This window comes from Neomonachus schauinslandi, chromosome 9 (assembly GCF_002201575.2).
Source record: "Neomonachus schauinslandi chromosome 9, ASM220157v2, whole genome shotgun sequence".
Classification (NCBI taxonomy): Eukaryota; Metazoa; Chordata; class Mammalia; order Carnivora; family Phocidae; genus Neomonachus; species Neomonachus schauinslandi.
Window position 1 is genome coordinate 59,672,347 of NC_058411.1, and position 72,089 is coordinate 59,744,435.

General features: G+C 36.7%; 1 protein-coding gene across 4 annotated transcripts; it reads left to right on the forward strand.

Annotated features, from left to right (window-relative positions):
- Positions 1–35,312: 35,312 nt before the first annotated feature.
- LOC110590610 (MAP3K12 binding inhibitory protein 1) lies at positions 35,313–57,620 on the forward strand. Of its 4 annotated transcripts, none has more exons than XM_021701415.1 (9): positions 35,313–35,498; positions 39,215–39,334; positions 41,089–41,313; positions 41,400–41,496; positions 44,448–44,513; positions 44,757–44,909; positions 49,316–49,413; positions 55,242–55,280; positions 57,018–57,620. In XM_021701415.1, the coding sequence occupies exons 1-9, from the start codon at positions 35,370–35,372 to the stop codon at positions 57,123–57,125; spliced, it is 1,035 nt and encodes a 344-aa protein (XP_021557090.1). In that variant the 5' UTR covers positions 35,313–35,369; the 3' UTR covers positions 57,126–57,620. The 4 variants fall into 4 exon arrangements, with proteins under 4 accessions (XP_021557090.1, XP_044773887.1, XP_021557091.1 ...); XM_044917952.1 differs by having other exon boundaries at positions 57,021–57,620; XM_044917953.1 differs by lacking the exon at positions 35,313–35,498 and adding an exon at positions 39,958–40,021 and having other exon boundaries at positions 39,287–39,334.
- The last annotated feature ends 14,469 nt before the right edge of the window (positions 57,621–72,089 follow it).

Consider the following 72,089-nt stretch of genomic DNA (forward strand, 5'->3'; position numbering starts at 1 on the left):
TCCTGTGTAGAGTTTTGCTTATTTTATGCACTCAATAATTTGTTTATTTATACAAATATTTAGAAATAATATGATTTAACATTTATTAACTACTATGTTGCAAGTGCTGTTTAAATTCTTTGTATGTATTACATCATTCTGTCTTCTCAAGAACTCTCTGAAGTAGGTATTGTTATTACCCCTATTAAGGGATGAAGAAACTGAGGTACAAAGAGTAATTTGCCCAAGGTTACACAACTAATAAGCTGGACTCAACTGATACTCTTAATGAATATATTATGCTGGCTCTAATGTTAAGGTGTTTTACAATTTATAAAGCACTTTTACTTACATGATTTTCATTTCAGATACGGAAACTGAGGCTTAGTGGCAGGCCCAAAGTTATCCAGTGAGTTACAGAGTGAGGATCTAAGCACTAGAGGCCATTCCTTCTTCCTGCTGCAGGGAGTCAGAGCAATATATTCCCACAATAAAAACAAAGGTAAGCAGATACCAAAAAACTGGAAATGTAGACGAGGAGCTTTTCAAGATCAGTGTGTGAAACTGGTGCATTCCTGGTGCCAAATGGCCATCTGGCAACATGACCCAAGTAACAAAATAGAGGAGTCACACCCACTGAACTTGCCTTTCAATACCCCTGCCATATTCAAACTCATATTGGTTTGGGGAAGAGTATTTGCTCTTCAGTTTCTGGGAAATGCCTCTTAGTTTGGGTTACCCCCCAAAAGACAAGAATTTGGGTGAAGGTAGTTTAACTTGGAGATGATTCTAGGAAGCAGGAGTAAATGAATTGTGAGAGTGGGGCAGGGAAGAAGGAGATAGCAATAAAACATGCATTATCAAGATGGTTGCTGGGTAACGGTAGCTCCATTATACCTGGATCATTAAGAAATATACAGAATTGCCCAACCCAAAAAGAGAAGGCTAGAGCATTTAGCCACTGCCCTTGCCCCAACTGGTTGAGAGTGCCCTGGAGGCATTAACTTCTCCCACGTCTGGACAGCCTTTGAAAGTAGGTCCAGCAAGTATCTTTGGAGAAGATGCTGAGGCAGAAAGATGGACCACACAGTGCATGCTTGAAGTGAGTCAATATCAGCCTGAGTCTGCACTTGCATCTATTGTCCACCAAAACTGTGATTGTAATCAGAAGTAGGCTGAGAGGATGCAACACAGGGCACCAGAGACCTCTCTTATACCAACTGAATTTTTACCACTGAAGAATTTTTAAATCCCTACAAGTGACCTTCGGGTTTATTTCTTTGGATCGTAACTCTTTGGCATATACTAAAAAATCCTAGGGGACGCCTGGGTGGCTCAGTTGGTTAAGCGTCTGACCTCAGTTCAGGTCATGATCTCGGGGTCCTGGAATTGAGTCCCACATGGGGCTCTGTGCGCAGCAGGGAGTCTGTTTCTTCCCCTCCACTGCCCCTCCCCCCACTTGTGTGCTCTCTCTCTCAAACAAATAAAACCTTTAAAAAAATCCTAAACAATCAAAATATATATCCTAATCATAAAATCTTACCTTCAATTACATAGATCTTAATCTTTTAAAGACTTCTGACTTAAAGACTGTGACCAATATGGCCTATACCACGATAGCTCAGAACTAAAGTTACCAGTTTAGATATATCAAGTTTATTAGATTTTATGATAAATGCCTGAGGATACTATTAAAAGATGATGGTTTAAAAATAAAAATTTATAATGTAGGAAGCAAAAATAAATTTATCAAGACACTTTGAAAAGATTTCAATTAACACTAGGGTTTTTTTTTGTTTTTTTGTTTTTTAAGATTTTATTTATTTATTCATGAGAGACAGAGAGAGAGAGAGGCAGAGGGAGAAGCAGGCTCCCAAGGAGCAGGGAGCCTGATGTGGGACTCGATCCCAGGACCCTGGGATCATGACCTGAGCCAAAGGCAGACGCTTAACCATCTGAGCCACCCAGGTGCCCCAACACTAGGTTTTTTTTCCTTGTGAATATAGTTGAGTTATAGTAGTCTGATAAAAAATAAAGAGTACAAATTTTAGAATCAGACAAACCAATTAAATAAGTGGATGAATTTGAGCCAGTGTATCAGTCAGCTATTGCTGTAATAATGTTATGTAACAAATAACCCCAAAATTTCAGGGGCTTATGACAATAACCAAGTCTTTGGGCAGATTGTGGTGATTCTGTTCAGTCAAGATTGGCTTGGATTGGCTCCAGGCTTTTAGGTTCAGAATTAGGTTCAGATCTATTTTAAGTTTCTCCTTATTCTCTTCAGAATAGGAGCTGTACAGGTAGGTTCTTTTCATGGTGAACAGCAGAAGCACAAGAAAGAAACCAATTCACATAAGCACATTTAATCTTTGATTCACATCACTTCTGCCCACATATACTTGGTCAAAGTAAGCTGCAAGACTAACATCAACATCAATAAGATGAGGAAATATACTCTGCCCATTCTTGTGGGAGGTAATGCAAAGTCATACGGCAGAAGGAAGTAGTGCAGAATTGGGAATGACAATCCAATCTACCTGATCTATAAAGTAGGGATAATGACATTTACTTTAGCATGTGTTAGAAGGATTAAATGTAAATAAATCATGTGAAGTGGATATTACAGTTCTGGCACATAGTAATTGATTACCAAATATTAATTCCCTCTATTTTATCCCCTTCCCTACCCATTAGGGGAAAGGCAGAAGGAAGCAATGCTTCCTTTCTTTAATTAAGTAGAAAAATAATCAATCTTGTCAGGCAAAGTGAAGAAAAAATACCTTTATGAATTTTTATTTCATCCTTGAATTTTTCATGTTTATTTCCTACTAGATTTCCTCCTACTTAACTGCAAAGTAATCATCAAAATCAGTAAAATAACACTGACACATTGCTACTGCCTAATTCTCAGACATTGTTCTAGTTTTCCAAAAAATTGTCTAAAGGATCCAGTTTAGAATCATGCAATGCGGGGGTGCCTGGCTGGCTCAGTCAGTGAAACATATGACTCTTGATCTCAGGTTGTGAGTTCAAGCCCACATTGGGTGTAGAGATTACTTAGAAAAATAAAATGAAATGAAATAAAAAGAATCATGTATTTGGTTGTCTAACACATTAATATGCTTTAATCTGAAAGTTTCTTAGTCTTTGACTCTCATAACTATACTAGTTTTATACACTGTATAATAATTGCTACAAACTTAGCAGTTTAAAACAATACACATTTATAATTTAAAAGTTCCTGTGGATCAGGAATCCAGGCCTGGTTTAGCTGGGTTCTATGCCTCAGGGTCTCAACAGGCTGAACTGTATTTGTCAGCCAATGCTGCGGTCTCATCAGAGGCTATACTGGGCAAATATCTGCTTCCAAGCTCCCTCAGGTTGTTAGCAGAATTCATTTTCTGCTGCTTCAGGACTGAGGCTTTAATTTCTTACTGGAAGCCACCTTTACCTCCCAGAGGCAGTCCACAGTTCCGGCCATGTGAGCTTCTCCAACATGGCCACTTACTTCATGGCAGCTTACCTCAAGGACAGTAAGTGGGAGTGTCTCTGGCACCTCTGCTAATAAGATGGAGTCTTATATACATCATATATAATTATGGAGCGACATCTCACCACCTCTGCCATATTGTATTGGTTAAAAGCAAGTTGCAATCCTGCTCAAACTGAGGGGAGGACATTACAGAGAAGTGTGAAGACCAAAGGACAGGGATCTTTGTATGTGTGGAGTGGTCACCTCAGGTTCTGTCCACCAAAGTGACCTTGACACTTTTGAAAATTACTTTGTAGAATATTTCTCATCTTTCATATAAGATGTTGTTCAATTCGGATTTGTTTCATGTTTCCTTATGATTCCATCATGATTAGGTAAATAATCTTTTTCTAAAATATTACAGAGATGTTGAACTCTTCACATTGCTTGGTGTCTCGTGATTTCAATTTGCCCTATTACTGATATTCACATTGATAATTTGAATTAAGTGATATCTGCCATGGCATCCTCACTATAAAGTTACTCTTTTCCCTGATGTAATTAGTGTTTTGTGGAAAGATACTTTAAAACTATGTAACTATCCCCTTCCACATCTTACTTTGAATCAATTTAGGTATTTAATAACTAAATTAAAAAACTCAGTTACTTATTTAATCAGAATGGACTTATGGTTTACTGTTTGATTAAATGTGCTATAAATAATTACTAAAATTATTTATCTTGGTGTCCATTTGTCCCAGATTTAGCCAGTAGAGTTTCCTTCAAGTTGGCTTATGTGTTCTTTTAACATGACACCATCATTCTTAGAGTACTTCCTTACTTTCTGACATAATAAGATATCCAGGCTCATGCACTTTTCTTGCCCTAGTGGTGACATCAGCCATTACTCTAAGGAGCCCTTTACCAGTGCTCTTCGTGCAGATTCAAATTACTGCCTGGGTTACTTACTCTCAGCCTGAAGAACTTCCTTTAGTATTTCTTGTGAGGTAGGTCTGCTGGCAACAAATTCTCTCAGTTTTTGTTTATTTGGGAGTCTTTATTTTGCCTTCATTTTTTTTTTAAGATTTTATTTATTTATTTGAGAGAGAGAGAATGAGAGACAGAGAGCATGAGAAGGAGGAAGATCAGAGGGAGAAGCAGACTCCCTGCTGAGCAGGGAGCCCGATGCGGGACTCGATCCCGGGACTCCAGGATCATGACCTGAGCCGAAGGCAGTCGCTTAACCAACTGAGCCACCCAGGCGCCCTATTTTGCCTTCATTTTTGAAAGATAGCATTGCTGCATATAGAATTCTTGGTTGAACTTTTTTTTTTTAATCTTTGAGTATTTTAAATATATTAACCCACTGCCTCTGGCCTTCATTGTTTCTGCTGAAAAGCCAGCTTATAATGTTATTGAGGTTCCCTATAACTGACTAATCTCTTTTATCTTGCTGCTTTCAAGATGTCTCCTTGTATTTGACTTTCATCATTTTTACTATGCTGTGTCTGTGGTTTTCTTTGAGTTTATCTTATCTGGATTTTGTTGAGCTTTCTGAATATGTAGGTTATCGTTTTTCAATATATTTGAATTTTTGGCCATTAGTTCTTCAAATATTTTTTCTTCTTATTCTCCTTTCCTTCTGACACTTCCATTACTTGTATGTTAGTGTATCTAATGGTGTCCGATATCTCTGAGGCTCTGTTCATTTTTCTTCATTCTTTTCTTTCTCTGTTCTTCAGCTTTCTTTTGCTAATTCAAATCTGTTAAGACCCTCTAGTGAGTACTTTATTTCACTTACTGTACTTTTCAACTTCAGAATTTCCATTTAGTTCATTTTTATAATTCCTCTTTATTGATATTTCCTATCTGATGTGACATTGTCATCATACCTTCCTTTGCGTCTTTAATCATTCTTTCCTTTAGTTCTGTGAATACATATATAAAGGCTACTTTGAAGTATTCTTCTATTAATATTTATTTAAATATTTTAAAAATATTTATGTTTTTTATTAATTTGACATCTGGTTGTTCTCACAGGTAGTTTATGGTGACTGATCTTTTTCCCTGATGTATGAATCACATTCTCTTATTTTTTGTATGCCTCATAATTTTTTATTGGAAACTGGGAACATTTTGGAAAATATATTGTAGCAGCTCTGGGTACTGCTACTCCCTCCCCCACAGTGAGCTTGTTATTTCATTATTTGTTTACTGACAGGCTGGGTTATTTTAGTGAAGTCTATTTTTCTCTCACATTGTTACACTGCTGATGTTGTTCCTCAAGGAGGCACAACTTTGGGAATGCTCATATTTGCTCTCTCTCAGACCACACCCAGCTGTTAAACTCCACTAATTGCAGGCTGATTGCTTTATTGTTTTCAATAATGCCATAAGGGATTAATTCCTGTACAAACAAATCTAATCAAACTGTGGCTCTTTGAAGGAATAGTTTTTGATGTCAGCATTTAATATTTGTTCTAACCCGAGGAGGGTTCCTCCCAGCTGTCTTATTCTCCTTTCTCTCCTGCAAACTAACCATCCTCAGTCTTGGCTATATCTTCATTAGATTCATAAATCAAGTTTCTTCCCAGCTGCCTTTTACTGCACATCTACTATTTTAAAGAGTATCCTTAGGCTTAAATATTTCCACTCTCTGTTGCAAATGAAGACAGTTACTTTGGGAAGAGATTAGGAGATATATGGTTCATGGCTTGCCTCTTTCTTAAGACAAACTCTCTGAGTCAGGGCTCAGGAGCTGAGAGCAGGGACAACAAGGTCCTCTTAATTTGCATCTTTTGGTGGGGAACTACCATGTCAGGAGCTGGGAGAAGGGTTATCAGGACCTCAGTACTTCTAGTATGCTACTCCCAAGGTAGAGACTCTGGGCTACAAGCAGGGATTGGGCAGAAGGGATCCCCTATATCTTTCTGCACTCACTCAGGAATCAGCCTGGGCAACAGGCAGTTGGGGGCAAGGTGAGAAATGCTAGGGTCCTGCTAGTCCTAGGAAGAAAGCCCTCTAGCTGGGAGCTAGGAGGGCAAGGGTGTGGAATCTGCCTGCCTGATTTGGGATAGGAAAGAGAGGGAGTGGTTCAAATACCATAGACTTGCTTTTCCTAGGTTGTTTTTCTTTTTTTAACCTAGGTTTTCTTGAGTGGATTTTTTTTTTTCATTTGCCATTTGCCTTAGGATCATTTCCAGAAGTTTTGAATGATCTATTTTTGTTTGTTTGTTCTTTTGTTATTTTGACAAGTTTTTAAAAATAATTTTGACCAGTTTTGACCAGTTTCATGGGAGCAAGTCAGAAGAACTCCTCATGTTGTCATGCCAGGAATTAATCACACAGCATTTAAAAAAATTTTTAACTAAATTTTTAATTTAACTGTATCATTTTAGTGTAGGCATGACCCACAGCCCATATACATTTCAGAGTTTCTACATGTCAGAATTCTTTTACATTATCCATAACTGCAACTTTTCCCAGACCTCTGCATTGTCTGTTCTCTGCCTAGAACTCCCTTTCTCCAGATATTTGCAAGACTTACTCCCTCTCCTCCTTCAGATGATTGCTCAAGAATCATCTTTTTAGCAAGGCTTTCTTTCACCATCCTATTTAACATTGAATTCTCCCCCATAAAACTGGCATACTTATCCCCTTTTGCATTTTTTTTCTTTTTTGGTCAGAGACTTTATTTTTATTTATTATTATTATTATTTTACTTATTTATTTATTTTTTTAGAGAGGGAGAGAGCGAATCTCAAGCAGGTTCCATGCCCAGCACAGAGCCTGCCTCAGGGCTCGATCTCACAACCCTAAGATCATGACTTAAGCCAAAATCAAGAGTCAGATGCTTAACCAACTGAGCCACCCAGGCACCCCCAGAGACTTTATTTTTAAATTTTTTTGTTCACTGCCGAATCCTTAGCACCTTAAAGTGTCTTGCACATAGTAGGCGCTAAAAAAAAAGAAAGTTGTTAAAACAATATTCTTAACATCTTACGTGTATTAACTCATCTAAAGCAGACCAGTGATTGTAAACTGTGATAATAATTGATAGATAATAATAATGCTTCCTACTCTCCAGACATGGAAACAGAGGTACAGAGAATGAATACAATGAGGCCATGGTAAAGGCAGGATTTGAACCCATGACACATGACTATTAGATTAAACTTCCATTCAGTCTCATTCTCCTCACTCCCAGATACTGGTTTCCTTTCCAGAGCACTAACTCAACTAATTCCAGTTAACATGTTAAAAAGACATTGGTTGATACTAGTTAGGATTAAGATTCCATACTATTCACATTTTAATGATGAAATCTTAAAAATCAAATGCCTTCAGGGTTTTTCAAGGTAATAATTTCAACAGGAGGTAGAGAGAATTATTTCTTCAAAAAAAGAAATTTCGGGCACCTGGGTGGCTCAGTTGGTTAAGCGACTGCCTTCGGCTCAGGTCATGATCCTGGAGTCCCTGGATCGAGTCCCGCATCGGGCTCCCTGCTCGGCAGAGAGTCTGCTTTGCCCTTTGACCCTACCCCCTCTCATGTGTTCTCTCTCATTCTCTCTCTCAAATAAATAAAATAAAATAAAATAAAAATCTTAAAAAACAAAACAAAAAAAACAAAAAAAGAAATTTCATTGGTGCTTCTCAAACAAGGAGTGGCATATCTGTCCTGTTTACGAGTATCCAGCAACATGCACTAAATTAAATGAGGTATAACAGCTGTGAAATGTATAGTTAGTACACACTCTTAATTTCTAGGAATCATGTTAATGCAGCTGGGTGTTATATCAACCAATCTCAATATAAATGATCAAAAACCCAATATGAAAAGCATCCCCCATAAAGCTAAAGTGGAGTAGAAACTTAAAAAGATGTATTAAAATCAACATTCTCATACTTAGCAAAATGGAGAAATAGGACTTACTGATACTACTGTTCTACTTAACAGAAATAAAAATTGTAAGATTATACCATAAACTAAATAATAAATATTATCAATGGGTATATATTGATAGTGCAATTATGGATGATTTAATTGTTTCTGTATTTTCTACATATGCAAAATAAATGTATCCTTTTTGAAATCAGCAAAAAAAGTTGGTTAAATGTTAGAAAACACTAAAGAACCTTGTGTTCATAAGAACACGCTTTAATTGCTAAAGCTGTAACTAAATCTATTTATCTCCACGTTGTGTGTGTTTTTTTTTTAAGATTTTATTTATTTATTTGACAGAGACAGACACAGCGAGAGAGGAAACACAAGCAGGGGGAGTGGGAGAGGGAGAAGCAGGCTTCCCACCGAGCAGGGAGCCCGATGCGGGGCTCGATCCCAGGACCCTGGGATCATGACCTGAGCCAAAGGCAGACGCTTAACGACTGAGCCACCCAGGCGCCCCTCCATGTTGTGTTTTTCTATGTGCAAGGGATAATAGGATGTTTCTACATATGTAAATACTTTAACAATTTATAGATTCATTCTATACAGGTACAGTTAAGATCTACTACTTCTGAAACATACTACATAAATAACACAAATGGATGACTGTACTTTACCTTTTTAAAAATTTTTATTTTATTTAAATTCAACTAATTAACATATAGGGTATTAGTTTCAGAGGGATAGTTCAGTGATTCATCACTTGCATATAACACCCAGTACTCCCCATATCACGTGCCCTCCTTAATGCCCATTACCCAGTTATCCCTTCCCCCCACCCACCTCCACTCCAGCAACCCTCAGTTTGTTTCCCATAGTTAAGAATTTCTTATGGTTTGTCTCCCTCTCTGATTTCATCTTATTTTTTTATATAAAGACTTCTTGGTTTAAAGTGTTAGTCTTTACCACCAGAAGTGGCAATAGAATAGAGGTTAAGAGCTCAAGCTCTGGATCACACAGCTCAGGTGCAAAACTCAGCTCCATCACTTAGTAGCTGTGGGACAGTGAACAAGCTACTTATAGCCTCTGTAATTCAGTCTCTTCATCCATAAAATGGAGGCAATACTAACTTCTGTTTTATAGGGTTGTGGTAAGGATTAAATATGTCAAGCACTTAGAACAATGCCCACATATGTATTTGCTATTATGATCATTACCAAGTTGGCAGGCTCTTCAAGGCAGAGGAGTTATTTTACTTACTCCTCTGTCGTACTTACTATTATCCCTTGCGTATAGAAAAAAATCAATAAATGATTCTAGAATGAATGACAGATTTAATTAATCTGAGAACTGAAATTAAAATGCTTGCTACATAGTCACTAAAACAAAAATTAGAAGGTTTCATGGACTGTCACATGTGAACTCTCTAGTGTGAACTCTCAGTATTTCTCTTTGGTTCCCTAGTAAAGGCTCTGAGAAGAGGAACCTACTTCTAATTTTTAACTGTAACTCTAGAGATTTTACTGGATACACAAACAGGAAATTTAGAATGGTAGCCAGGACTCTATATGAAAAATAACAGAACCCTTGGGCGCCTGGGTGGCTCAGTTGGTTAAGCGACTGCCTTCGGCTCAGGTCATGATCCCAGGGTCCTGGGATCGAGTCCCACATTGGGCTCCCGGCTCGGCGGGGAGCCTGCTTCTCCCTCTGACCCTCTCCTCTCTCATGCTGTTTCTCTCTCGCTCGCTCTCTAATATATAAATAAATAAAATTAAAAAAAAAAGAAAGAAAAATAACAGAACCCCAATTCTAAGTAGTTCATGTAAAAGAAGAAAAGGAGAAGCAGGTGGCTTATTTAGCCTTAACACAGGGAGAGGTGCTGAAATTGGCCTTTGGGATACCTAGAATCAGATGGGTCAGTCTGTCTGCCCAGCTGTTTCTGGGTGTATTCTCTCTCTTAGTCTCTCTCCTCACTTTGCTTCTTGTTCTATTTCTCTCTTCCATGTTGCCTTTGTTCTCTCCCACTACAGGCAGTTTCTGTGTAGGATAGGTGACGTGGCTACCAGCAGTCCTAAACACACATCCTCAGATCTTCTCATAAAGGAGAGAAATCTTACCCAACATCTCCCATTATAAAACATGCCATGGAAGGCTTTCTTGGGCTGTTTAGGTATTGTGCCCATCCCTAGAGAGAAGGATTATATAAAACAGGCACTGGTCTCCCAACTCCAAGGTTTGTTATTGTTATTTCCTTGTTTATTCAGACTGTTAGGATTACTTTAGTGAATTCTTTATTCCCCCAGTGTTAAGCCTCTGATTTTATATCTCAGGGTATGCGTATAGTTACTTTTTCCATGACCACAGCCAGCTGTTAAAATCCACTAATGTCTAGAGGTGGAAAAGAAATGGTTCCCCCCAAACCATGTAGACAGATAGCCCAGACAAACTTCAGGAATGCCAAATATCAGGCAACTATCTCAGTTTGTGTCTACTATATGAAATAATTCAAGGGACTGTATTAAATTATGGAATGCATTACTAAGGTAGGACATAGACACTTAACTGAAAATATTCCAAAGCAGGAATATCTTAGCTCTCTATGAGGGTTACATGCAGTATTAATGTGATCAGCTAACCTCTCCCACTTCTTTAAGTTCAATGATTACAGTTATGGTACTCTACCCGGAAAAAGGTGAAGTCCAACAATATTTCCAAGATTTTCTATTAAAGGAAAATGTACATTATTCTAGTATCAATGCAAAACATAGAAATTAGTGCCTTAAATCTCTCTCTGGTTCTTGTGAGTCTTCCTGAATTAGCCTGAGGGAGGATGAGGAAAGCCTGGAATAATTATTATTTGAAGCATGGTAAGAACTGAGGTACCAAAAGATTTCTAAGACACAGTGAACTCAAGCCAAAGGCATCCCTAGACTGGCTCACTAACACCACAGTAACCAAACACTGCCCACAACAGACAAAAAGAGCCACTGTAGACAACTGGACTGAAGGAAAAAGCAGCTCAGCTACAACAGCAGGGCACACACATCACACGTGGGAGACATCCCTGAAGTGCCAGGTTCTGATGAACAGGAAACACTGCACGGCAGGGCACTATAGGACCTCTTCTTCATAAGGCCATTACTTTCAAGTACAGGAGATGTAGTTGTCTTTCCTAATACACAGAAACAGACCTAAAGAGACAGAGGAATATGTCCCAAATGAAAGAACAAGACAAAACCATAGAAAGAGACATACGCAAAATGGAGATAAGTAACACACCTGATAGAGAATTTAAAGTAATGATCATAAAGATCTCACTGGACTTGAGAAAAGAGTGGAGTACATCAGTGAGACCTTAACAATGAGATAAAAAAGAACCAGAGATGAAGAACATAAAAATGAAATTTAAAATACACTAGATGACATAAATGGTAGACCAGAAGCAGCAGAAGAACAAATCAGTGATCTGGAGGACAGAGTAATGGAAAGTCATCAAGCTGAGCAGCTGAGAGAAAAAAATAATTATGGAAAATGAGAACAGACTTAGGGAACTCAGCAACACCATCAAGTATAATAACATTCACAGTATAGGGATCCCAAAAGGAGAAGAGAAAGAAAAGGGGGCAGAAAATTTATTTGAAGAAATAATAGCTGAAAATTTCCCTAATCTGGGCAAGGAAATAGAAATCTAGATCTAGGAGGTATAGCGATCCCCCCCGCCCAAATCAACCCAAGAAGGTCCACACCAAGACACATTATAATTTAGATGGCAAGAAGTAGTGATAAAGAGAGAATTTTAAAAGTAGCAAAAGAAAAGAGAGCAGTTACATAGAAGGGGACACTCCATAAGGTGATCAGCTGATTTTTCAACAGAAACTTTGCAGGCCAGAAGAGAGCGGCATGATATATTCAAAGTGCTGAAAGGAAAAAATCTGCAGCCAAGAACACTCTATCCAGCAAAGCTATCATTCAGAACAGAAGGAGAGATGAAGAGTTTCCCAGACAAACAAAAGTTAAAGGAATTCATGACCACTAAATCAGCCCTCCAAGAAATGTTAAAGGGAACTCTTTGAGTGGAAAGGAAAGACCATAAGTAGGGGTAAGGAAAGTAGGAAGCACAAAAGCAGTAAAAATAAGTATATCTGTAAAAATCAATCAAGGGACTCAAAAAATAAAAGGATGTAAAGTATGACACCATATACTTAAAATGTGGGGAGGAGAGGAATAAAGAATGGGTCCAAGCTTAAGCAATCGTCAACTTAATACTGACTGCTGTATACGTAAGATGTTATATACAAACCAAATGGTAATCACAAATAAAAAACCAGTAATAGAGATGCAAAAAAATAAAGAGAAAGGAATCCAAGTATGCTGCTAAAGAAAGTCAACTAATCATGAGAGATCAAGAGAAGAAAGGAATGGAGAAGAACTACAAAAACAACTGTAAAACAAGTAACAACATGGCAGTAAATACATACCTATCAGTAATTACTTTGAATGTAAATGGACTAAATGCTCCAATCAAAAGACATAGGGTGACAGAATGGATAAAAAAACAAGACCCATCTATATGCTGCCTACAAGAGATTCATTTCAGACCTAAAGACACATGCGGATTGAAGTGACCAGATGGAGAAGCATTTTTCATGCAAATGAAAGTGAAAAGAAAGCTGGGGTAACAATACTTACATTTGACAAAATAGACTTTAAAACTAAGATTGGAAATAATCTAAATGTACAGTAATAGCAAATTTAAAAAGAAAGTATGGCATATCCGTGTACTAGAATATTATATAATCAGTAAAAACTGTGTTATGAAAGAATATACAGTAATATATTCTTAGTATATCATAAGGTTTGTTTTAAAAGATAGTTATAAAATATTCAAATCCCATTATTTAAAATTCCATTATTTAAAATGCACATATACATTTTATATGCATATAAACGCAGAATGAAGAGTAAACATGATACAAACCAAAATACTAATAATGCTTTTGGAGTCACTGTAGTAGAATTGTGGATTATTTTGTTTTCTGTATCTTATATGTGTTTTCTAAATTTTCTATAATAAAGAAATACTACATTTATGTAAGAAAAAAATAAAATTATTATTCACTTAAAGTGAATACTGAGGCTTAAGTTTTAAAAACACTTGAACATTATTGAGGATTGTAAGGAAACATTTGCCATTAGCAGATACTTGTTCTCCTTTGTGGTGATTTCTCTGCAACATTTCATACTATTTCACAATTTGGTCCTGGACTTTGTCAAAATCCATGAAAATATATGATCTGAATAAAAATTAACAGAAATCTTCAAAAGAGGGTGCCTCAGTAGCTCAGTTGGTTAAGTGTCCAACGGCTCGGGTCATGATCTCAGGGTTGAGAGATCAAGCTCTGTGTGGGCTCCATGCTGGGTGTGGCACCTGCTTAAGATTCTCTCTCTCCCTCTCCCTCTGCCCCTCTCCACTCACACTCTCTCTCTCAAAAAGGAAAGAAGGAAAGAAAGAAGGAAGGAAGGAAGGAAAGGAGGAAGGAAGAAAGAAAGAAAGAAAGATCTTCAAACAGCTATGAGGGATATTGCTTTTGTGAACTAATGGTCAGCACTCTGGGGACAATGTGTCCACTTTTTTTTTTTTAAGATTTTATTTATTTAATTGAGAGAGAAAGAACATGAACAGGAGAGAGAAGCAGACTCCCTGCTGAGCAGGGAACCCAATGCGGGGCTTGATCCCAGGACCCTGAGATCATGACCTGAGCGGAAGGCAGATGCTTAGCTGACTGAGCCACCCAGGCACCCCAATGTGTCCTCTTTCTCATCTTAGATTTACTGCTGGGCTTAACAGTGCTATGCTCCTGGCCAGTGTTCATTCATTCATTGAATCACTGTTAAACGAATATTAAACTCCTGAAGTCCTCCCTAATTGCTGATGGCACCCTACAGAATTTGCTGTGAGATGTACATAAACTGTAACCTGCCAAAATGAGATCCCAAAGCTGATTTGGGAGATATAATTAAGGACAACTGCCTTTGCTTTTTAGCTCTGAATTAGGTTTAAAATAAACAGTGTTGATCCCAGAATGGAATGTGTATAAAGAGTTTATATTTGTCTTATTTGGTATTTTATAACAAGATTTTAATAGGTCTTCCATTTTGATCTCATTTGCTGTGATCCAATGTGACTACAATAGATTGGACAAACTGTAAAACTCCTAAAAGAATGGAGCAGTGCGGAGCAACTGTCGTGATTTCAAGTGACATCCCTTTTGCCTAGTCCATTGTCTAATTGTGTTTCAGCTGCAGACATATTTTCTAACTTAGATTTATTCATCCGCAGGATATGCACAGGAGCCCTTATCTCCAGGCACGCTTTTTGCCCTATCACTTTGGTAATTTGAATCACCCACACAAGTTCAAGGAAAGTACTGCGAACATAACAAGTCCTTATCCAAGTCCAGAGTATTTTGTTCACCTAGTTTACTGCCTTACCATCTGCCCTTCACTTCTGAAGGACTTGCAATAAAGCAGGAGCCCAAGTAAAAGCAGATACCCCACTGCTATCTATTTAACTTTCATTAAGTGAGTTGGTGCAGTGCTCAGGCGCCTTCTCAAAACCAGCCCATCATCTAAGAGTATTTACATAAGACTCTTTGCATTATATTCCGACCTCTGCAACATTAGTATTAACTACTGACATCTGCCAAGTCTGACTGGTAAGTGCTTTACAGTATCAATTCATCCCAAGCAAAAAGCATTTCTGAGTGCTGCAGTGCTCTTGTTAATGCCAATAAGAAGTATCAAGGCTCATATGACACCTAGCAGAAATTAGTACCCACATTCAAAGAAAAGTCTTTGTTATTTCCCAGAGTATTATGTGGACTTTATTGAGATGACTGCATCTGACACCTGCTGTAATATAAAATGCAGCTATAATTAGCCAACTGATGCTCACTGCAGTTTAGGTCGAATCCCTTCTGTGGGAATTATGCTTTAAAATATTCAGAACTCCAAGTGGCTCTCATTACATTTAATTTTAACTTAGAATTAGGTGGTCTAGAAAAAAAAATTTAGGATTGTAATAGCCCCCTGCTGAATGCCACACAGCAACGTGAAAACCCATAGGGTTTTTCCCCCCTCTAAATTAAAAAAAAAAATGAGAACAGCAGACTACACTAGAGCCTTCCATTGAAGTCTGGCTTTGCTTAATTGTACTTTTTGCACTCATCAGTCTCTCCTCTTCAGAGCAAGCTACAAAAATTGCCTGAATAGCCAAAGAAAAGTTTCCCACAGTCACTGGCCACAGAAAAACACTATTGTCCTTCCTCACAGTTTGATGGACAACATTTCTATAAATGGGTAGCCAGGCTGTCAATGGTACCCTTGCTGAAAAGGCAAAAGAAGAGAACAGATTCTGCCAATATCTGACAAAGCATGTTAACGCATAATCAGGCATTCACTAGTCAGGCAGCTGCCCCTGGGACCTTCATCGTACAGGTGCCTTTAAGCCATTTCCTATTCACAGATAAAGGAAACAAGCAGGAGATACCTGGGAAAGGAGCAGTCCATTATGGCTCGCCAAATGTCCATCTTCTAGGCTGTGTGTATAAAAGTAGAAAGAAGAAAAAAGGAAACTGTGGTTTCCATTGAAAAACTGTAAAACAGCAGAACATTTACAAAACCTATCATTTAAGCTGTGCTGTTTTTCCCCTTTCCTTTTCTCTTTATTTTATTTTTTTAGAAGGGGTGGATGTGTTTGTTTGTTTGTACAGCATAGAGCACTCATGTCTAATAACAGAGGTCTGTTTTCCTCAGTGGTTTGTCAAATGCATTTGTCCAAATGTCCCTTCACATGCAGGCTGAAATACTTACCTGGTCTAATTGAGCAACAAAGTATCTACTTTGTCACCTTAAGTGATTTTTTTTTTCTACACACACACACACACCACACTCACACAAACATACACACTCCATTTTAAGATCTGTGATCAGTGATGCCAAGGTGGTAATGGGGTAGGTAATTCTCCAGTAAAGCAGAAACTCTGGACAATCTCTTAAGGGGCCACCAAAATAAATATTCAGGAGAATGATTACCACTGTTCATTTCTTCATAACTGCTTAGACTAAGAACATTAGTATCACACTGCTCTGATCTACCCAGTTAGAGAAAGTATCAGACCTTAATACTCCATTAAGCCAAAGGCCCTATCAGCCTATACATAGCACATTTTCAAATTAAAATTTAATAAGACAATTTCAAATTAAAATTTCATGATTACCACCTTAAGGCTATTAAATATGAATTTCCATTTTATTTCTTCATTTTCATTTTATTTATCACTATACTCTCAGATTTCTTATACTCAATATATGGTACAGATATGGGAAAGAACCAGGAGTACAATTTTGGGAAGTGATTAGATCCTCAGGGACCTTAGATTGACTAAATGTGGTCCTTGTGATACAGTTTGAAGATCTGACACACTCATAACCACATTTTCCTCTAAAAGGCAAGGTACTATAAAACCACTGGGGAACAACAAAGTCAACACAGTGATATAAACCAAATGTCATGAATTAAAGTACTGCTTTTTCAGCTAACGTCTTGAGTGCTACTTATTTTCTATAGCTTCCTCATCTGAAAAATAGGAGTGCATTGCTTACCACAAACAGTTTTGGGGAGTAGTCACTGATGAAAGTTTCTGCCTTTGGTGTAGGAAGAGAGAACATCTGCTAACTGGAACAAACCCATCAAGGATCATGAATGCTTTAGAAATATAACATTGCATTCTCTGACCTAAAATTTATTTTCTTCTATTTCTTCTTTTTACTTATTTCTAGAATAAAAATAATAATAATGAGGTAAAGTTTAGTTAATAAATCATTAATAAATTAAGATTTATTAATTTTATAATTTTTACAAATACATGAAGACAGGAAATTTTCCTTAAATTTAACTCAATTCAATAATATTTAGTATTTGCTTATAGATAATCATTGCCATTACTGCTACCATACCTATTACATGCCAGGTACTTTATATATGTTTCATCATTTAATGACAACTCTGAGGTAGATATAATTATTGTTGCCACTTTATTTATTTATTAAAAAAATTTTTTAGGGACTCCTGGGTGGCTCAGTTGGTTAAGCATCTGCCTTCAGCTCAAGTGATGATCCCAGGGTCCCGGGATGGAGTCCCGCATCGGGCTCCTTGCTCAGCAGGGAGCCTGCTTCTCCCTCTGCCTGCCGCTCCCCCTGCTTGTACGTGCTCTCTCAATCTGACAAATAAATAAATAAAATCTTTAAAAAAAATTTTTTTAGGGGCACCTGGGTGGCTCAGTCATTAAGTGTCTGCCTTTAGCTCAGGTCATGGTCCTGGGGTCCTGGGATCCAGTCCCGCATCGGGCTCCCTCCCTGCTCAGTGGGAAGCCTGCTTCTCTCTCTCCCACTCCCCCTGCTTGTGTTCCCTCTCTCGCTGTGTCTCTCTCTGTCAAATAAATAAATAAAATCTTTTAAAAATTTAAAAATAAAAAATTAAAATAAAAAAGATTTTTTAAAAAGTAAACTCTACCCACACATGGGGCTCGAACTCACAACCCCAAATCAAGAATCGCATGCTCTACCAACTAAGCCAGCTAGGTACCCCTATTATTGCCATTTTATAGTTGGGGAAATTGAGGCTCTAGAAGATAGATTAGTTTAACCTTCTCTACTTCTCTATCAAGTTGTAGACTTTGGATATGACTTCTTCCAAAGACCATGCTTTCTCTATGAAACCATGGTTCATGTTTTAATTAATAGGACAAAATGAATTTTTATCTTTTCATGATTTGAAAACACAATATGCTCTCTTATTAGGTAGCATATGTACATATTTATACTTTATAATATATGTGTGGGTTTCTTAATCATTGTAACATAAATTAAATCAACCTCTTATCTCCAGGTAGAATAACCAAAACTTTTTTGGATAATTGAATTTGAGTTTATTTTTCTTAACTATTTCTAGGGAAAGCATTTTCATCAGTGACTAAATTTATACGTGAAAATTTTAACCAAAGACTACCTTTATCTCAAAGGCATGGTCTATCCCACCAACCAAATTGAAACTCCTTAAGGTCTAAAAGAAACTCAGTCTTCAGCTTTCTCAAAAAAATTTTTGTAATAAAACATAATCTCTTAGGAATTTCTTTTTCAGATGTGCCCTTAAAACTCCTATAAAACACTCTTTTATTCTGGTTTTGGTTGAATCCACAGTTTCTTACTATTTCCCACCAGGTCAAATATAAATATTTTGGACTGGTGTTCAAGTTCACAGAAAACTAACCCTAATGTGCCACTTCAACTTTTTATTTTACCCTTTACTCCAGTTGAGCAAATCTCATCTCTGCTTCTTCCTTGCTCATTCCCATTTCTGACTTCTTAGTTGCTATGTTTCTTATTAGAAATACCTTTTCTTCCTTTCTTTCTTTTCTTCCTTCCTTCCTTCCTTCTTCCCTCCCTCTCTTTCTTTCTTTTTTTCTTTTCTACCTAAACCTAATATTTCATGTCCATCTAATGGTATACCTTCTTCAAGGAAATTTTAACTCACTCAACACTGATCTTTCACTTAATTTCATCAACCTTTTTGATTTTATTATGTGGTCTATCACCATTCACTAGAATGATATGATAGTCTGCCTCACCCTCAGTTGTTTCATGGGGCCTAGACCTATGTTCCCCACCAAATTATAGCTTCCTTGGGGGCAAAAGAAGACCATAAGTCCATAAACAAATGAGAGAAGAATAAAAGAGTTTACCCTAATGCTCCATATAACATTCTCTTATATTTCATCCTTGAAGGAAGTTATCATCCATTGATATCCTTCTAGTTCTGCAACTAGAAAAGGAAGCAACACTCCAATCTGGCTTGAACAGAGAATGAGTTAAAAGAGTTGCCATCTCTAACCTTTTTCTAGGTGGATGTGGAACTTATTAGTGCATAGAATATTTCTGGCTTTTCTCCTTCTGAGCACATGAGGGGAATATCATTCTTGACCCCATTTGAAGTTAGCACAGCCATATCCTTTGCATTAGTCAATTAATGTGATCAGAAGTAACAAGTATCACTTAGGGAGAAGCTTTAATATTTTGTGCTATTTTCCATTTTACTTTTTCCTTCCTGCAGTAATTGTGAAAGAATGGAGGTAGACCCCCTTCCTCAGCCAGGGTCTCTAAATGAGGATGATGTACAGCAGAGCCCTCAGCCAACTAATGATGTACATGTAACAGGAGCAAGAAACGAACTTGTTTTAAGCCACTAAGGTTTACCACTGAAGCATAGCCTATGCTGCCTCATGTTATAGCTTTCTTAGGTCAATATGGGACTCAATGTCAAGATATGAGAAGACTGAAAAACTGAATGACTAAATTAAAGCATCTTAAAATATAATCCATAAATATATAAGATTAGGCATTTCATTTTTTAATCTGGTGGGTGAAGAATCAAGCTCAAAAGATCCTTCAAACATCTTACTGAGTTGTTTACAATTTCTTTTCTTTCTCTTCTTTGACATCCATCGTACTTTCAAACTCTGTAAATTATTTTGAAATTTTGAAATTTTTTACTGACCGTAGACTCCACTAAAAATCTCAACCATCACAAAATTTAGTGTTAGAGTTCTTTAACTTTTATATATGTAATATTTCTGATTGAATATTAAATACCATTTGTGTCCTTGTAGCTACAGCTACAAAATGATATGCATATTTTGGGCATTATTTTGCTATTGGTATTGTCCAGGCAGTCAAAATAAGAAATCACAGATCTAGCTTTATTCATCTACATAAAAGTTTCTTTTACCTAGTTATGGCATAAATGTACACTTTAAAATTTTATTTATTGTTTTCTTAGATTTGTTTCAAAAAGGAAAAGCCAAAGTTTCAAATATGAAAGATGAGGACCTACTGAGTATGCTTGTTTTGTTTTTACTTTTATTCTTTTTTATATACTAATATGCTGACAAATACATTCCCCTATGACTACATTCTTCACCACACATAAGTACTATATAGTTACGAATAATGAAATTTAAAAAGCACAATAAAAGAAGAGAACAACTGTTTTTTTATTTCTCACTCTTGAGGACTCATTGCAATATTTCCTGCTCCATATTAAGTTTGAGAGCTTCTGAGAAGTATTCTTAGAATTTGGATCTTTTGGAAAGAATAATGATTCAGTCAGAGTTTTTTTAATCATGATGATTACTTTATGATAATGATCTCATATGGCTAAGATGTCGCACTTATATTGCACTTAGATGCAGCATTTCATTTTAGCAAATACCAAGAATCATCCATGACTTTATTATTGTACCTGATTTTTACAAGTTCTTTATCCAAGAACCTCTTCATTCTCAATTGAAATGGGGATGCTATTTGATAAAGTGCAATGATAACCAGTACCAGGTGAAAAACATGACGAAATAAAGAATGTCAAAATCATTTGAGAGCAAACCAGAAATTCCCATTTGTAGTCTTAATAATCCAGCTTGGAATTGGTTCAGAAACCAGTCTTTCAAAGGTGGCTCACAATTCCCTTTAAGTTTCATTGGAGAAATCTAGACTTTAGTAATATACATGATATAAGGCATTAGTTTCCTCCCACAATAAAGGCAGGGAACCAAGAATATATCACATCACCATTTCTAATAACATCCTGCTAGCTAAAAACTGAAACTAGCCAAATTGCTGACAACCTCATTCACTGGAGTTGCAAGACATGGGTAGAAAGAGCATTTAAAAAGAATTATTAGAGTGATTAAAGAAAAAAGTTTATTCTGTAAAAAGATTAACCATTTTTTCTTTTGCCATCCCCATTTAAGGTATTCAATTTACCAATACTCATTCAACCAATATCTACTGAGCCATGACTATGTTAGAGAAATGAAACCCATGGCATTGCATAGAAGTAGAAGGCAGGTTAGGATATATGTCATAGGAGCAGCACAGACAATGCTGGCCCCCTCAAGAAAGCTTCCAGTGACAGGGGCCAGGGAAAGCTTAGTGTGAGAGGTGAGTCTTAAAAAATAGGTGAGATTAAAAAAAAAATAGGTGAGATTTTAGTTGGTGTAGATGAGAATAAGAAAACAGAGAAAATGAATGAAGAGGACAATAGAGGTGACAAGGAAATGAGTATACTATTGTAATTGCAGAGCACTTAAGCAAAAGGGAAGTATGAAAATGGGATGGTTACGGTCAGCAGGGTCAGGATTTTAGTTGTTGATGATGGTGATGGGTTTCGGGGGGGTGTATAAATATAGAGAAGTTGTCCTCCTTTGAGGGAGTCGAATCACTTTCACAGAGGAAGAAGAAAGGAATGGTATGAAGAGTCTAGCCCTGGAAATAAAAAAACACCTTTCTTTGAGATAGGAAACCATCCTTCTTTACTAAGAAAGAACATCTAGGATCACAATATCTGATGTGCTCTTCTTTTCTTTCCTTCTCCTCTACCTAAAGTATCTCAGCCTCTAAACCTATCTTTTCATCAACACATACATTCATTTTAACACTTATTGAGCACCTACTATGTGCCAGGAATAAGCACAAGAGCCTGCCACATGGTTGATACTCAAAGTTTGCTGCTTTAAAGTAGAGAAAAGGAAAAATGAAAGAGCACTAGGTATCTGTAAATTTCTCGGTAAAGTAGGATGGATATTATCTGGTGAGAATGGAAAGGGTAAGTAGTGAATTAGATGTGTGAGCAGAAAGATCTGAAGCACCTGCTGAGGGAAGTGTGCTGGGGAATAAATGGGAGATCAATAACAAGATTGTGAAGCAGCAATGAGAACCCATTTGGAGTAGGTTAGATTGGTTTTGCATTGGGCCAGAGGAACAGATAGTGGTATGACCTTCTCCAAGAATACTATTTGAACAAAATCTCTACAGAACAGGAAAAGGATGAGTGAAACATATAAGGGTAGGGTGGTGACTAAAGGTCAGGTTTGGCATGGCAGAAAGATAGGGTTTAATAAATGCAAAATGGAGTTTCTCACTTCCCAATAATCAAGCCTTCTCTCCTCCAAATAATGTGTTACATGACATTTCTCTCATATTCTTAACCCATAAAAAATGAATTAGAATTATATTCTAAACTTTCCTATTCTAAAATCACATTCTAACATGACTTCTGAAATAGTTGTATGATTAGTAAACCTGTTTTAGAATGGTTTTATTTATGTCAAAATGTCCACAGAAGTGTCCTCTTATGGTAAACTTCTGTCCTAATTTTCATAAAACTATACAAATATTAAATGTAAGATGTTATAAAATTGATATTACATAAATAACATTTACTTTTCCATTGTGAGATTTTGTAGGTGAGAAATCCCATACTATAAGCCTTATAAATTATTTTTAAAAAATAAATGGGAGATCCTTTCTGATGACATTAAATCTACACAAATTAAAGAACAGCCTCTACTGATTTAGCTATTATCACATTCACTTATGCTGCTCATTAGCTAGTCATGTATATCCCATATGTCTGCATATCTGAAATGACCATAAGAAAATATGGCACAACAGCATTAGCTTATTCAAAAATGATATGATTGAATACAACACAATTCTAAAACTCTATGGCAGAATTAGTATCTTTTACTTTTTAAATCAATCTTCTGAGACCTGGATTTTCCTCACTTTAGATGGGTTCCTAGTCTTAGATGAAAATAAGCCGACTGACTCTTGTTATTCTCAATTCTTCTCTTTCAGAAGTCAGGTAAAGTAAAAATAAGCTATTATGTAGCAGTCAGGAAAATACCATGCTAGAGGGTGAGAACCCAAAAGCTCTTCAGTATATACAGAGTATCTTTTCCTTTGGGAACCCTAAAACTCTCAGGATAGGGTTGGGTACACACTAGACACTAAATACTTGTGTGACTAGACTCCATACAACCCAAGGATGGATCTGTATCTGGCCTGTTCACAGCTGGATCTCCATTGTCGACCAAAGCATCAGTCACATTACTGATACTAAGGAGGAAGGAAGCCGGGAGGCCCAAAAATAGTTCAATTTTAAGTAATAACATTCTCCTAGGCAGTATCTTGAGAGGGTCAGACACTAAACAAAACATCTGCATTTTAACAACTGTCTTAATAATAGCACGTTATTAAACACCAAAGAACTTTTGAAACTACTCACATTAAAAAAATTTAGAAAATTGCATTCAAATTATAGATAATCTACATATGAAATCACTTGCAGTTAATGTGTTGCTTAATAAGCATACATTTGTTCCTGTAAATTTGGTATTTTCTTTGCCCGTGATTTAACTAACTCACCTTTTAGAGAAAGTTGTAGATTTTAAATGCCAATAGTTTTATCTTTTCTTCTTCTTTTTTTTTTTAGGGAGATACTGCTACTGCCTAGGTAAACAGCAGGAGGTAAAACAAGCTTAAAGAGTTTTGTTCATTATTATCACAGTAATAGTTCAAAGCAATAACAAAAAAATATATAATTTATTATCCTTAGGGAGATTTTCCAAGTGTTTTGGAACCCCATTTGTATTGACAAAAATAAATTAGATGAAATTGGCTGAAAAGAGAGCTCCCCATAAGAAGAGCTCAAAAGATGAATTATATTACTCTTCAGTTATTGATAATAACAATAATTTAGCTTACTACTTCAGTTTATAGTTTACAACATGCTTTCACATACTCTATCTCAATTGATTTGAACAACTTGTAAGTTAAGTCATGCAACTAATATTAGACCATTGATTTTTTTTCCTATTTCCTTGATTTTTCAAGCAATTTGGTCATTGTAGAAAATTATAGGAAAAATTGTTAGGAAAGTATACAGAAAAAGATCACTCTAAACCAATCGTGGTTAATATTCTGGTGAATTTCCTTTCAGTCTTTTTTCTGTGCATTATTCTAGTGTTTGAGTTAACAATCTTTACAATTTATCGTATTACATTTTTCTTTTGACATTATAACAAGCACGTTCCCATTTTGTTTGAGTCTTTAAGTATCATCTGAATAAATTCACAAGATACTTCTAGTTTTTAAACACGTATAAATAAAAAGTATTTGGGGAAAAAAAAGAAAGGTATTTTGGATATCTTTATGCTCAAAACTTTGTGTGTTTTAGAATAATTTCTTAGAATAGATGACAAGATTACATTTACCAAATACTAGAAGCAGCCACAGGATCAGAAGGGATTTGATTTTATGTAGTCAATGTTACTGCGTTTGGGAACAATCCTATTTTTATAATCCTTAAAAGTTATAAAAAATTTTCCTTGCATCTCCCTTAAATGTTAAAGACAGAAGCCCTCAAATCAGTTTTCATTTTGTCTTCTCATTATGTTCTCTGGTGAAGAAAGAAAACAGTTAGTTGCTATCTTAGTATAATAAGATATTTAAAGAATCTCATCAATTTTAATCATCATTCTCTTTTCAAAAAGATAAAGAAGTTAAAATAATGATCACTAACTTTACTGAGAACTCACTATGTGCATGGCACAGTGTGCTAGCATTTCACATGCATTAATTTAATAAAGATAATTACACAATTGAGAAAGGAAATGAAGAGTTATCACTTCAACAACTAGGTTTGGTGAGCCAATTTATCAACACAGGAAGTAGGTTTAGGCTTCCCTTAAATAAATGTAGAATATAAGAAAAACTGCTGCTAGTCAACCAGGAGATATACCAAGAGACACTTTCTGATCTTGGGGGATATTATAGAATCTCCAACTAGGGAAGATCAAACGGAAGAAGAAAACAATTGGGAGAAGGAATGAATGATGTGTACTTTTAATTTCTTTCTTTTTAAAGTAATAGATGGTTGAAAATAGAAGAGGTAAGGATGGGAATATCAACGAGAATCAAAGAACAGAACATAGTCAAGTGATGAAAAAAGTGCTACCACTGTTTTGTGAATTTTTTTATATTATCTAATTTCATCCAACTCTATGAAGTCAGTGGGATTATCCCCACACAATCCAAGAAAGAAACTGACCAGCAAATGCTTGACAGAATATAGAAATCCGGTTTAGAAATATTAAATGAATACACTTTATATCTTCAAAGAGATAAAAGAGGAAATCAAAAAACAAATAAAAATAGGTGATGAAACACACACAATAACCTAGTAGTTAAGAAAAATAACCAGACAGCTTAGAAATAAAAACTGTAAAAAAAAAAAAAGAAATAAAAACTGTATTTTATATTTTAAAAACTCAGAGAATGGGCTAAATGGCAGGGAAAATACAGATGAAAGGAAATTAATAAGTAGGAAGATAGAACTGGGGAAAGCTCCCAGCACGAAGATAAAAGAAAAATGTAATATATATAAGAGAAATGACACTAGGTTACATATTTTCAGGAGGGAAAATAGAGAGAATGGTAGGTGGGCAATGTCTTAAAATAAAATGACTAACAATTTGGCAGAATTCTTTTTAAAAGACCCATGTGTACAGATTTAAAATACTTATCAAATGTTGATCAAAATTAAGTTCAAAAAACTTGTATCTAGGGGTGCCTGGGTGGCTCAGTCGTTAAGCATCTGCCGCCGGCTCAGGTCATGATCCCAGGGTCCTGGGATCGAGCCCCGCATCGGGCTCCCTGCTCAGCGGGAAGCCTGCTTCTCCCCCTCCCACTCCCCTTGTTTGTGTTCCCTCTCTCACTGTGTCTCTCTGACAAATAAATTTTAAAACATCTTAAAAACAAAACAATAAAAACTTATATCTAAATTCATGGTGAAACTTGTGAAAAGTAAAGTGTATTGTCAAGCTTCCAAAGAAAAAATACTGAATGCTATAAAAAATGAGAAAATATTGTCATCCTATTTCTCACCAGTAACATTAGTAGTAGGAAAAAAACAAAACCCAGAAAAATACTTTCAAGGTACTGAGGAAAAATAATAACAAAAAAAACTTTGAACCTAGAAACCTTTGACAAGTCAAACTATCACTCAAGAGTGATGACAAAATAAAGATTTTTCAGACATATGAGAATATAGAAAGTTTAACACCCACAGATCTTTAAGATCTTTTGAGAAGTGGACTTGTAATTGTAGTTCTTGAAACAAACAGAACCACTCTTTAAGGGGTGTTAAATCAGTCAGAGAATGAACTTTTAAAAACAGTGGAAAATTAGAGGTTGCACCATTGTCAGGGACATCTGGGAATCGTCTGTGCTTTGCCCAACACCCTCTCCCTACAATGAAAACGTAGCCTTGCTGGTACCAATGGCTTAGCACAAATTTGGCTTTCTCGATTCTGAAGGGTGTTACCTGTACCGAGTGTCAAACCACTGCATGACCCGTAAGGGAATCAAAAGGCCTAATAAAAGTGACAGACCTCTACATCTGACCAAGATGGAGTAATAGGGTCCAGATTTATCCTCCCACTTAAACAACTGGGGGGGGGGGGGGGGGGGGAGCTAAAACAGAAAAAAAAAAAAAGCAACTGTTTTTAGCTATTGGATAATAGGAAGTATAGGACCGTGATCCCTGCGAGAAAGAAAAAGAACAAGTTGAGCCCAATAATTGCACCAGTTTACTGCCTAGAGACAGTTTCCAGTCTGCAGGTCAGGAAGGTAGAATGCAGATAAAGTCTGGTTGTCTCACTGGGTTGAGGAGACAGCAAACAGAGTTTGGGGAGTCAAGGCAGTGAGAGTTGGTGGAACAGAGTACCAGAGAAAAGGGAGCTCTGCAGAGAGAGTTCTGGAGATCTGCAGAGGGGTCTCATGTCTTTGGCTGATTCAGGTATATGTGAGAGGAAAGTAGTCAAGGCTGGAAACTAATAGGCAAAACAGTTCCCAGTGTTCATAGAAGGAAAGGGATAAGAGTACTTTGTTTTCACCAAAAAGAGTGAAAAGCTCTTGCAATACAAAGAACATTAACTAGAACACTCAGAATGGGTATCACCTTCATTGTGGGGCTAATTTGGCCCTGCCCTAAGGCTACTCTAAACATTCCAAGACAAAGCTTAAAACCAAGTATCTAACCCATTCATGTAACTCAACTGTATATCGAAATAAAACCCTATTTAAATGAATGCTTCAAAATCCATAAAGCAACAATGTAAAATTTATAATGTCTGGCAATCAAAAAATCAGGAAAATATGACCCATAACCATAACAAAAATGAATCAGTAGAAACAGACCCAGAAATAAGTGATATAAATAACAAAGATATTTAAAATATCTAATATAAATATACTCTATATGTTCAAGAAAATATGGGCAAACATGACCATGATGAGAAGAGATATGGAAGATATAACAATGATTCAAATGGAAATTTCAGAGAAGTACAATATAAAAAATGAAAAGTACACTGAATGGAATTTAAAACAAATTAAACACTTCAGAAGATAATACCAGTGAACTTGAAGAGAGCAACAGAAATTATCCAAAATGTAGCACCAAGAGAAAAAGACTGGAAAATAAATGAATAGACTTCTGGGATAATACCAGGTGGCCTAACAGATATACAACTGGAGTCCCAAAAGGAAAATAGAGACAGGAGGTGACAGAAAAAATATTTAAAGAATAAAAGTTAAATTTTCTAAAATTGATGAAAACTATAAACCCACAGATCCAGGAAGCTCAATGAACTCCAATTGAAATAAAAATAAAGAAAACTATGCCAAGGCACAGCATAAACAAAATTGCTGAAAACCAGCTACAAAAAGAAAAATGTTAAAAGCAGCCAAAGGAGGGGCGCCTGGGTGACTCAGTGGTTGGGTGTCTGCCTTTGGCTCGGGTTGTAGTCCTGGGGCCTGGGATCGAGCCCCGCATCAGGCTCCCTGCTCCGCGGGAAGCCTGCTTCTCCCTCTCCCACTCCCCCTGCTTGTGTTCCCTCTCACTGTGTCTCTCTCTGTCAAATAAATAAATAAAATCTTAAAAAAAAAAAAAGCAGCCAAAGGAAAAAAGACACATATACATCAGACTTCTCAACAAACCATGCAAGCCAAAAAAATAATGGAGACACATCTCTAAAGTACTGAAAGAAAAAAAAAACTCAGATTTCTTCGCCCAGTAAATATATTAAAAATTGAAAGCAAAATAGTTTTTCAAAAAAACAAAAACTGAAGAGAAGTCATTACCAACAGATCTTCACTCAGGAAAAGTTAAAGGAAGCTCTTCAAGCAAGTGGGAAATGATACCAGATCAAAATTTGGATCCACACAAAGGAATAAAGAGCAGCAGAAAGGATGAATATGTGGATTAATATAAAATACATTTTTTTTGTTTCTTTAAAAGATAAATGACTGCGTAAGGTTCAATAATAATTTTTTGAGGGAGCATAACATATGTAGATTTTCCTGACTATTCTTGTCTGTTTATTTTTCCATATTAACTTTATTTTTTTTTTAAAGATTTTATTTATTTATTTATATGACAGAGAGAGAGACAGCGAGAGAGGGATCACAAGCAGGGGGAGTGGGAGAGGGAGATGCAGGCTTCCCGCCGAGCGGAGAGCCCGATGCGGGGCTCGATCCCAGGACCCCGGGACCACGACCTGAGCCGAAGGCAGATACCTAACACCCAGGCGCCCCTCCATATTAACTTTAAAATGAACTTTCAAGATCCAGAAAAACATATGTTTGATATTTTTATTGGAATTGTATTAACTTTATACATTCATATGGGAAGAACTGTCAACCTCATGATACTTAATCCTTAGCCAAGAATGTAGGAGATCTTCTAATTTGTTCAAGTCTACTTTGTATTTCTCAGAAGCACTTTACAGTTTTCTTCATATAGATTTTGTACCTTTACTGGGAAACTTAAATCTTAAGAACTACTGACTTGTGAAAATGAATTAGAAATGAAGACTCTCTCTAAAATTAAATTACAGGTCAAAGGGGAAAAGTGGGATTGAATTTGTAAAGCTTGATTTACATGACTTTTCAAGGAAAAAAAAACATTTTAATATAAGGTAAGCATTTATAAAAATAAGTAAGGTGATTAGTAACTATCATAAAATAAATGTAAAATATGCCTTTCTTCCCTTGAATGAGTCATTTTCTTTTAGTTGGTATATCTTCTACTAAAATTAGCAACCCACATACTGTTTTTCTATATTTTTTACCAATTATTGACAGAAGGGTGTTGAAGTCTCCAAATATAATTAATGGATTTATATCTTTCTCCTTTCAGTTCTATCAGTTTTTGCTGAAAGTATGAAGTGTTTTGGAAGAACTGTTGTTGGTACACAAACAGTACTGTTAAGTCTTCTTGGTGAACAGACCCTTTTAAAATTATATACTGCTCTTATGATACCTACATTGTCTGATATTAAAAATAAAATGTCATTATATTTTTGTTAGTTATTTTCTATTTGCCCCATCTCTTTTTTGTTTCTTTCGTCTTCTTTTTCTGACTTTTTTGAATTATTTTTATGATTCCTTCATATTTCCATTATTAGCTTATTGATTATATTTCTATAAAAATATTTTAGTGGTTGCCTTAGGGCTTATAATTTACATCTTTAATTTACCACAGTCTATTTCTTTCTTTTTTTTTTTTTTAAAGATTTTATTTATTTTTTTGACACAGAGAGAGATAGCGAAAGCAGAAACACAAGTAGGGGGAGTGGGAGAGGGAGAAGCAGGCTTCCCGCGGAGCAGGGAGCCCAATGTGGGACTCAATCCCAGGACCCTGGGATCACGACCTGAGCCGAAGGCAGACGCTTAATGACTGAGCCACCCAGGCGCCCACCACAGTCTATTTCAAATATTATATTGCTCCACGTACAAGGTAGAAACCTTACACGTGTACACTTAAAATTCCTCCCTCCCAATTTTCGTGCTATTGCTGTCACACATTCCTTTTATATATGCTACAACTCCACAATGAATTTGCCACTATTTTTGTTTTAGACAGTTAGCTATCTTTAGAACAAGTAAAAATAAGGAAAAATTATCCTTTTTTTTTTTTTTTTTAAGTAGGCTCCACACCCAGCGTGGAGCTCAACAAGGGGCCCAAACTCACGACCCTGAAATCAAGACCTGAGCTGAAATCAGTTGGGACATGTAACTGACTTAGCCACCCAGACACCCCAGGAAAGAATGTCTTTTATATGTCATTTTAATTTAACTATTTCTTAAGATCTTTATTTCATTGTGTAGATACAAATTTCTTTCTGGTATCATGGTCCTTTTGCCTGAAAGACTTCCTTTAACATTTCTTATAGTGCAGTCTGCTGATAATCAAATATCTTCGTTTTGTTTACATAAAAAAGTCTTTATTTCTCCTTCATATTTGAAATGGAGGTGTGGAACCTAATTTCCCTCCTCTTGAGTATGGGCCAATCATCATAACTTGCTACTGACAAACAGAACCAGATGGAAGTGACAGTGTGTGACTTGAAAGACTAGGTCCTAAAAGGCACTATGGCTCTGCCTTGCTGGCTTTCTCCACAGTGGGTGGTAAAACCACCAAGCAAAGCCACTCCTAAATTTCTGACCCACAGAAACTAGGAGACAAGATATTTTTGTTGTTTTAAGCCACTAAATTTGGGGGTAATTTGTTACACAGCAGTATACAACTACTCCTGAAGTTCTCTGGGTTTCTTGGATCCGTTGTTTGATGTTTTCATTACTTATGGAAATTTCTCAGCCATCACCTCTCGAAATGTTTCTTCTGCCCCAATCTCTATTTTCCTTTAGGGATCTCAGTTGCATGTATGTTAGACTGCGTAGTGTTGTTCTGCAGTGCTTGGATGTTCTCTTTGCAGTTTTAAACACTTGCCAAATCAGCCTCATCATGACCCCTCACCTCTTAAGACATCAATCCCAGCTGAGCACCACCCCCTTCTCTGAGGGACTCCACAGGGATGTGCCTCAAAGCTCCTAAATTTTAATAATTCCAAACTCTTCCCTTTGTTCCCCCAGCCCTAGAGGGGTTAGCTGCTTCCTGAATTTGCTAACTTTGTGATATATTATTGTTTTCTTATTATCTCTTGAGTTAACAATTTATATTAACATTTTCTCTGTTCAAATACCAGGTATGGTTTCTGTTTTCTAACTAAACCCTGACTGACTCAGAAATTGGTATGGAGGGTCCCAGTAAACATATCCTCAAAGATGGGACTGTAGTATTTGTTTAGTTGTGTCCTTGGACTTGATTGTAGTGTGAGCTCCTTGCTAATAGAAAGTGGAATGTTGTGATCCATTTCATGACATGGTAACACAATTAGTTGATATTATTCCAACTTATTTGGCCATGGAAACTTTTGTTAAAAGAAGCATCTTACAGGACTAGTATTCAGCAGAATAAACTTTGGGAAATGCTGGCTTAGCCATACTTCTCTATTCAGTGTATCCTGCCTAAACACATTAAGCATGTTCAAGTTGCTGCTCATGCTTTATCTAAATTGAGAAATTTATACTCATCATTTGAGCCTCAATCCATGTTATACATCAAGTGTTTAGAGCTTTTCCTGACACTGAATCCAAACACCTCCCCACAGGAACTAACTGATTGTATTGCTTTATACATCTAAAATGATCATTCTCACATTATATCAGTTGTTTGTTTACAAATATGCCTAGCCCACTAAAATTGGAGCTCTTTGAGAGAGTCCTTGTCTGATTCATCTTTATATCTCTCATGCTGATCAGAGTGTCTAGCATACAGAAGGTACAATTAATTGGTATGGCTATCATTCATGAGAATGGTTATGGAGGCTAGCTATATTTATTCATTAAGAAAAACTGGGGCACTTTGAATTTGGTATTATTCCAGAAGAGGATAACAGACATGCTTTGTTATTTGAAATGGATTTGTATATCATTCTTACCATGTGTTACAATTTCCTCTCAAGGGTAGAAACTTGTTTTTGTTTCCATTTTACATATCTGTTCACCCTAGACAGGCAAATAAATTCAGCTCAACAAGCATATACTGAGTAATTGCTGTATGCCAGGTACCATAGCAAACCTTAAATACACGAACATGATACATATAAATGTTCATAGTTCAATGGGGAGACAGACTCAGAGTCAAGGAAATTTCAATATCAATATGATAAGTACAATAATGGAAAGTATATACAATTTGTAGTAGTTTAGCAGAAAAGATAAACTCTTTATGAGAAGAATTAAGGAAAAACTTCCCAGAGATTTCTGAGCTGTAGTTTGACAAGCTGACCAGAGGCAAGGGCATAAATTAAAAAACAAACAAGCAAACAAACAAAAACAAAAACAAAAAAACACGGAAGCAAAAAATAGTAAAATTTTGAAGAACTAAGAACAGTTTCAGGAGCATTAAGCACCAGATGGTTTGTGGCAGAAAATGAGGTTGGAAATTTAGGCAAAGGCCAGATCATGAGAAGAGCCTTAGATGCCATTCTAAGGAGCTTACACTTATCCATCAGGTGATGGGGAGCCAGAGAAGATAAGTAACATTTATTTTTCCTTTGCTGAATTAGTTAAAATTTGTAATGTATACATTGAACAAACATCTGTTGAGCACTATTAATACTACAGGCATTTTGCTGTGCACTGGATTATGTAGTGGAGTTGTGCCTTTAGGCTCTTCATAAAGGACATTTTTTTTTTAAAGATTTTATTTGTTTATTTGACAGAGAGAGACACAGTGAGAGAGGGAACACAAGCAGAGGGAAGTGGGAAAGGGAGAAGCAGGCTTCCGGAGGAGCAGGGAGCCCGATGTGGGACTCGATCCCAGGACCCTGGGACCATGACCTGAGCCAAAGGCAGATGCTTAATGACTGAGCCACCCAGGCGCCCAATAAAGGACATTTTTGTTGATAAGATAGATAGCCCAGATTTCATTTATACTTTCTATCCTCTCAGTTAATTCTTATCATAAACTTGCAGGACAGTATTTCTAATTTTGTTGGTAATGCTAAGACCAACACTTTGAATCATTTCTGCCAGGTAGCAGATTTTTCAGGAACCCACTTCATAAACTATAATTAGTCTTCTATAAGGGGAAAATTATTTCCTTTATTTCCTTTCTAAATGTTATAGCTTTCATCATATTTTTGTTATACATTACTATCTACATATTTCTATTTAAAGTTAGCCCAAGGAAATCCACATCTTTTCAGCCTATGAACTCTTCTATTTAAGATAAATAGAAGAAAATAAGAAATTTTCTAAAGTGAAGGTAATAAGCATCAGGAAGAAGTAAGAAAGGTCCCTAGAAAGTAGAAATAATGCATAAAAGAGTTAAATTCCAAGTATTATCTCAGTAAGCAATACGAAGATATAAGTGGAAGTCTGGATATCGAAACACAGAATTACATAGAGAACTTATATAAAAATCAAATGGCCATCATTTCTATAATAGAGGCTCAAGGGAACAAGTAACACTTGAAATTTCAAAATCAGTGATGGCATAGACAGGAATGAGCAGTGCCTTATTAAAGATGGTATTCTTATAATATACAAAGCATGTCCCCAACTGTTTCCTACCAGTGTCCTGAATATTGGTTAAAAAAAAAAAAAAAGGTAAAAAACAAAAACAAAAAAACCTTCACACCTAGATGAAAACAAATGATCTGAAACTGGTTGCTGATTTGTTACAATAAAAATTCTAGTTACTGTTTTAATTATTCTCCTCTAAAAAGAGAACCAGAGGCAAAGAAAATTTGCTAGCACTGCAAAGAATCATGAATTTTAGTTAGATAGGGAGATGAGTGCCTTGAGTGAGAAGGTTGCTCAATATGGGATTACATATTGGGAAATCTTTTTCTGCATGTTTCTAGACATAGGCGCGATTATAAATTGTATATGTTGCTGCGAGGAAGGGAACAGACAAGATTTCTCAAGACCCTGTCAAGCCTGGTGATCTTTGGAAATGAAAGCCTAATTAACTGGCTCCCTAGGGACAGGTCAAAGGCGTTCTTTTATCTCTACTGCCCCTATTCCAGTTCCTTGATGCTTATTCTGCTCCTTTCATTCAGCCTACTCTAAAACTGAAGAATACATATTGTGCAAGTTTCCACCTTTGCTTCCTCTACTGTAAATGCATTAGACTATTAGGATTAAGAATTTTAAATACCTCATCCCTTATCTATGAACTGATGGGTTTTGTTTTGGAATAGAGCTTAACATTTAAAATTCTTCTATTTTTTTTCAATTGGACAACAAAACTTTTTAGACTTGGACTATAAAAGTCCTTCAAATATCTTTTAATAAATCTGATGAATAATACGTTGTCAAATTTCACTTCGGATTTATGTCTTCCTTCTAGTTTCAAATACTGTGTCGCATGCAATTACTTACTTCGTTAAACGGTTAGAATCGTATTGACAGTGTCTGACTTCTTTGAAAGCTTTAGGGCGAGTGTCTCTACAGTATCACCCACATACGAATAGCAACTGATGTACGTTTTAAAACTTAACATAATTATTTTGCAGATTTAAAGTAATTAATGTCATTCCCTTGATAGTACGCGAGGAAGAATAGGGCATTTTATTGTTCTTTCATATCCTCCGCTCCTCACATGAAAAATTAGTGACGTTAATTTATGTAAGTTTTAAACAACCCTGTAAAGGTGAAAATGTTCTAAGTATGACAATTCTGTGTGAAAGAGTTTTCCAAAGTTTTACAAGCAGGTGTGGATACTGCTGCATCCCCGACCAGCAATCTTTCCTCAGACCACTCCACAGCGCCATGTTAAAAATTTTAATTTAAAAATTTAACTTCTAAAACTCTAACATTTAACTATAAGTTTCCTCTTACCAACACTCATAAGAAAAATCTAAAAATCAAGATAGGCTTCGGATGCTAACCCTCAGTAGACCACCTCCCCAATCACCATCCCAAACGCTGTACACAGCCTCGCTCAGGTCAGCAATTACCGGCTCCTGGTCCTTGGCGTGACGATATAGCTGCACCTGATTGGTGCACCGTCTTGTCAGTCATAACGAGAGGTGGTCCTCAAAGGCCCGGTCTAAATGAGACGCTGTGTTTTTTACGTCATCTGCCAGCGACGAAAGCAGGAGGGGGCGTTGTGAGCACAACTTCGTGGTGGCGGGGGTAGCCTGCGAAGGTGTCATGGCTGCTGCCGTTGAGCTTAGTCGCTCGAGCAATGGTGACAGGAGTCTGGAGCGGAGCTGCAGCCCTAATCTCTCCCAAGAGGTGCTCTGCGAATTCTTTCGCTCTCTGCATAGCCTGGTGGGACAAGTGAGTGGTGATCTGTGGGAGTAGGGGTATGGGAACTATCCGGCCCCTCCCCCCTTTTTTCCTCTAGCGGAGGTGGGGGGCTGCGGAGGGCTGCCGGGGGGCTGTGGAGGGCTGATGGGGATAAGGACAGACTAGCTGAGGCGGGAGGAGGAGCCCGAGCCCAGCAGTCTGCGGTCGGAGTGAGGATGGCCGTACGGCCTTAGTTCAGGATGGGTTGCAGATCAGATTTCCTTGCAACTCTTCTCCCCAAGAGTGAGAGAGCGTAGTGTAAGTGAAAAACCCGCTCCGAGAAGAACAGGCTTGGAGAGAATGACGTGTAAAAAGCTTTGTGGGTTTGGAAGGTGCCTGGCGCTCACGATCCCCTTTCCTTCAGTGAATTCATTATAGAAATTGATAGGTTTGTAACGGCCTGAGAATTTTGGAAAAGCTCTCCCCGCCTTTTTTGGGTGATTTGCTTTTAGGAGTCACTTGGTTTCTTTCTTTTTTTTCCTTCTGGTTGTTGTGTGCATCTCTTACCCTTTCATATGGGGAGGAAAATAAAAGGAATTAATGTAAATACTTCTTGCATAAAGTTGGATGAGTTATCCATGGTTGATACAGTTTGCATCAGAACTGTTGTTTAATCGTCATTTAATTATTAACTCATTTAACTGGCTGATAAACAGCTTCTGCAGAAATGTCATAATAAATGGGATTTAAATAAAAGTACTCCTTACATTCTATTCCAATCAACTCACTACTTCGTTTCATGAAGTAAAATGCAAAGCATACTATAAATGAGAAACAACTTGAAAATAAGTTTGTTTGCTTTTAAAAAGGAAATCTTTTCTCTTGTATCTTGCAATATTTTCCAGCTCTAAAAGTTGGTTATGAGGTTGGTACTAGTGCATGTAGTAGGCACAGCAGACTTTTATGTCAAAGATAATGTTAACTTCCTTTATGAAAGCAGAACATTTGTCTGATTTGTAAAAAAAAAGTATTTTGAAAAGCCGTGGGTGGATGGAGAATAAATTTTTTAAAAGGTTATTTCAGTATTTTTAAAATCCTGTATGTTTGTCGTGACTTAAAAAAAGCATTACTCTAAGTTAACATTTTGTTTGGTGTAACAGAACAATTATTAATAGAATCTGCTAAAAGTTGTAACTTTTAACTCAGTTGTTTGCCATGGACTTACTAAAATTTTTTAAAGACCTGGGGACATTAATATTTTAGTCTTATCACCCAACAGCTGTAATGGTTTAACGGTTTAAGAACGTTTTATGTCCTGGACATTGGAGTTTTAAGGTTTATTTGTATTTTAATGTCAGGATGAAAAAAGTTTATGCTCACCTATAATTTACAGAAGTTTTATTTTCAGTGGTAAGATATTTTTTTAAAGTAACATTAAATAATTTAAACATTTCTTTTGAAATATATTGCATACTGAATTTTTAAAACTCATTTACAAATTTTAGTACATATTTTGTGATTATGTCACCTGTCAAAAATGTTTGGAGTAAATATTTGGAAAGATTACGTGACACAGTGAAGGAGCCATCTATATAAGTGTCAAAAAATTAAATCATTGTCTCATCAATTAAATACTAACCATTTTGATGTTACTCTTTATATTTTGAGATGTATTGTTAAAAGATAAGAATGAAAGCCACAATACTTATAAAATTGCCCCTGGAGGAAAATCACTATTTACTTTTGCAACAAGTTTACAGGATGTTTTTTTAAATGTAAGTTTCAAAAAAAAAAAAAAGTTTCCATACATTTAATTTCATTCTGCATAGTATCATTATATTGTTGGCTCTCCTCAATAGGAAACATAAAATTGAATGTTAAAAAGTATCCCAGATTTCAAATTTACTGGTTTTAACCTTATTGCTTGCCTCTGCATGGCTCATTTTACCAAGTTGAAGCATTATTTATTGTTAGCTTGGATTTTCATATTAATTTAAGTTTTTACCGAAAACGCATATTTAAATAGTCCTTATTAATGTCAGACTACTACATTTTTGAGTGAATGGTTTACAATTACAAGTATAAAGGGTAAAAATGCATAGAACTCATATTGCTAATAGGGAATTTGTTGAATAAATAGTTGGATATATTGGGATAATTTTAAAGTTCATTAATATCATTATTATGTGGTTTTCTTAAAAAAACCAAGTATCTTTAATTGTGCTTGAAAGTCTTACATAATTATGTTAAATTGAAAGAATATGATCCCAACATTAAGATTTATTTTCTGTAAGTTATTATTTTCTCAAAAAATTTGATGCTTTACTTTGGTTGAGGATTTGTCTGTATTATCCCTAAACTCTATTCATAAATTTGTTATCAACTGATTTTAACAGTCTTAGAGGACTGTAGAAGTACAGTAATAGTTTACTTCCATACATAAGTTGTTGTCTAATGAAATTTTTATGGGCATTAATATAAACTAAGATAAATGCAGTAATCTTAATGTAAAACCTTAGTGATTATAAACTAATCTTTGCCAGTGCAGCCTATCCAAGACTTCCTATTTCTTTATACTCATCGGATATAGATTTTTAATGTTTCTTGTTTCATGTAAAGGGTGGTAAATTTTTGTCATATAGTATTCAGTATAGTGCCTTTTTTGGTAACTTTGGATCTCTGGTTCTTTGTACAGTGATTCATCTTTTTGTTTTATTATAATCACAACTCATAACATCTGTATTTGAACTAATGTAATACTTGCTTTTATTTTGTAGAAAACATGACTTTTAATGAATGATTTCTGAAAAAAACAATAAACTTAATTCTACCATGCAGTATATCTTTATAGTATGCTATATACACATATACCTAGAAAAGTTTATGGAGGTTCACTTTTATTCACTTGGAAGCCTAGAGACGGAGGCTTTCCCTCTAAAATTTTCACTGATTTTGATATTAATTTTATATTTGGGTTCTTGGTAGTTTTCTGTATATAATTTATTCTAATAGGTCACACATAGCCAACTTATAAGAAGTTTTATATGACAAACCCTCACAAGTATTAGAAAATACTAGTTAGCGAAAGATCTAGCCATTCCATTCAGTCTCTGACCATTTATTTCACTATTGTGGAAGACTATTTGTTTTTCACTTTCAGATTTCCACAGCTAGATTACAGTTTTTTATTTAAAGTATATAAACACGTTGCCATTTATCCTGAGGCTTTATAATATGTATGAATAATGTTGATTTTTAAATTATTTTAAAATTGGTTAAAGTTGAAAACAATAAAAATGTGATTCAGAAAACATCAGAATAGTGATATATATCAGTTCTGTCTTTGTGTACATATTTAACAAAAAGAAATGTTTATATCAGAACTTTCATAAATGTGCCTGCCCCTTCTGTTTAGTGCTCTGAGCTAGAAATACTTGGCCCTCATCCAAAGGTTTTAGATAATGAAGTATCAAAAAAGCCTCATCTTTCCATCTTTCGTGGATGGTTTCACCTGTAAGATGGTCCCATTACACAGACCCAAGAACAGAATTAGAATGAGATATCATTGTTTTTTTTCCTATGAAAATTACATCTTTCTTGGCCTTTTAAAATGGTAACTAGGTAGAGCATTTTAATGTATCATTAAAAATCTGATAACTTTGAGCTAAATAGGCATGTTACTCTAAAGAAATATTATTTTTGTGACATCCCATATACACAGCTTAATCGTGTAATTTTTGTGATGTTGCTGGTTTGCCCCTTTGAAGCTTAACCTCAGAGATGATGTGGTGAAAATTACAATCGATTGGAACAAGCTCCAGAGCCTCTCGGCATTCCAGCCCACTTTGCTCTTTAGTGCACTTGAGCATCATGTTTTATATTTACAGGTAAATTTCTTGTTAAAAATGTTAAGTCAGTATTGAGAATAGAAATTAATGATAGTTAAATTATAAGCTAGAGTATTTGTCAGTTCTTACCACTGTATTAATAGTGTTATCAATAAAAGGTTACTTCAGCCACTTTAGATCCAAATCTGTTAATTTATATAGTGATCTGGACAGTCTCAGGAATATAGTTCAATAGGCTGATGTGGCTATGAAAACTGAATGAATGCAATTCTATTCAATTCTAGACTTGCACTGAAAATTCAATACAGTTGCATCTATGGTGGGTTATAATTAAGCAATAAGACACGGCAGGTGTGTGTCATGCTATGATAATGATTCCATGCCTTGGGTGAGTTTGGAGGCTCATGGAGTGCTTTCAGTGGTTCAAGAAGTGGCATTATCCCAGCATGACACATCCTGGAGTGTCTATTGCAATTAAACAGTTTCAGCATAGTTTTTAAAAAGAAAGTAATTTCTGTGACATTAATGTCTCATCTTAGTAAGTAGCCAGTCACTATTTTATCTTTTCTTTTTCTTAACACTTTGAAATAATTCATCCTCTATATTAGAAATCAACACTGAATTATTTATAATAGTACTGCTATATTTTTTTAATATTTCAGTTCAGTAATTGAACAGTATTATGACCTTGCTGGTTTCCAATTGAACATCTCTGCAATTATAATTGTAAGTTTGCAGTTTATCTCTAATCAAAGTATAAAATACAGAGTGTCAAAAGGTAAGTGGAAGAACTATTTGGATTGGTCATTTTACTGCTATTAAGATGTTACAAGGTTTCAGAAGAGTACCTGGTATAGTAAACAACAGAAGCAAAAGTACAGGTACGAAAAAATAACTGGAACATTGACAAATATGGGTGTGCTTTGATTAATGGAATAAACATTAATTTTCAGCCCTCTGTTCAGTGACTTTATGGGAAATTTTAATTCTGTTTCATGTTGAAATAGTTAACCCTAATATTAAAGGACAGAAATAATAAGCGATAGAACTCAGTTGAGGCCTGATTAATGGGGGAGGGAGGTGAGTAGTATAATTTACATTATACAATAGGGTTGTTTTTTTTAACCCCCTCTAGTATAGTGATAGGCATATATCTCTTTCAGCTGTGGATCTTGGTAGTTTTTTTTTTTCCTTGTTCACTTTCTTTTTAAAAATTTAATTTCATGACCTAAGAAGATTATCTTGCCATGTCAGGAAAAGCCTGAGTGTTCACTCAGCGTAACACCTATATATTTCATGTCTGTGCTCTCTCATTCACTTTGGCCAACTGCAGTTTCAAGTGGAGAATCTCCAGTGATAACAGTGATAATGCAGGGCTTTGCTGAGTGAGAGCACTGGCTCTCATGTTAAGGAGGAAAAATACTAAGCCTTAGTGTTCTGAGGAGGCATTTGAATGACATGTTAATTAAGTGGCATTGGTGCCAGAGGCTGAGGCTTTGATTTGGCACAAAATAGAAGATGAGTGACAGAATGATTCCCTCAAAGAAAATTTTAAATTTCCTCAGGTTTTCTTTTTTTTTTTTAACAGATTTATACCAAATGATAATGTCACAATAGCAGAGAACAGCAAACACTTACATGTGATCAGATCTATGTATCCTGATATGCCAACATTTTATATGTAGTTAATTGATATTAAATAATGTGTTTACTTAGAAATTTATATAAATGTTAAATGTGTAATTAATTTTGATTAGTTTGAACCTCTGCAGATGGAATTGTGTTCTTCTCAGCCTTTTTTAGCAAAACTTCAGCCTCTGATTAAAGAGGAGAATACAACTGTTGTTGGAGAGATAGAAAAAACAGAAACGGGGAACAAGAATGAAGTAAATGCCAGATTTCCCATTAGTGACCTACAAGAGGAAGAAAAGCACAAAGATTGTGATTTAGGAGATGTGAAAAAGACACAGATCCATTTTGATCCAGAAGTAGTTCAAATAAAGGCTGGAAAAGCAGAAGTAAGAGGTTTTATTGGGGGTGGGGGGGAAGAGTATTATTTTAAATCTTATGCTCAAATTGTTAAAACATTCGTTATTGTTTATAGATTGACAGACGAATATCTGCATTTATTGAAAGAAAGCAAGCTGAAATCAATGAAAACAACGTCAGGGAATTTTGCAATGTTATTGATTGTAATCAAGGTAACTACCTGGAAGAAGTTAATTTTCATAGGATTTTAAGCACATTTTTTAGAGTTGCTCTGATTTTTCATTTGTTTTTAAAAATGAGTAACATTAAATCACAATTTATTTCACAGGTTTATTTAGAAACAGGCAGCAGAAATTCTATTTAATAAGACTACATTGCAAAAATGGGCTTCAGGGTGCCTGGGTGGCTCAGTTGGTTAGGCAGCTGCCTTCAGCTCAGGTCATGATCCCGGAGTCCCGGGAATGAGTCCCGCAACGGGCTCCCTTCTCGGCAGGGAGTCTGCTTCTCCCTCTGACTCTATCCCATCTTGTGCTCTCTCGCTCGCTCTCTCAAATAAAAAAATAATAAAATAAAAATTTTCAAAAAAAAATTTTAAAAATGGGTTTCATTTTGGTTAGCAAAAATCTAATAAATGCAGACATAAAAGGGCTAATGTTTACCACAGGTGAAGATTCTTTTTTAAAGTTTCTTTGGGAAATGAAGATGAAGTATGGGTGGCAGCATTTTTCAGTCTCACTAATAAGAAGGAACTAAGTTACATAAATTTCGAGCCTGTAAGTGTACTTTTGAAATTGTATTAATATATAAGTAAACTTAGTAAAGTTAATACTCCTCAAGAGGGAGCAGTTTTCTCACTACTCCTGAGCTTTTTGAAATGTTTTCTGTCATGATAAAAGCAATCTGTCATCAAGACTGTGGTGTCTTATGCTTTTTTCCTTTCTCTCATAGTGTATACATTTGCTGTTTTTCATCAGATTCTCCTTTTCCTCTTTACTTGATGCTATAGTGTATTTACAGATCTGCAGGTATGCTGCAGAATACAGAATACTGCAAAACACTGGCATAGATCTTACTCAGGCATCATAGTAATAATCAGAACAAGTAGTTCTTAGAAAAAATTATGGAGAAGAGTTCCTAATTGGAATGAACATTTTTCTTGTTGCCTCTAACATCTCTTAGCTAATTATTATGAATACAGAATTGTCAGATGAACCTAGAATTGACTCTTATATTGGTACACTGATTCTCTTAATAATGAAATAATACAGGCTCAAGTGGGTCCTAAATTCAGCCTTTTCTGCTGTTAACATTATACATGCATCTCTCTAGACTTAGTATATTTTCCTGTTAGCTTTTTAGAACAGGTATAGTAGTGGCATAATCTCAGGTACTACAATCCATCCAACTGCAAGCAACCCATGAGAAAGGGTTTGTTGAGGGAGCAAGCACATGTGTCACTAATGTTATTCCTCTGTTCTCCCTGCTAACTCTATTATTATAAACCACCAGGGGATAGAAATTGACAAGAATTGAAATGCTCAGCAGGATTCCTTGGCCCATTCAATCCCTTGCTGGCTCAAAACAGTGCTAGCAAGAATTGCTGTGGACAGGGACTAGCACTCATACATTCACTATCTTCACACCATGCTGAATTTCTCACTGATGGGTCAGTTAATCTATATACTTGGAATATAACTCTGAAATGGATGATAGCTTCTTTTTTTAACCCTTAGCCCCATGAGATGGTAAAAAGAGAATGGAGAAGTGATGGCCCTTTAAACGTATATTGATGTGTCTCAAAAGAAAAAGGAAAGAAAAAGAAAATGATTCTGTTTAGTATCTATATATAAAAGATGAATTTGGAATTATATTCACATAATTTGATTTGCCAGCAGAACTATTAAGGAAACTTAGACTGAAAAAAATATCAATGTATTGTAATGTGTTAGTGTATTCCTTTGATACCTGTCAGTCTGACTTAAGTATAAACAATAGATTTTTTTAAAAATTCCATAGGGAAAAAAAATTTTCTTTCAGTATCTCTTTTACCATCTATTTTTTATTATAAATCAGGGGAATTTTTCAAGAAATTTACTGCAATACATAGTTTTACTTAATGTCATTTTAAATATTTTATAATATTTGAAACATTTTTATATTATGTTAGCATTATTCCAGTTTTCCCCCTGGGTTTGTAATTTATTTGTTGATACCTAATTTGAAAAAAAAAATTATACCTTTCAACTTAGAAAAAAATTGGAACAAATTTTTACAACTTATTTTTCCTAAAATTGCATTTTTTGAAAAGAGTGGTCTGGAAAGGGATAGATAGCTTTTGTTAGAGATTTTTTTAAATGAGCACTGGAAACCTAAATAAAGCGGAAAAGTATGTGTTATTCTTGAGGTTTCAAGATCTCTTTTGTGTGGAGTTCTGAAATAAAAATGTGTTAAATGTATAATTAATCCTTTTTATTAGATGATCCTTAGTTTGATCAATAAATAATACTAAAATGCTGAAAAATTTTTTTTTTTAAAGATTATTTATTTATTTATTTGACAGAGAGAGACACAGAGAGAGAGGGAACACAAGCAGGGGGAGTGGGAGAGGGAGAGGGAGAAGCAGGCTCCCAGCAGAGCAGAGAGCCCGATGCGGGGCTCGATCCCAGGACCCTGGGATCATGACCTGAGCCGAAGGCAGACACTTAACGACTGAGCCACTCAGGCGCCCCAAAATGCTGAATTTTTTAAAAAAGGTTTTTCAGTAAAAGTAATGAGTTCTATTTATTTCTATGATGAAATAAAGGGAATAATGTCTCTTTGGCTTAGAATTAAAATGCTCTCTATAAAATATAAAGTATTTTCTCCAAAGACCCAGATGGTTTGGGGGGGATATTAGTATTTATTAAAAATTAAATTATGCCATTTAATGCTAAGGACTTTTCTATATACAAATCTGAAAATTAGATAAGATTAAAGATTATAAATTTTAGAGGGGAAAGTTCGCTATATTTTATCCTGTATGAGATGGTGATTTAATTACTATTATTTAAAATAATTCTCTTATTAGTAGTATGTTAATATGAATTATTGGAAATTTATCAAAATCTCATACATTTAAAGTTAAGAATATACTTAAACTTATACTCATCTAAATTCTCCTTAGAAAACAGTTGTGCAAGAACTGATGCCGTTTTTACTCCTTACCCGGGATTTAAAAGTCATGTAAAAGGTAAGTATCCACTACATATCTTCATCATTGTCAGAAGCTTATTCTAGATTATAAGCAAAATGAAGTAGAAATCACTTCTTATCTAAATTTTGTTTATTTTAAAACAAAATAAAAAGTCTTGCCTTCGTACTTGGCTTGATGGTCAGATGGATTTTATAAAAAGAATATGAAGTACTGTTAGGGAGATAGAATTTCTGACTTTTAAGCCTATTAAATTTATATTTCAAAAGTTTCTTAATTTAGTTTCTAGAGTTGTGAATACATATGGACCACAGACTAGACCTGAAGGAATTCAAGGGTCAGGTCATAAACCTAACAGCTTGCTCCGAGATTGTGGTAATCAGGCTGTCGAAGAACGACTACAAAATATTGAGGCTCACTTGAGATTGCAGACAGGTAAGCGGAATGCTGGGCGGTGCCCCATAAATGTACCTTTGTCAGTAGTTAAACTCCAATTTATTTAGTTACAAAATTTTCATTGAGCATCTGCCATGTACAAAACATTGTTCTGGTTGGTACAAAAATGAATAAGCATAGTCCCTACTCTCAAGGAATCCACAGTTCATGTGTTTATGCTCTTCTTCCTCCTCTTATACTTCTCACCAGCTTGAGACTGTTAGTAGAATGGGAATAGATTCCAAATAGGTCCTGACATTCTCAGTTTATTAAGTCACAGCTGAAAATTAATGTAATCTTTTTCCTGCCACCAGTTTCATAACTTAACCACGACTGTGTCTCATTCTTCTCACCCACTGTGCTAGGTACAAAGTATTGCTAAGTGTGATCTTAGTCCTCAAGGATCTTTCAGTCAGAATAAGCGTATAAATCCGTAAATGCCACAGGGGAAGTGAACTAACATTTATCGAATAATACTAAGTGCCAGTCACTCTCAAAGTATTGATACATGTCAACTAACTTAATATTTAACAGTACCCTCAGTACCCTTGTGAGCTGTTGGTGCTGTTACTGTCAGATACAGAAACTGAGTTCAGAGAGCTCAAGCAACATGCCCAAGGTAGTAATGACAAGTAGAAATCAAACCTCAGTCTTAACTGGCTGCAAAGCCTGAGTCTCCCTCCCCATTTAGTCACCAGATCCTGTTGATTCTGTCTTCTAAGTATCTCCCAGATCTACCTATTTCTTTCTACTTCCACAGCTACTACTCCAGTTGAAGTCACTGTGTTCACTGCCTTGGACTGATGGAAGGATATCAGCTGGTTGCTTTGCCCCTAGATTTCTTCCTTGAGACCAATTCTGTACCAGTGGCCAAATTGCTTTTCCTGAAGTTCTGATCTTACTGATCTTGCTACTCCCCAGCTAAAAATTCTTTCATGGTTTCCTGTTACCCTTATGTGCATACCAAACTTAGTATTTATTCATTTATTCCACAAATAGGTATTAAGTTCCTACCTACAAATAGGTATTAAGTTCCTACTACTAAAAGCCAGGTGCTATTCTAGGCACTGAGAATGCATGTGAACAAAAATTCTAGTATATAAATTATATGCTACACAAGAAGAACTACAGATAAAAAGCAGCTTGACCAAGAGAAGAGAAAGGAGCTTGGGATGGGAGGGGATTTTAATTTTAAGTAGCATGATCTACATCTATAGTTCCAGCCCCATCTCTGGGCTTCCCAACTCCCACTCATTTTGCTGTCCTAGGGCCTTCACCGAGGCTTTCTCTCCTGCCCACACTTTCCCCTCCTGATCCCAGACTGGTATGGTATGGACTCCCCTTTCATGTAGTCTCAGTAGTACCTGGTACTCCCTGCCCTCCTTTATAACAGTTATCACAGTTGTGTGTGTTTAATGCCTGTTCCCCTTGATAGGTAGTAACATCTGCGAGAGCACTCATGTTCATTAACTTTGTGCTTAGTGCAGTGTCTGGCACAAAACAGGTATTCAGGAGTTTTTAAATGAACTCATTTCACCTTTTCAGATCATATGCAAAGTACAGTGGGTACACAAAGTTAGTGTTCAGCTCTTTCAGGGGAAGTCAAGAGATGGTATCCCTGGTGAAGTGACATTTGCATCCTTGAAAGATTAGTAGGAATTTGTCAGCAGCCAGGAGCAAATTATTCCAAAAAGAGGGAATACCATCTGCAAAAAGCACTAAGGCACACAAATCTGGCTGGGGAATTTCTGAGTCCAGTCTAGCTGGAGTATGTGCTGAGTGGAAGTAAAAGAAGATGAGACTGAGTAAAACTTCAAGGGTAATAAGAGATTAGCATTAAAAATTAATCCCCTCCCCCATAACTAAATGGATTAAAAAAAAAAAAACACTGAAAAAAGGATGGATTGGCTTATTAAGTCTAATAGTATCAGGGTGCCTGGGTGACTCAGTTAAGCGTCCGACTCTTGATTTTTGGCTTAGGTCGTGATCTCAGGGTCGTGAGATTGAGCCCCGTCAGGTTCTGCACACCAGGCGTGGAACCTGCTTGGGATCCCCCCTCCCCAGCCACATCTCTCTCTTTCTGCCTCTCCCCTCCCCTGGCTTGCACGGGCTCTCTCTCTCTGTATATAAAAAAGTCTAATAATATCAGGTGGTTAATTATGAAAAATATCTTTTGAATGCCTGCTATGTGCCAAGTGCTATTTTAGACACAAGGGATACTAAAATGATAACAGTTGTGGTCCCTAGCTTCAAGACCTTTATAATCTGGAAGAAAGAATAATATTGAAGTGGAATGTTATGCTATGAAGGAAGCGTATGGTGGGGCACAAGGAGCCTCCATGTGAAGAGATTTCAGGCAGTGCTTCACTGAATCAGTGAAGCTTGAACTGGCTCTTGAAAGATACAGAGGTGAGCCATCGGGCATTCTAGGTAAAGAGGGCAGCAAGATGAATAAGTTACTCATTTTACCTTACTCAAGAGCAAAAATGACCCAGACTCTAAGGTAAACATTCTCAAAAAAGAAACCTACTTCTAGATTTTTCGTATTTAACAAGTTGATACTTTTGATATGAAAATTTGCCCATATGCTTTAATTGAATAATGATTATCTAATTATGTATTCATTCAGTTAGTAAATACTGAGCACCTGTGTAGTTTCTGAACTGATGGTTCCTAGGTTTGTGCAGTGCACAAGCTGCACAGCCATATGCAATGAGCAAAACAAAATTATGCCCTCCTGGAGCTTACATTAAAGTGGAGAAATGGGCAATAAATAAACAAAATATAGGACTATCCAGTAGTAGTAATGGTTTGGAAAAAAATTAGAGAGAGGATAGGGATTGCGGGGGAGGGGGGTGGTTGTAACACTGGTATTTTTTTATTTTTTTTATTTTTTTTTTATTCTTATGTTAATCCCCATACATTACATCATTAGTTTTAGATGAAGTGTTCCATGATTCATTGTTTGTGCATAACACCCAGTGCTCCATGCAATATGTGCCCTCCTCAATACCCACCACCAGGCTAACCCATCCTCCCACCCCCCTCCCCTCTAGAACCCTCAGTTTGTTTTTCAGAGTCCATCATCTCTCATGGTTCGTCTACCCCTCCGATTTCGCCCCCTTCATTCTTCCCCTCCTGCTACCTTCTTCTTCTTCTTCTTTTTTTTTTTTTCTTAACATATATTGCATTATTTGTAACACTGGTATTTTTTAAAGGGTGGTCAGAAAAGGCCTTGCTGATAAGGTAACTTTTGAGCCCAGACCTAAAGGTGGTGAGACCAAGCCTTGTGAATATGGAGGCAGAGGAACCACAGGTGAGAGTACTTGGCCTACTTGAATAACAGAAAAAAGGAATCAAGTGGCTAGAATGATAAGGGTGTGGAGAGAATGTCCAAATTGTGTAGGACCTTGGATACTACTGTAAAGGCTCTGGTTTTTAATCTGAGTGAGATGCAAAGGTACTAGAAGGTTTTGAGCAGAGAAATGACACTATCTGACTTTTACATTTTAAAAGGGTCACTGCTGTGTTGAGAATAGACTCTGGGAGCAAGGCAGAAACAAGGAGACCAATTTGAAGGTTGTAGTATCCATACAGAGTTGGTGGGGGTCTAGACAGAATGGTCACATTGCGGTGCAAGAAATAAGAGGATTTGGAATATAATCATAACTTTGAAATTTGAATAACCTTAATTTACCTTCCCCCTCCACAGAAAGTTTGTTAATTAAGAATTATGATAAAGCTCCTCTTTACTATTCTTTTAGGTTAAAGGAGGAAATGTGGCATGTAAGGAGAAATATAAATTGAAGAAAGTGATAAAGACACACTGCAGTCACTGAATTGAACTGTTAGGTGTCCCTGTGCATTTTTCTCCTCCCAAGGAACTATCATATTCTATCAGAAGTACAAATTGTTCTGTACAGGAACTCTTCAGTAGCTTGTAATGAATTTAACATAAAATAAAACTCCTGGCAAAACAGGAAGCATAAATGGGGCTTGAGGAGCGGTACAATAGAATAATATACCCCATAATGTATAATATTGAAAATGTGAGCTAAGGATTTCATTTTATTTTACTCTTGTTCATTATCTTCTCAAGCTTAAATATTTCCTATTCCTCTGCATATCTTCTTTGCATGTTTTTGTTTGTTTGTTTTTGTTTTTTTGAGAGAGAGCAGTGGGAGGGGCAGAAGGAGAGAGAGAATCCTGAAGCGGACTCCTGGCTGAGCAGGGAGCCTGACATGGGGCTCGATCCGAGGATCCTGAGATCATGACCTGAGCCAAAATCAAGAGTCATCTGCTTAACAGCCTGAGCCATGCAGGTGCCCCTGCATGGTATTTTAAGAATAAAATTTGTAAGAAGAATTATTCAATAGTATCTCAGAATTTTTTCTTAATGTATTTAGGTGGTCCAGTGCCAAGAGACATTTATCAGAGAATTAAAAAACTTGAGGATAAAATCCTTGAATTGGAAGGAATCTCTCCTGAATATTTTCAATCTATAGTAAGTATAAGTGTCTTTAAAAATATAATAGTTTATTTTACGATGCTTCATAGTTATCACAGTTCACTCATTTATCTGCTACAGGCGAAACACCGTTTAAATAATTCAACGATGAACATAGTCCTATGTAGGGAGTTAACTATTTTTTTTAAAAAATTGTGATTCCGAGTATTATATTTATAAGACTCATAATTATTTTAAAGGGGGTACTTTTATTATATATCACCCAAATTCTCGAACTTGAGCCATTTCCATGGCATAATAAATCAGCCTAGGTAGTTGTCAATCCTGTCACTATGACCATGCTATCTTGTAGAACAAAGGCTTCCTCTGGGACCCTGCTCTGTCAGTTATCCTTTCTGGTTCTTTAATCCCTCCCTGTCCACAGACTCCTTCCTTCAGCTCATACATGTTTGCATTTCTCCTCCATACTAGACAAACAAACACCTCCATCTGCCACCCTTTTTCTTTACCTTAACCAACAAACTTTTTGAAAGACGATAGTCAATATTTGTCTAATTCCTCAACTCTAGCACTTATTTATTCATTCATTCTTATCCCCTTTTCCAAGAACATTAAGAAACAATGTTGTGCTGATAAGTCTCTATTTTGTCATATCAGCAGGTTTTAGACAAGTGATCCTGAGGTCATTGTGTTATTTTCCTCAGTCTTTTGGGGTGATTATACATAACACCTGCCTTTTCTGAGGTTTGGTTTTCTTTTTGGGGGGGGCGTATTTTTAAATTTTTACTTATTTTTGGTTTTCTTTTTTTTTTTAAGCAGCGCCGTAACTAAATAATGTAAAGTGAACAAAATTTTTTAATTCAGTAAATTTTTAATTTAAAATTTTTTTTTTTTAAGATTTTATTTATTTGACACAGAGAGAGCCAGAGAGCAAGCACAAGCAGGGGGAATGGCAGGCAGGGGAGAAGCAGGCTCCCAGCTGAGCAAGTAGCCCGACGTGGGGCTCTATCCCAGGGTCCTGGGATCGAGTCCCGCATCGGGCTCCCTGCTCTGCGGGGAACCTGCTTCTCCCTCTCCCACTCCCCCTGCTTGTGTTCCCTTCTCTCGCTGTGTCTCTCTCTGTCAAATAAATAAATAAAATCTTTAAAAAAAAAAAGTATTTCCAGATGAAGAAGGCAGGTTACATAACAAATGTGAGCAGTGAAACCCAAAGATCAAAAATTTAGAGAAAGAGTTTTAGTGATTTATTCCCTTCAAATGTAAAATGAGGTTTACTAAAGTTCTAAGGGCTGAAGCAAGGATTAAGTGAGATAATACCAGTCAAGCACCTAACACACTGCCTAGCACATGGTAAAACCTCAGTAACTATTAGCATTTATTTAGTTTCAGAAACCATGTATGAAGTAGCTGTATAAATGTAGATAAGTCACAAAGTTCCTTTGGCTTTCAGTTGTCTAATTTAGAAGATTTCTTGGTTGTACTAAATAATTACAAAGGTCTTTCCAATTCTAGGATTATTCTTTGAATGTATCTTCCTAGAAAACTTGATAAAGATTTTATGCTTTTTCCTGTAACAGTGTACTGTATGTTGTTCCCATTCAAGCTGCCTTCATTAAGTAATCCCTAGCAGGTTATTTTTCTATTTCAATTTCATACTTCGTTAATATAGTTCTTGTTAACATAGAATTGATCTTACAAGAGAGTATCTTAGTATTAGATACCTCCAGAGAGATCTTGCTCCTTCATTCAGCTCTTTGATTTTGACTTATAAAGCTTAACATCTACCTATTATTGAACTTGGTTAACAAAAGAACAGCCCTTCAAATCATAATCTTGTTTTGGGGGATCTCTTATAGATAGCATAGAATGTTTAGTGTTTGGTTAAAGAGGTAGAATAGTCAGATTAGAGAGGACCTTAAACACTATACCCGGAAGTATAAAGTATTTAAAGTTTAAATGCTGTTGAAAGCACTTTAGCAGGGAGGTAACTTGTGCAAATTATTTAGAAGATTTATCTAATACTGTTCTGGAAGGTAAATGAGAAGGGAGAGACTAAGATTAAGGAGACAGTATTATACTAGCTTAGAGTGAAGTGAGATCCTACACGAAGGACAAGAGAGTGAGAATAGAAAAGATTAACACAAGAGATGATAGGAAATAAAGTTGACAAATACTGATAATTGATTGGCTGTGGAAAGAGACATAGAGCAAGGGTGAGTCCACTTCCTGATTGGAAAAATTATATACCATCATTGACAGAAATAAGAAAATCTGAAGGGGGAGATACTTGGGGAGAAAATATGAATTTAAAGTCCTGTCAGGATATGCAGATAGAACCGTCAGGTAAGCTTTTCAAGAGTAGGACTTGTATAACTGGGAGAGTCTGTGTAGAGGTGATAGTTAAAACACAGAATGGGGAAGAACACTAAGACTATCAGAGGCCTAAAGTCTACAACTTGGTAGACTGTTCAGCAGCAGGAAGCATTACAAATGTAAATAGAATTGGCCTGGATGTGTTAGGTTGCCATACCTGTGATAAAACTGGTACTTCAAAAAAATATTTCTAATTCTATTAAACAATATATATTTGATTAGAAGGATCACTTCTGGGTTAGTATTGTAAAAGACATGTCCAAGTTAATAGTGAGCTACAAGGAAGCACAAAACACTGAAAAGGTTTAAACATTCAGATTAACTCTGCCCTCAAGGTCTATGAATAAATGTGGCACAGGCCCAAAGGGAAAGAAGATCTCACACTCACTCACCCGTCCATAATAGGATGAATGTGCCATCTTTAGGAGCTGCACTCCTTGCTTGCAATAGATCCAGAGCTAGGAATGTCCGTGCATATGAGAGGAGTTACACACACACCCTGCAGAGGACATAGCGTGTTATTTATCACTCTCACCATCCTCATGCTGGGAGGACACACATGGCAATTACATATCTTTACATATCTTTCAAAGGTGTACAGAAAAGACTACATATGCTGTATAGTCTTCTAGCTTCTAAAGTTCGTAAGGGAAATTTGAGCCCATTAAATTTCTTAAGGATTGAATTTTTGTAGAAACTGAATTCTGAACTCTGAAAAGATTTTAAATGAAATGTGTTTAATTCAGATTTACATGTAGGTGAATTCTAAACACAGGGAAGACTCGTAGTTGAATAGAGATTTGTTATCATGGGTAACACTGAAGCACAGCACATGAAAAGGGAAAAGCTAACAGAAAAATATGGAAATTGTATTTGGTTCATAGAACAAAAATGGACTGTGAAGTTCTTTTCAGTTATGAAACAGACATAAAACTCCAGAAAAATGTATATAAAGCAGGAATTATAACAAAGATACAAAAGTAGACTATGTGAAGTTCTTTTCAGTTATGAAACAGACCTAAAACTCCAAAAAAAATGTATATAAAGCAGGAATTATAACAAAGATTAGTATTTTGTTGCACCTTTTAATGTAATAGTTGGAAAGATCTTTACTGTTCACATTCAACATGGAAAGATTTGAATGTGGTCATGTTTTAAAATTTTTAAGGGCATCACTTAATAAACTATTTAAGACATACAATCTTTATGAGTATTTACAAAGAATTACTTACTGATTTTAAATTATGACCCTTGAAACAGTAAATATGCTTCACAAGTACATTTTTATAGCACCTTGTTCATTTTATAGCACTTATCACTTATAATCATACGTTTACACATCTGTTTTTCCACACATATAGAACCTCCGAAGGGCAGGCACTGTGTCTTGTTCATCTTTGAACATATAGACTGTAGTAGGCACTCAATAAATGTGAGAATGGATAGGGTTTGGCTGATAATTCACTATTGGACTTTTGAAGGTGTGTTACCTTTGTTCCAAAGCACTGACTAGGTGGAATCTTAGCTCTAGTCTATAATGGTAACTCCTGGTTGTAAAGAATAGGGAGAGGGGAGTCAGCTGCATGTGCACAGGCCATGTACGTGTCCAAGTGCATGGTGGGCCTGACACATGAGGTGGCAGCTGGATCTGGCTGCAAAATTAAATTGCAAACGTATTTTGGAGGGCCTTGAAGGCCACACTAACCAGTTTGCAATGCTGGTATCACTAGTGCACAATTAAGTTTTTGAGAAAGAGAAACCTATAATTTAGGTTCCTGTCTGGTGGCATTATGAAGTCTGAGTTGGAGAGAGATTAGAATCAAGGAAGAGAGTTTAGGAAACATATCAGTGTCCATACTGGGGAGAAATGAAGATCCGAATCAAGGTGGTGGGATGGGACTCAAAGGGGAAGAAATATTTAAGACACTACACCTCAAATAAGCCCCCAAAGATCCCATTTTGCTGTTTTCAAGTTCCTGAATCATTGATGTCCTTATTCTCCTCATTCTGATACTTTTTACTTTGGTTTTGTGATATAGTAATAATCTGATTGTTCAGTGACATGGAAACTATCAATATAGACTAAATTCTTAGGCAAACAAGGGGAAGTACATTTTATTTAATTAATTTTTTTACAGGGGGAAGTATATTTTAATCAGGTACGTGTAAAAAGGCACCTCTTGGGAAGGTAGAAGACTGAGGAGTCTTCTCACCAAAATTAAACATTAAGCCTTTACCTGCCTATGGGCCCCATCACAGCTATCCAGCTCAGTTTGGCAAAGGAAGGAACCTGTTTATATAAGCACCCTTCCCCCCCATATTTAATAATTCCAACACTTAATGATTTCCCACTTACAGTAACGACTGATAAGAGGCACACCTTGAAATTCTTTGAAACACCTTCTGACACAAAGGGAAATGTGAATTTTTACCTTTTCTTCTAAATCTCAGTGGTCAGAAATGTTCATGAGAACATTTTTGCCACCTACATTGACAGTTTCTTTGTCAAATGTACCAATATACTAATTTGCCATTCAGAAGTTTGGGGTTCTGTGAGACTAAGAACAAAATCTAAAAAAATTCATTTGGTCAGGGTTTAAAAGGCTCAGCAGCATGTCTGAGAATGTTGTCAGCTTAAGTTGTAGACATTTAAACTCAAACTGGCTTAAACAGTGCGCAAGTTATCTTATAAAGTAGCAAGTTCAGCATAGTACACCCTTCACAGTAATGGATGCATTGGCTAAATCATGGTTGTCAAAGAATTGGGACCTTTCCCCCTCAGTTCTGCTTCGAGTTGGCTTTTTCCCCAGGCAGATGGCAAGACAGCTACTTTCAGGTGTCCTATTTGGATACAGCAGTGTCCAGAGGAACTGCCTCCTTTGAGGGCTTTCTCTTAGAAGTGAGGAAGTTTTTTCCAGAAGCTCTCCCCCTAATCCCCAGCAGACCTCTTACCCATTGGCCAGAACTGGGCCCATGCCCATTCCAGTCACTGACAAGACCAGTGGGGTACGATCAGCATTCCCGTGAGTCCCGTGGAGAGGCACACTTGCACAGATAGCAACAGTGATCATTAGTCAGTCAGCGGTCTGTGTGCATGTGTGTCTTTTCACCCCTTGGCCTGGCACTCTAAATTGTGTTTTCCTGTCTAATGCTGCTTCACTTCACTTGTTCAGTAGTCTGGGATGAAAGGCTGTAAAAAAGGAAACTAAGTAAAAAACCCCCAGAGCATCTCCTTCCATAATTACCCTCATTAGAAGCTGGGAAGGAGCCAGGAGGAGCATGTTGCTTCGATGTTACTACTGTACTATTAATATCATTGTTTGGAAGGTACCCTCCAAGATACAAGAAGACAGATGTCAGTGGCAGCTAGTGTTTGGGGAGAGTTGTGGGCTGTGTTTCTGCCAGGGTTCTCCATATTTTGTTTAGTATTCTATAAAGGAAAATTGTTTCAATTTTCTAAGCATTGATTACTTTTTTTACTTTTAATCTAGAGCTTTTCTGGAAAAAGAAGAAAAGTTCAACCACCTCAAGTAAGTTACTGAATTTTCATTGCAGCTTCTGAAGTAGTTTAATTAGTTTTATACCTCTCTTATCAATAAAAGTTACTACTCCGGTTGCTTTTAGATCATACCCTGGCATTTAGGACTGAAAAAAAAAGGGCAGTATAAATTTATGAATTTGAATTAAAGAAATAATTTTATTTCAAGGGCATGGAATCAGAGGGGTCAAATATAAAAGTGTCTAGCTGTTACTTGTAGCAAAATATATCAGTTACAAAATGCAGAAAAATAATAAATGCTCAGATAATTTACCCCCCCCCTTTTTTTAAAGATTTATTTATTTATTTGAGAGAGAGCACACAAGGAGGGGCAGAAGGGGAGGGAGAGAGAATCTCAAGCAGACACCCCCTCCCCACCCCCCCACCGCTGAGCAGAGCCCAGAGCCCTATGTCCCTGGGGTTTGATCTCACGACCCTGAAATCACAACCTTGAAATCACGACCTAACCTGAAACCTAAGCTGAAACTGAGTCTGACCTTTAACCGACTGAGCGACCCAGACGCCCCAGCCCACCCTCTCCACCTTTTAAGTAATCTCTACGCCCAACTGCCCAACTGCCCAACTGCCCAACTGCGGGGTTGAGCTCAGGACCCCAAGATAAAGAGCTGCATTCTCTACCTACTGAGCCAGCCAGGCGCCCCACCCCCTCCCCACTTTGCTGACACTATTAATTAGCAGCATCTAAATCAAAAAAGGGTGTTTGGCAGAGGTTGACTTCAGCCCACCACTGTCCATAGTACTACTATATTAATTAGTTGAATCTTAATTAGTGAGGTTCTGGTAGCTGTTAATGGCAGTAATGTAAAATTTAAGTTGGAGAAAACTTTAAAATTTTTTTTGTTTTTTTTTTTTTTTTTCTTTAAAGATTTTACTTATTTATTTAACAGAGAGAGAGCACAAGCAGGGGGAGACTGAGAAGCAGGCTGCCCGGTGAGCAAGGAGCCTCATGCAGGACTCCATCCCAGGACTCTGAGATCATGACCTGAGCCCGAAAGCAGACACTTAACTGACTGAGCCACCAAGGCGCCCCTTTGATTTATTTTTTAAGAGTAGCATACTACTTATTTTTTAATTGTAAAATTTTGAGTAAATTTTTGAGAGCATCCATTTTTTCCAGGAGAGGTAGTTGATTGCAGTTGACCCATCAAAGAGAATTTCCAGCAGTTAAGCTAATCCTAAAGTTTAATTTTTTTACTATTATGAGAATAGTGGGTTAAAGAAAAAGTTTTTACAATCCTTTCAAAGTATAAGAGGTCCAGGAAAGCTTTGTCATTAGGAAAGAGAAAGAAAGTAAGAAACATTTAAGCCTTATTATTTTATGCCTTTTTTTTTTTTTAAAGATTTATTTATTTATTTGAGAGAGCGAGAATGAGTGAGAGAGAGAGTACATGAGAGGGGGGAGGGTTAGAGGGAGAAGCAGGCTCCCCGCCGAGCAGGGAGCCCGATGCGGGACTCGATCCTAGGACTCCAGGATCATGACCTGAGCCGAAGGCAGTCGCTTAACCAACTGAGCCACCCAGGCGCCCCTATTTTATGCCTTTAAATTTATGATATAGTCAACATATATAGTTCAATTTAAAAATTATTCTCATGAAGGAAAAAAAAGACATTTTACCATATTTTAAATAGTTATAGTTCATTTAGCACTTTATCTGCATTAAGATACTTCAGAGTCATATTCAGCAATCTGTATTCTTGTTGTTTACAGCAGAACTATTCACTGGCTGAACTTGATGAAAAAATTAGTGCCCTCAAACAAGCCCTGCTCAGAAAATCAAGAGAAGCAGAATCCCTGGCTACTCACCACCTTCCGTGAAAAACTCCTCTCATTCTTGTCATTTGACTTTTTTATATACATGTAACTTACACTGCAGTTAATTAAATGGATATGTATTCATCAGTGTAGACTTCCCTCTGAAGTCAAGGTTTCTTTTCACATGAGTCCAGCCTGCACAAAGTTATCTTCAGATATTCCAGTGAATTTTGAAATGATTAAGGCATTAAAAACAGCATTGTCAGAATGTATTCCCTTCTGTTTTAAAGGAGGTATTTTGGAAATTGAAAAACTTAATTTGAAAGCACATATTTGTGTGTGTGTGTATGTACCCACAGAAAGGAAGATTTATTTTGAATAGTGATTATTTAAAAGGACTTTATATTTGTAACATCACCATTAACCAGTTTATTAGTTTAAATCCATACTTTGTACATAAGAGGCATTCAACAAAAATTTATCAACTGAAATGAATTTTAAATGAATGCATACACTTTTTTTTTTCTAATGTCAATTTTAATGCAAATAAACAATAGATCCCACCTTTATTCCCTTACTGGCTGTGTGTCCTTAAGCAAACTAATGTCTTTGTGCCTTAATTTCTATATCTGCAGAATGGGATAGTAATAAAACCTAGAGTTGTCATGAATAGGTTAGATCATTCATGCACAGCTTTTGAAATTGGCCCAAGGGAAGTGCTCAGTAAATGTTAGCTATTATTACTATATAAAACCAAGTCTGTTTTTGGAAGTCTTTAAATGTTACAAACAGTCCCTCTCCCGAAAGCCTCCCAGTTATGTTAGGCAGTATATGTATTTCCATAGTTGCAAATTAAACATTTAATAAGATGCAGCTACAATCAAGGAGCAGATATTTAGGTCAAGAATTGTTTGGCTGCAAGAATCAGAAATCTACCTAAAATAGCCTGTAAACAGGAAGTTGTTAAAAAAATCCAAAATCTGGAATTTAATTGCAAGAAGTATAGTTGGACATTGTGGTGTCTAGGAGGTCACCAACAGTTCATAACTTTCTCTGTGTCTGCAGTTGCCTCTGGCTGTTTCTATGTCTAGTTCTGTCTCTATCCCCTCTATCCCCTAGTTCCTTCTTTTCTGCTCACCCTCTTCCTCTGTGCCTCTTTCCCTGTCTCTCTCCCTTGTTCTTTTTCTCTTACACCTAAGCATCTATGTGTCTGCTTTATTCTCTGTGAACTGATTTCTCTGAAGGCCTCTTCATTACTGCTCCTCCATACAGGGTAACATATTAGCCCTGTCTCCATAGTCTTGGCATTCATGCCTTTGAGTTGCCATGATGCAGACTCTGAACCCAGTTCTGTAGAACCTCACAACTCCACTGACTGCTCCTTACCTCTTGGTTCAGCTCCTGAGACTGAGGCTCACTCAGTGTGATCAGTGGTCTCAGTCAGCTGTGGCCAGGATGATGGGGCAGGACCGCCTCATAGAAATATGCAGTATGCACACATCCTTGCACAACTATTTGTGGAAGCCTTGAAAGTGGTGTCACCTGGTAAAAAATGGGGGCTTTGGAATCATTCCCAAGAAATGGATGTGGACTAACTAGGTCAGTTCCACTAACATCTTACTCTTTTCTGTAGAACAACTCATCCTTCAAGATACATAGTCTTGCCTAACGTGATCCAGTATTCTAGGTGCAGCTACAAGCGGCTGCTGCTCAGTCCCCATCTGGTTACCATAATCACCACCCTGCCAGAATGACCTCCTCTGGGTTTACTGGCACATTTTACTACCACCACGCCAAAAATACAATAGGAAAAACGTCAGTGAAAATGATCAGTTAGAAAAAGAGGTTGACTTAGAGGTAGGGAAAAAACCTAGAAAAAAAGGATCAAATACTGGTCACTAGTCTGCCCCTAAATAATAAAGACCCTGAGTCTGTTTCTTGACCCTCTTGGCAGCAGAATAAGTTCCTAAATCATGCCTGACGGTCCCAGATCTGTCCATTAGAAGGATTTCCTTTTCCCCTTGTTCTTCAGGCGTGAAGGACATTCGAGTCGACCTCTCTCCACTTTAGTAAGTATTGTCTGGGGCCAGCATCCTTTCTACTTGAGTCAGAGCCTCCAGAAGAGACTAGGACTAAACACCATGTTGCTGTGAGTTGGTATAGGTACTTGTTCAAGACTAAGGTTCTTCTGATGATAACTACCCCAGAATTTTAGTGAGCTTTCAATCACTGTCTTTCTTGAGTACATCCTTGACTAAAAGGCAATGCCAGGAATTTCTGTGGGGGTAAGCTTGCTTCCTTAATTACCAGGCTACCTAATGACCATTCCCTCAGGATTTTTGTTAATTCAGCTCGTCCTAGACCCATTGTTCTTAATGGCCCTGTCCTCAAGAGAATAAAGGAGAAAAGTGGGAAAAGGCGGCAGAACAGAAAGCACTTCTTCCACAGTCTACCCCTAAAAATCCCTTCCCTCCACAGATTACATTCCAGTCTAAGGAAGTGATTTACTAGGGGTGATAGTAATCAACATGTTTATCCTGCAGAAAAGGGCTAGGTTTCCCAGACTATTCTAGCTACTGCTAGATACCTTCAGTTGTTAGGCTCCTGAGCCCTGAGCTTTTCCAAATTCCTAGGGAGTATCTGAACCTCATCTTCAACAGTCTCAGTAGAAGACTTCCCTTTAAGAAACACATAATTCCTGCCTTTCCCTGTCTGCTTTTAGCCAGAAAACCTGGTATAGAAAACTTTTCACCACTGCATTTTAATCATGTCCACAGGGAATTAACCCACTCCTACATTTCAACATTTGACAACTTTTAAATCTGAAGCTTTGCCTTTCTTGACATGTGGTTTGGGTGCCAAGAGATTTTAGACAATTGTTTAGTTATTTTGCCATCTCTTACCTCCATTCTACCAGTTTTCCATGGAAGAGGGAATCCTTTCTGTCACTCCTGCCTTTACCCCATCCCTCTTCCTTGACTCCACAGCTAGTTCTTCATTTGCACTCAGAGTCTATTACTTGCAATCGCACTGCTGGCACTAATTTCTGTTTTAGGGATCTGTCATTTTCAAGAAACAGAAACCCAACTCTAACTTACACAAAGGGGTATTATAAAGAATTATAAAAATTCAAATTGCAGGAAGTTCAGCCAGGTTTTGTCACCATCTCCCCCTCACTGGGTCACGTTGTCTGGATTCTGAATATCGACTTCATTCTGCTTGTAGCCTGATTTCTCTGAAAATGTCTTCTTTTCTGCTGCTTTGCAATCTAGTCTTGCTTAAGACTTTGGGGTCTGTGGTACTGCTATCTCTGACCTATCTCTTTAGCTCCAATGCCCCATGTTTGTTTATTATGATTCAAAATCTGAAAAAAGAGGAATTTGTATTCAAAACTGTCAACCCCTGGACCAATTACCTGTGGCCTGAGTGTTAGGATATTCTAGAACAAAGAGCGCCACATGCACCCAGTCCTTTGAGGAATGAGGAGCACTTTCAGCAAAGAAAGCATGGGCTGAAACTCTGCCCCTGCTGATCTCTGATCTCTGATCTAGGCCTTTATAAAGTTTTTAGTTCTCTAAGAAATACTTTTTTTTCCCCCCCATGACTTTATCTCAGATACTACATGGGCCCATTGAACAAAATTTTAGCTCTGGGTTTCTTTTTCTGAGCAGTCCTAACTTTATAAAGATTGATTATTTCATGACTTTTAGTCTTAATATTCTCCAAGGGATAAAGAGAAAATGTGCTTTTTAAAAACAGAATAAAACTTTTATCTTTCAATTCCCATATAGGTCCACTGGACCCTTTTATAACTCTAAGATACATGATGGGATCTCAGTGATTTAATTCTTCCTACATCTTTTGAAATATGTTATTTCATCATCCCAGGAATTATTTAATCATTACTAATCAATTATTTCCAACTAGGCTTTAAAAGACTAAAATAGTAAGGAAATGGAAAAATGATGGAATCCCCTAGAAGAATGTAATAGTATGTAATAGTAAAATAAATGATCATCCTTTAGTTTTCATATAGCATTGCCCAAAGTACTGCATTATCTTTCAAGAAGATATAAAAGTTTGGAGAGACACCATTTTTAGAATTTGTTGTTTTGGTTTTTTTTTTTTTTTTTAAAGGCTTTTGGTGATTATGGTTAATAGTTTAGAATTCTTTGTTTTGACTACAATGGCAAGTAGAAGGAAATTAACAGAAGAATTTCTACAATTATTAGAGGAATCAGAAGGTAAATGCAAAGAGACAGAGGGCAGTACTCTGGACCCTAATGATGCTGATGGGACTGACCATGCAAGCAAAATCTCAGACCATGATTCTAAATCAGTTCTCTGAAACTTAAGAATGGAGGAGTAAACCATATATTTCTAAGGACAATTAGAAAATCTGGTATTCTCATCCACTTATTCAACAGGATGGGCTTCATCATGCAAATTTTACAAGGATCTGCACCATTTAATTTTGCTAAATGGGTGGTGTGGCTGTATTCTTTCACTTTTTATGATGTTTATGCACCAAAATTTACTTTATAGTTCCTAAGTTGAAAAACGCTGAAGCAACTATGTATACAAAGGTGATTGAAAAGAAGTAAGTGATGTGGAAATGAAAAAATTATTGGATTAGTCATTGTCACTGCTTATAAATCTAAAAATTAAAATGTTTTCCAATAATTGCCATCCTTCTTCAACAAAATCGTGTCATCAGTTTTGCATTTTCAGGATGCAAGTGCAAGAAGAACCAGAAGTAAAGATAAGCTTGAACCTAATAGAAATGTATTTGGAATCTAGAGTTACTATTTATAAGATGGATATGTTCCAGGTTCACACACAGCAAGTGATGAGCAGTTGGTCACATTCAACTGACATTGCCTGTTTCATATTTATGTAACTCTAAAATATGTGTGTGCATATATATATATATCTATCTTCAAAGCCAAAATACATGAAATAAAAATTGTGTTTACAATGCTTAAATTTTTATTAAGTTTCTAACTGAACTACCCCTTTATACTTGGTAAATTACTCATAAAATGAATTAAATATACATATTTTTATTTTAATTTTAAGATTCACTGGACCCAGATGGTGAATGGCAATGACTATTTTTCCTGGTATATTGAAAGTTAAGGTGCATTTTTAAAATCTGAAGATCTTTATAAAATTCATATATGCCTAACATTAATTTTTTTTAATAGTACCAAAGTAAAAAAAAAATCATATACATAGGCAAGCTAAAATTACTTTCAAAGATTTGATTTTTAAAAATGGTTCCAAGAAATTTAAGACCTATGAGATCACTTTCTCACACACTTCTAGGAAACTTTAGTCAAAAGGAATGAATAAAACAGAAAATCCCTAAATTGCAAAATGTTGGCATGCTTCTGCTTTTTAAAAAAGTAATTTAAGTAGCTGGCACACTGCTTTCCCTGTGTAAAAAGTTGGGATCATTTCAAAAACAACCCATCCTTATAGGACAAAATGCTTCAAATGTAGCTCTTAGAACTTGCAGCTCTTGGTAAGCACAGAGCTGTCAGAGGAATTTATTACTATGAGTACTATTTTCGTGTCTTTAAATGGCCTTTCTAGGATGACCTTTACACTGCTATAAATTACTAGGAAACAATTTTTTTTCCAAGTTTTCTCAAAATTAAAAGCAATGAATATTGATATAAGTTTATATTATCGAACAGAAGGGGTTATTAATAGATTTTGCCACTCTAGAATTGTGGAATTAGCTCTTTCTTTTAAAGTATGAACTATTTCAAACATATAGAAGAGTATAGGCAATAATAAATCAGACAACCACCCAGTTTTAACAGATGCTAACACTTGCCATATATATTTCAAGTTTTTATTTTTAAAGGAACAGACCGGGCGCCTGGGTGGCTCAGTTGGTTAAGCGACTGCCTTCGGCTCAGGTCATGATCCTGGAGTCCCGGGATCGAGTCCCGCGTCGGGCTCCCTGCTCGGCAGGGAGTCTGCTTCTCCCTCTGACCCTCCTCCCTCTCATGCTCTCTGTCTCTCATTCTCTCTCTCTCAAATAAAATAAATAAAATCTTTAAAAAAAAAAAATAAAAAAAAATAAAGGAACAGACCAAGTACAGTTATAAAAACCCAACTGCCCCTCCCTCCCTCCTTAGTCCTCCCCTTCCTCCCCTCTCTCTGTCTCTTTTTATCAGAGGGAACCATAATCCTGAAGTTCCTGTGCATCATTCTTAAGCATTTTTAACTATTGTTCTGTTTTTAACATATTACATTAATTGTATCATGCTTGGTACTTAACTACTTTTCACTGAACATTGTTTTTGAGTTTTAACCACATTGATTTTTGTAACTATACTTTGCCTTTTTTTTTTTTTTTACTTTGCCTATTTTAACTACAATTTAACATTTCAAATGTATAAATAAACTAGATTGTGTCCTTCATTTGGGGGACTTCATGAGGGACATCTAAATTGTTTCTTCTGTTTTTATTTCTTGGATGATACCCTGAGCTTTGCAATGCAGCCTCTGGAGTGGTAGCTCTTCATGCGCATAGCTTCCAACCTTGGAAAACAAACTACCCCAGGGACTTACTAGAATCTTATTTTTTTAAAGGGATGCAGATTATTTATAAATAAAAATATTACAGATAGAACTAGACATATCTAGAGGCTGACAGAAAAGTATAACCAAGCATAAAACATATGTTCATGTTTGTGACAATTCTATTTCTTTCCTGTACCATCTCAGTTGATTTTAACATTTAGGGCTTAATAGCATGGGAAGTACGCTTTGAAATTCACTGTTGCTAAAGAACTTTAGCCTTCATGTGGCAGCCTATTAAATAGCTGCTATTCACTGCCTTTTTTTTCTTCTTCTTCTTGCTCTTGGAATCCTGATCTCAATAGAAAGACAAGCATAGATGAACTCTCATGCCAATTAACAAATCTGGAGAAAAAAATATGACTGATGCTTGAAAAGTCCTGACCTCTGACCTTTATTTGCCTTTATAAGGTAAAGTTGGAACAAGGGAATTGAAAGGGCATCCTGTTAACCTTAGTCTGTTGCCTGAAGCTATCAGTCCAGTGTACCAGGATGGAAAAACAACAAAAAAGGAATTATGGAAAATTTATTCACTTAACATTTATTGAATAAGAAGCACTACAGTGGGGCTGGGTACACACAGATACATAAAACAGATGCAATCTCTGCCCTCAAGCCTTAACCAATGTATGCCCTTATCCACAGCACTGACAACAGCCCTAGTTGCTCCTTTTCAAGAAAACTAAGGGTACCTGGAAATGCTCAAGAAGCATAACTAACATAATCAAGAGTTTTGTACACAAATTACAGAAAACTTCTACTCAACTGGCTTAAACAATGAAAGGGTTTACTATTACACATAAAGAAAAAAAAATCAAGGTTGGTTAATTCACTAGTTCAGTAACTGTCACTGAAGACCTGGATTCTTCCCATCTTTCTGCTGTCACCTCCAAGTCTTCATGGTGACAACATGGCTGCCATACTTCCAGGTGTCACATCTTCTGCAGCACGACAGCAAAAGAAGCATTGTGGGACAATGTCGGCACTTCTTCTCAGGTATCTCTTTTCTTATGAGACCCCCTCTTACATCTCATTGGCCAGAACCGTATCACCTGTGCCTTCCTAAACCAATCACTGGCAAGGGGAATTACATTTCCATACCTGGCCTAGACTACTTAAGCTCAATTAAAACTATTGAGTACCCACATGCCAAATATTCTCTACTTTTAACTGAAAAGACAAATACAAACAAACCAAAGGACAAGTATTATGTAAAGCTCAGGAATACACAATGATATATATGCAAAATTTAAATCTCTGTGTTAATAAATTGATCGACTAATTTGTTTTGTTTTTTTTTTAAAGATTTTTATTTATTTGAGAGAGAGAATGAGACAGAGAGAGAGAGCACGAGATGGGGGAGGGTCAGAGGGAGAAGCAGGCTCCCCGCCCAGCAGGGAGCCCGATGTGGGACTCGATCCTAGGACTCCAGGATCACGACCTGAGCCGAAGGCAGTCGCTTAACCAACTGAGCCACCCAGGCGCCCTCGACTAATTTGTTTTTAGTGTTCCCAACAGACTACACTAGCTATCTGCTACTGGGAGACAAGATCAACGTTGGGAGGTGTCTATTCCCCCAATAGAGTCTTCCTGATAATTTCTTGCTCTCAGCAAAATAACTACAAATCTAAAATTTCAAATGGGAAATGTAACAGAAATTAGCCATCACTCAATATTTAAACTCTTGCTCATTTCATCAATGAAACACCATTACTGAAAGAACACTATCTTCTTTCAAGAAATACAAGTACATCCCTGTTTTATGTTTTGCCAATAGCCAAATTTTATGTTTTATGTCGATGATTAGAAGGAATTCTTCTTGGATTAAATAATACTGCTGACAATAGGGAAATAATCCCTTGAATTTGTAGAGTACTTTATGCTTTCAAAGTGCTTTCTCATATGTTAATCTGAATTATATCTCATTCTTACTCTAGGAAGGGGTAAACAGCTGCAAAATTAACTCCTCATTTTTTAAATGTGAGAACTGGGATGTGTCAAAAGTTAAAGACTTGCCCAAAGACTTCACAGCTAACTAGTAAAATAATCAGGATTAAAACCAAATTACTTCATTCCTAATCCAATGCTTTTGGAGCTATTTAACAAACTTTCATGTAACTTAAAATTATTTGATACTGTAAAAACCCATTTAAAAAACTGTAAAAAAAAAAAGTTGGATCTCTCTTGTGAATAAATTAAAATATAACATCTTCTTTCAGATCTTATCTTCTCCAAGCTAGACCCAGTTGTTAGGTCCTTGAAATCTCAGGACCTTAGATATATTAGGTTCAAAATGTTCCTTTTTTCAAATGGTCCTATCACCTCTCCTATTAGAAATTGCTATATATTTCATATAAACTCAGAATCCAGTAGGCCTTGGCCTAGACACTTATGTGACACTTATGTGACTTTAAATTCTATTTATATCCTGATTCTGAAAGAGGCAAAGTCAAATTTAAAAAAAAAAAAATTAAAAAAAAAAAAAAAAAAGAAAAGAAGAGAAAAAGAAAAAAAACAAACAAACAGGATTATCTAGAATGAGATTCTCAATGACAAATTTGAGAAAAATCTCACTAGAAGGACCTTGTGTAGGGAAAACAACTCTTCCTACTTCCCTGGATTTCAGAAGGATTAAAAAATGAAGAAATGTTTTAAATCTATCACCCTTACCTCAATATTTGAAAAGTGATGGATAGGTGACAGGAAATGACCTTTTCCTAACAACAGCTAGCCCCCTCAAGGTCCTAGAAACCTTGCTTCCAAAATTCCTTAGAGACTTACGCTATCCCAAACCCCCTCCCAATTTGAAAGTATATAATCAGTCACATGTCGTCACCACCACGCCCCCCACCCACCCATGCTCATGGGTCCTGTCCCCGTGCTTTAATAAAACCACGTTTTGCACGGAAAGACGCTTCAAGAATTCTTTCTTGACTGTTTGCTTGGAACCCCAACATTTCCACATCACTATCACGTCAGTTTAAGCCACAATCACACTATTCTTCTAGATTACACCAAAATCCTCCTGGGGTCTCCTTGCTTCTGGCCCTTGCCCCTCTGTTCTCTATTTACAGCAGCCAGAGTGATCCTTTAAAATAAATCAGTTCACATCACGTCTTTGCTAAAAACCCTACAATGGATTTTTACTTCACTCAAGAGAGACAGCAAAATCTTTCCAAAGGCCTGTAAGGTCCCATGATCTGCCCACTCCCTTCTTTCTCATCTCGTTATTACTCCTCAGCTCCTTGCTGCCGGGAATGCACCTGCCATACTCCCACCTATCTTGCCCTAGACTGCTGCCCCATATCCCCTTCATATCTTTGCTCAAATCTCACTCTTAATAATGGGGGGGAGGGGGGCACCTGGGTGGCTCAGTCGGTTAAGCGTCTGCCTTCAGCTCAGGTCATGATCCCAGGGTCCTGGGATCGAGCCCCACATCGGGCTCCCTGTTCAGTGGGGAGTCTGCTTCTCCCTCTCCCTCTGCTTCTCTCCCCAGCTTATACTCTCTCTCTCAAATAAATAAATAAAATCTTAAAAAGAAAAAGAACCAAACAATATTCTTAAAAAAAATAAAATAAAAAAATAATGGGGGGGAGGCAGTTGTGCCAGCAAACCTACAAGGCACCAGTTACATTTGAATTTCAGAATTTCAGATAAGCAATGAATAGCATCTCAGTGTAAGTACGTCCCAAATACTGCATGGGACAACTGTATATTTAAAAAATTATTGTTTATCTGAAATTTACATTTAACTGGAAATCCTGTTTTTTTTTTTTATTCTAAATCTAGCAACCCCACAATGGGTTCTACCCCGACCCAAGTATATCATGTCTTCCCTCTCCCCCCAGACTCCAGATTCCTCTCACCTGCTCCATTTTTTTTTCTTTCCTCATAACACTCAGTTTCTTCTAACCAACTACATAGTTTACTTAAATATCACATTTACTGTCTGTCTCCCTCCTCTGGAAAATCATCTCCATGTAAGCAGTTCGGAGATAAAAGGAAGATTTACTTTGTGGTCAAAGAATTTTATTTTTCAGCACATTTCTTTTCCACTGATTTGAAGAGTTCAAAGCTTTCCATGAAAACACTTGGGGAAACTAGGTGCTTCTCTCTCTCCACTCTTAACTATTCTTACACATCCAATGCATATACACATATGTTAATGTCACTGATTTCCATTTAAAGCTAACTCTTTGCTATAAATGTAGAAGTTTCTCCTCCAGAAAATACACCAGACACATAACTGACAAGATAGAAAATTCCCATGGGGGGAATATTACCTTTAAAAAAAAATTCAAACACGGCGGTACTTCCCAATTAGATCCTTTCTTTGAAAGCAGTCAAATATATATTTTTTTAACAAATAAACCTTTTTTCTGCAGCAGCAAGAAGGCCATCTGTTGAATTCTATAGTTCAATAAGAGCTCTAGAATATGTAACCACCTTGTTCTTTGTTGAGTCATTCGTTTACTTACTCATTCAACACACTGTCCTTGTTTAGCCACCTTGTGCAGAGCACTGCGTCACGCGCTGGGGAGGGGAGAGTGGGAGAGAGATCCGTGAGAGGGAAGAAGAGCCCATGTACAAAGGGCCTGGTAAATCAGTTTAAAGAGCCAGTGGGAGGAGCAGGCGGATGGCCCCATCAGACTTGCATGTTAGAAAAAATGACCCTAGCTTTTGGCTACAGCGTGGAGAAGAGGTTACTATGCTTAGGTACATTACACTTCATTAAGAAGTTATTATTATAAACAGGGTCATAACCTTAACCTGTGGGCCTCAAAGTAAAAATGTCAGAAAAGGACCCCTTTGAAGAAACCATAGTAGATCTGTTTTAAATATTTTATCATGGTGTGTTTAAATGTACTTTTTAATGTTAGCATATGTAGAGCAAACATCTGCAATTGCATTCAGTCCTATGAATTTCCACTGCTGAACAGAGAAAAAGAGCTGGCGTGAACTAACAATTCTGAGTGCTTCCTCAAACCACACAAAGGATAAAGGCCTTCTCATGCATTATTTCATTTAATCTTTACAATAAGCTGAGAGGTTATTGTACTATTATCCCTATTTGCAGATCAGGGATTTGAGACTCAGAAAGGTGAGTCCTGCCCTCCATAAAAGACAGAGTTGGTTAACCTGCCCTCATGCTCTCTCAAGCCCATGTTCTTGCCTCTACAAAAAGCTGCCAATATATTTACAGGACAGCCATGTTAGACAGCAACTAGGTAGGGGAAAGGCCGAGGTAACCTTGAATAAAAATAGAATAAAGAAAGAAAATGGTCAGCTAGAGCAAAGGCAAAAAATTAACTGGAAAAATAAAATTGAGGAATTACACTTTTGAGAAGAGCAAAAAAAGGCAATTTGCTTCCCAAATGGAGAGATATAAAGCTCTGAAGATTATCAACTTTGCAATTTTTGGACTACCACAAGTACAACCACAAACATACTTTCTACTGGACTACAGAATTCAAGAGATGGCCTTCCTGCTGAGGTACTAATATTAAAGATGAAATGCTACAGAAAAGAAATCCACTTATTAACTTATTTAATACAACCCCTCTCATCTAGCCTGGTATTTGCTTTTGGCCAAGAAAGCTTGATCAGCATGCAGACCCCTGAAAGCCAGCTACTTTTAGTAGAAGGGAACAGAGGCGTCTCCTGTCACCAAAAAAAAAAACACTTTCATCCAGGTTTGTGTCAAAAATTCTAGAAGAGCAACTGTTTTTGGAGAGAGATCCAGTCACTCTGAAGCACTGCTTCATGCCCTTTCAAAGACACGGGGTAATGTGGGGCCAGTTAAGTAGCCAATGGTCACCCACATCCTGAGATTTGAGGAACACAGGCAATGTCTCCTTCGTCAAATTATCTTCCCTATTACTCGGTAGAGATCCTGGATTAATGTGCATGGTTGTGTCATTACCCACTTACCTCATTAACTGGCCAATCACCTACCAAAAACTACAGGGAATGGAACACAGATGTGGTACACTTTGACAGGGGGATGCAAGGGGAGAATGCTGGCCCAGGGTAAATATATCTCAAAGAGAAGGCTAGCTAGCCAGGAGGCAGGTGAATCTGTTGAAGTAAAGAGGACAGGGTCTGTATATTCAACATACCATGGAATGTTCTGTCCACAGTCACTACTCAATGTTTCTTGAATAATTGTCGAAGTGTTATGAGAAGTAGGGATGAGGGGAGAGCCTATTTAACAAGTTTTCTACTGCCTATATCTGAACAGGCAGAAAACTGCTTAGTCAAACAAAGTGATGATGCAGTGCAAGTTTTACATATATAACTGTATACAAACCCCCTCTCCATGGGGCATGGTGTGAGTTATGTGGGAGCTCTTTTCTTGTTAAAAAGAAACAACAGGTCCAAGATGAAATGGAGTCACTTGTGCTGAGCTCCACATCAGCAAACCAAGACTTAACACCTAACCTACTTACAATATCAGTCCCTCCCAGGAATGTAACCTTAACTGGTCAGTGTGGAATTTCCTGGTCAGCACTAGTGAGGTAATCTGCCTGATAGATCCTTTTCATCCCCTAAAAGAAAATGACCTTGCCTGAGACAATCCACTCTTTCCCCCCTTCTGCCTATAAAAGCCTTCCATTTTGTACAGCTCCTCAGAGCTCCTTTCTCCTTGCCAGATGAGATGCTGCCCGATTCATGAATCATTGAATAAAGCCAATTAGATCTTCAAATTTACTCATTTGAATTTTTTAATACTCTTCTAAATATGGGTAGATGTTTTTGTGTCCTTCTATTATTATTAACAAAGAAGCAAAGAAAAAAGATGGACGAGAAGGAGGGGGAGAGAGGCAAGGCCAAATTTAGTAATTCTCTTAACCCCGTCTGGCCTCTTCTTTGGGCTTGTGGATAGAACCACTTAGGCAGGCAGGTCAAGGGCAAATCAGTACACCTTTGTCCCCGGGATGGACTTTATTGAGGAATATATTTTTTTCTGAGAAGCTCAGAGTCAAACTGGGATTAGCTACGTGGAAAGTCTTTGAAAATTCTGATTCAATAAACCAACAGCCAGTACCCTGGATAAGAACAGGAGGGAAGAGAAACGTTCCCACTGCCAGAGCATTTGGCAGATAATTAAAGCCAAGACTGACTCGCAGCAGGATGATTTTAACATACCTGACACAGGGCTTGACTAGAGCTCTCTCAATGTCTCTTCCAGTGCAGTTATGCTATTAGCTTTCAGAATATACTATGTAGGGAAAAACACTTTTCCTTGAGCTATTTCATTTTTCAATTACTAAAGAGCTTTGAGTTTATAAGTTCACAAAAAAACCCATCATGTTCCCATCTCGGACATACCCCTTGTCTAATGGGTAGTAACGAGATCACCCTTTCAGATACTATCGTCCACATTACTTAAACATCAGGCTGCCCTACTTCACACTTGGAATAGGCTATGCAATAAATCTATTTGATCTTTTCTTTATTGTCTGTCTCAGGAATGGATGCAGGATTTTCTTCTTTGCTATAGGAACAGATTTCTCCTTTGCTGTGTAGGAAGTGATTCACCTCTAGGAGGCTAATTTCTTATAGTTGAGTGCAGGATCTTAATAAATAAACCAAAAAGTGAAGTGCTATTTTGAACAGCCCTCACACCAGCAGGAAGAATCAGTGAATGAGGAACCATGGAAGACTGTTCACTACATACCCATTTACTCCAAAATATTATTTGGATCAGCATTGGATATTTTTTAATAAATTATAAGTGATTCTTCTTTCTGTATTAATTAAGAACATACACTACTCCTCAAGTGTTTTAACTCCCCCAGTGCCAAGTTTAAGTCCTCTGGATTATTCCTGATGCATGAAGAGCTCTGAAAACATAACAATGGTAAGCAATAACCCAGGGTGATTAAGAAATCAAGATGTGTGCAGATGCTGGTAAAAAAAAAAATGCAGAAAGATGGCAAATGGAAATTAGAAAGACTGCCCAGACATATTGTCAGAACACACTAAAAGTTTAAGGCTTTGAGTATGCTAGATTTGTATCACATCTCACTTTAGAAGAAAGTGTGGGAGGGAGTAGGGTATGAAGCATATGAAAGAGGCAAAGCTTTTAGGATAGAGTAAATACTCAAAACAAGTTAGCATGAAACAAATGAAAAACAGTGACAAAAGATAGACATGGAAAGAGAATAGTTTTCCTGTGGTCATTATTAAGTAGAAGCGCAGCACAGAAAAGCATTTCTTGTCCAAGCCGGTAACATCTGATGAGGTATCTTAGGCATGTGTATTAGTCAGGGTTCTCCAGAGAAACAGAGCCAATAGGAGAAATAGACAGACAGTAGGGACTTATTCAGAGGGACTGGCTCACATGATTATGGAGATTGAGGTCCAATGATCTGACCTCTGCAAGCTAGAGGCTAGGAAAGTCAGTGGTATAGTCCTTCTCCAAAC

Coding starts and splice junctions, on each gene's coding strand:
- LOC110590610 (XM_021701415.1), top strand. CDS start 35,370: ATGGCTGCTGCCGTTGAGCTTAGTCGCTCGAGCAATGGTGACAGGAGT. Junction 41,314..41,399: donor TAAAGGCTGGAAAAGCAGAA/GTAAGAGGTTTT, acceptor TATTGTTTATAG/ATTGACAGACGAATATCTGC. Junction 44,514..44,756: donor ATTTAAAAGTCATGTAAAAG/GTAAGTATCCAC, acceptor TTCTTAATTTAG/TTTCTAGAGTTGTGAATACA.